Raw genomic sequence first — 70,569 nt, 5'->3', positions numbered from 1 at the left:
TTTGGCTTTGTACCAGGTTCCTTTGACATTTCATATTTGTATGTGGTGCCTTCTAGTGCCCAGAAGCTCTACTCTGTGGGGCTGCTCAGCCCCTGGAGTGATGTCGGGCGTCAAAGGGGAGTGGTGCTGGTGCCTGGGGGGAGGAAAGGGCTGTTTCCTGTTTCCTGGTTGACATGCCTGTCTCACCTGCCAGAACCGCTGGCCGAACACACAGGTGTAAGCCTCTGTGCTTTGTGATTGTAGCTGCTGTAGGCAGGGGCTTACCTCTGGCTGGCCTGACGCCAGGGCAGGGGCTGCCGGTTTTCGAGCCAGGTGCAGGCTAGCCGGGAGGAAGACACTGACTGCATATCGCAATGGGGGGCTGTGGAGTTGTGGAGCCAGCCAGTGGGAAGGAGCGCCTGAAGATTGTTTAAATTCCCAACCTGCTGGGCAGAGTGCACCCAGACAATTTTGTCTACCCGTCCTTTTTCCTGAGCAGTAAGCTCTGTGCAATCCTTGCCCCTTTAGCAGCCCTCTTGCTTTTCGGAGGTCTTTCAGACTGCCCGCCCAGATTAGCCAGATATGAATCCGTTTCCCACAAGTATCTGGAATCTCCATCTCTCCAGGTATTGGGCCTGTCTTAGCTTTCCAACCCCACTAATCACCAGGGCACCATGCAATGTAGGTTCGTGCTCCCTGAACAGGTCTCCAGGGCTAGGTGTTCAGCAGTCCCAGGCCTACACTCCCTCCCCGGTCTGTGTCCCTTCCTCCCTCTGATGAGCTGTGGTGGAGGAAAGCCTTGGGTCTGCCACGTCACAGCTTTGGTTTCCATTTCCATGAGATCTGCCCTTTTCTCCAGGTGTACGCAGTCTGGGGCAGTCTTCTTTCCTGGTACTCTTTCAGGATAAGTTCTTTTACTTATATTTTCATAAAATACGTGCTTTCAGGAGGAGGTCTCTATGTCACCTCTCACACCATCTTTAATACCTGGGAGGCTATTCCTCAGGGATGAGGGGAGGAAGTTGCACAGAGGGCTCCCTTGGGAGCAAGCATACCATGAGAACCTATGGCTGCCAGCCACCCGAATCCTCAGAAGCCTCCACTGGGCACACAGGAGGCAGTGGTTCCAGGCAGCACTGTGCCGTGTCTGTGTCCATCCCAGGATAGGCTGGGCCTGGTGAAGACGGCCCCACCTCTCCCTGGAACCCTATGGCTACAACACAGTGGCTGATGGCACCCAGGCAGCACATGGCATCAAACACGGAGGAGGACACATGCACGAATGGTGACATCCAACGCATGGTGGGGCACCTTGCCTCTCTGTGCAGCGGGACACGAGTAGAGGGGGCGACACAGCACAAAGGTAGCCAGGTTGGCCGCAGCTTTGTACAGGTCCTTGAGGATGCAGCGGGATGCTGGAGAGCTGCCCGAGTCTGTCAACAGAGGAGGTACCAGAGCACCTGCCCCGGCAGAGGGTCTGGGATGAGCAGGTAGAGCAAGAGGAGCAGGAAGCAGACTAGGGTCTTGGGGTGCCAGGTGCTGCCTGCCTGAAGCAGAAGCTCTCCTCTGCACGTAGCCAGGGCAGCAGCAGTGTTGCGGGCCCGATGACAGCAGCTGCAGGGCCACACAGGTGAACAGAAGAGGCAGGTTATCCCGGGTTCCCCCCATTATCCTGCTTCCACCCCATCCCCTCTGCCCTCTGTGTTCCTGGCCCTGTACAGAAGGGTCTGGCCATCAGCAGCACCCATGGGTTCCCTGTCACGGAAAGGCTCATGAGCATCGCCTACTCACAGAGAAGGAAACTGGGTCCCAGAGGTGGAGGGGAATCAACCTTCACTCTGAGAGGTCTGGACTGGCAGTGGAGCTGGGATGCCAGCCCCACCTGTCTTTAGGACTCCCCCACACCCAACAGAGCCCAAAGCTTCCCGCAGACTGGGGAACAGCCCACCCCTTGCCAATGGCACCAAGCCAGAAACTCACCTGGCCCTGGCCAGTAAGTTTAACTCTTGTGGGACCTGAAGAAAAACAGTCCCTTTCTGCCAGCCCTCTGGCGTGGGGGCTCCAGCTGGCAGGACAGGCTGTAGCTGCAGGACAGAGGGCCACCTGTGAGCCTCTGGAGCCACACGTCTGGGGCCCTTCTCCAAGAGCCTGCTGGCAGCTGGAGCCCACACCCGCCTCCTGGCAGCCTCACCTCTCCTCTTCATCCATGGGCTCCACGGCCTGGAAAAAGGACTTGAAAAAGTGCTCATCGGGCTCCAGGTAGTACAGCGCGGCCATGCGCTTGTGCATCAAGATCTCACCCAGGACGAGAGTGACCTGGGGCAGAGGAAGGGCAGGATGCAGACAAGGAGGGGAGTGAGGAGTGGGGCAGTGGGATGGTCCTGGATCTTTGCTCACAAAGGAAACCACCTTCCCTCCAATGCCTACCAGCCCTGCCTGTTCCTACTGTTGGGTCTCCAGCTCCTCCTCCAGGAAGGCGGCCTTGATGCCACCCCATCCCCCACTTGACAAAGCCTTCAGTGCCCCCAGCTCTGCATATCTTAACTCTGTCAAGACACGTTAGACCCAGGGAATGGGCCAGACGGGGTCCTGCCCAGGGATCTTGACTCCATTTCTCACCTTATGTGGTACTACACTCAACACTCTCTTGCTCGTCTTGTCACCCTGGAAGGCAGGAAGGCAAACAAAGTGCATCAGTAGCAGTCCCCTGGGCCCAGAACAGGGCCAGAATGTCCCCACTCTTTCTCAAGTTGGAGGACTGCCAGGGCCCTCCAAGGGGCAGGCCTGCCGAGAAATAGCACCCAGACCTACCCCAGCATCGGGGTTACCAAGAACGGGGACTGGACTAGGGAGCTGAGGCCTCAGGCGGGAAGGCACTGCCAGCCCCATGATGTGCTTCCTGCCCTGAAGGAGCAACATCCCCTCGCTAGGGCAGCGCCTGAGCAGGAGGCCAGTCCTGCTCAGATGCTGCCCCCTGTAGCCCTCAGCCCCACCTGCCCAGGGACAGGACCAGGGCTTAGGGGGATCCTTCTGGCAGTCCTCTCCAAGCAGCCCAGCTCGTGAGATGGATGGGAGACTCTCAGGAGAGGGCTGGCCGGGTGCTGCGAGCTCCGGGCTCACTGGGGCCTCTCTCCTCTCTAAAGCTCACCATCCTGCCCCACCCCCCCACCACCCATGCCCCTCTGGGCTCACTCACATCCTCATTATGTTCCGGGAGTTTGTCTACGAGCAGGTCATCCAAGAACAGTCCGAGGAAGGGGACCATGCCCTGTGCCACCTGGGTGTGGAGGTGATGAGTACCCACCTGCCTCACGGGCACCCACAGAGCCTCCCCTGAACCCCACACCTGCAGCCCCCAGCTCCCTTGGACCACCCTTGTGCTGCCTCCCTCCCCTCCCTTCGCCCTGCGCTGCTCTCCTGGTCCCTCCCAGGGCTGGCTTGTGGCCAATCCCAGGACCTGTGGTCCCTGCACCTGTCCTCCAACTTCCCCCTGTACCCAGCTGCTCTCGCCCTCCTCCTGGTCACCCCAGTGCTGGCAGCTCAGGGCTGCTGGCACCAGGAGCAGGTACAAGGTCGCCCCCACCACCCAGGACCCGCGCCACGCCACTCTCACCTGCTGCTTCCTACCCTGGGATCCCCTGGTGGCCCACAGCAGTTTCGTCGCGATGGACTTCGCCTCCTGCAAGGTCCAGGACACTCAAGTGCTCATGCTTCCCTCCCACATGGCCTCCCACCACCAGACCTTGCTTGATGGATGCATTGCCCTCTGAGTCTCCTAGTACCTATGCTGTCCCCACCTCCAACAGGCTCTCAGCCTAGGGCGATCCCAGCTCAAGCACTCACTAATACTCACAGGTGTCTGTGGGCCATGGCTGGACGCCCTAAGGGGTTTCGTCACCTACAGAGTGCCAGGGGAGATCCCTCTGCCTCCCAGGGTGCCCTGAGGACTTACTGTCTGTCACCTGGCTCTCACCAGAGCTCCCCTCACACGAACAGGTGGGATGGGCACAAAGCTGAAGCCCATTTTGTGCTCCCTGGACCCTGCTCACCTGGGAGGCCCACACCCCAAGGTGACAATCCTTGATGACCAGATGAGATGCCCAAGGCTTCAGTGGGGCAGTGACCAGCTCAGGGGACCCAGGGGAGAGGCCGACATTGCTCAGCCATAGGCCCTACCCGTGCTGCTGACCACATGCCAGCCCCAGCCCTGACTGGGGTACCATCCTCTGGTCCTCACTGGTTGTCAGGTCCCCAGTCAAGTGGAGCAAGGGAGGGAGACAAGCAGGACCCTCGGGGTCCTGCTGGACCCTACTTTCCCCATCAGCTACCCCCTCTCACCCCACACACACCTCGAGTCTGCCCCAAGTATGGGCCACAGCACAACAGAGGACTTGCCCCAAGGACCCCCTCCCTTCCAGACCTCTAGCCTCCATTTACCTCGAGGAGCCACTTCCTGTTAATGCCCTTGTCCCTCTTTTTAAGGTTTTTATATATCCTGGAGCTCTTCCTAAGGGGAGGGGAGAGGAAGAGGGAGACACATGGCCAGTAGGTGGAGAGTTGGGGGCAGACCCTTTTCCTGGGGCACCCAGGAGATCCACAAGCCTGCATGAGGCTTTCCACCACAGCCCTGAGCCCTGGGGAATCCGTGGCCTGCGGAGGGGGCTGCATGTTTCCACCCTGGGCCTCCATTCCCAGTCCTCATGGGGGCAAATCTGCTTTGGGCCAGGTCACTGTCCTTGGGGCAGAGACCTCCTGCTGAAGAGCACATGCTCAAAATCTCCAATTGGTTTCAACCCACACCTGACATTGCAGGAAACCGATTCTTCCAGGAGAACCCCTGGCCTAACCCCACAGGGGAATCCGAGAGCCCACGATCCCTGTCCCTAGGCTCTGCTGCCTCCCGGGAAGTCCCAGCCGACTGACGGAAACTACCAAACCTAGGGGTGACCTTATCCTCTTAGGTGCCCTAGTCCTGGGGACAGGACAACCCACCAGGGAACATGTCGCCAGGTGCTCTCCAGACGACGTACAGCTGGGCTCTGCAGGGCCAAGAGAATGGCACGAAGGGACGCGAAATTTTTGAGGGCCAGACACTCCTGGGAGGGAAGACAGAGCTGAGAGAGGGGCCTGCCTCTCTGCTCTGTCACCCCATGTACTCCTTTCCTTAAGGAGACAGACACCCAGGGAGTCCAGCACACCTGGTACCAGGAGAGCAGCCATCCTGGGTGGAAGACTGTAGCTCAACTCAAGAAAGGGGCCAGGTACGGTTGTCCCACCGCTGAGGCCTACAAGTGCAGGTCTGCACACCCCTGGCTCGAGGGACCCAGGGACTGTGCTGGGTCAGATGGCAGCCATCCATCATGATGGCTGGCAAAGGAGGGGAGCAGTTCCCAAGATGCCAGGATGGACCCCATTGGCTGTCCAATGACATACCTTGGCCACCTGGATCCAGAACTTCACCACTCGGGCCCTGTCCCGGGATGTCATGCTCGGGGCACCGAGGCAGGAAGAGGTGACCAAATTAGCCGTGTCACCGCATTGCCTGATGATGCGATGGATGGTGGGGGCCAGGAGCTCAAGGCCTCCCATCTGTGACTGGTGCCAAAAGTAGGCCTGGCATTCAGCATATGCCACCTCGGTGAACAGCACCTGGGGATGACAAGGGGTGTCATCCTGCTGTGCCCCTGGTGCCCATATGCCCAGGCAGAGTTTCTGGTCAGAGCTGGAGCCCACGCAGCTGAGGATGTGCTGTAGGCCTTGTGGCCAACTGGCCTTCGGACCCCATCCACTGAGGCTCCCAGGACCAGATACACAGGACGCCACAGTGGCGAGGAACAGAGGGGCTTTGCTCGCAGACACCCTCACACACCTCCTCCCTGCCACACAAGGCAGCTCACCCTGCCCATCCTGGGGCATCTGCCTTCCATTCTGCAACCCCGTAGATCCAGCTGCCCACTCAGGTGCAGTTTTCCCCAAAACAATTCCACCCAGGGCCTTTCTTGGTGTCTGTGTCTCCCATGCAGTCAGGTCCATGGCAGGGGCCTCTGAAGTGGAGAGTCTGTGGAGGCCTGCCAGGCCAATGGCCTAAGGACCTAAGGCCCTGGCGGCACCTCCCAGAGCATGCCTCCCATTTCCTGCCCCTCCCATCCCAGCCAGGCCCTGCCCACCTTCCCTCCATTCCTCCTCATTGGTCTGCAAGTATCCCTAAGTGCTAGCCATACTGTCCCTGTATGGTCACTGAAGGCTTGTGGGTGAGGAGAGTCTCTCATGACACGGGGTGAGTCCGTGGGGAAGCTGTGGGGACTTGGGCCCAGATCACATGAGTCCATAGCAGGTCTGAGGCAGCCCGTGACACAGGGAAGGCCCACGCCTGACCCAGAGAGCCCGCTCTGCTCACCGCACACATCAGGGTCAGCTGCTCGGCCACCAGGCGAGGGGGAAACGCCAGGATGGTCGGCTCCTCCTCCCTCGGCACATCCCAGGTGTTCACGGCACAGGGGCTGGTGGGCTCCAGTACTGCCTCGGGCTCTGCCAGGCCTGGTGCCATTCCATCAAGTGGTCCGGGCACCATGCCTGAGGGCTCATGGGGCTGCAGCTCAGGGCCTGGCACCGGGGTTGCGGCCACAGCTGGGACATCCTCCGGCTCTGCAGGGCCTGAAGCAGGTGACACCGGCCGTAGCTCCAGCACAGGGGTCTCACGGGGATCCTCAACAGGCTCTAGCGATGAATCCGGCCCTCCCTGTGCCTCTGGAGCCATCTGCATCTGCCGTGGTTCTGGAGCAGGACACAGGGACATGGTCACCCCGGGGCTGATTCACCATGCCTTACAATGACAGAAATCCCTCACTGCCTTGAAGGGAACCCCAGTCTGGAAAGCCCACCCTAGATGGTTCCCTGGCTGCAGGCCCTCACCTTCCATCTCTGCCACCGTGGGCCCCACGTGCTCCTCCTGGACCAAGTGGTGAAGGACTCGGCCCTCTGGGATGGATGAAAGCTGGCTGCCATGGAGGACGCTGGGCACATGCTTGGGCTCCCAGGTATGGCACCCAGCCAGTCGCATCCCGGGACTGGGGGTAGGCCTGTGTGTGGAAGTGTTAGAAGCCTGGTCTTTCCAGCTCCACTGCCTTCCCAGCCCAACCTTCTGTAGGACTGGCCACTGGGCATTCCCCTGCCTGTCGAAGCAACTGCTCCTTCCCCTTCAGACACTGTGTGTCTCTCCTGGGACCCCATCCTTTCCCAATCTCCCAAATAGGATGTCCCCAGTCATCAGCCTGCCCATGGGAATCCAAAGATCGCTGACCTGCTGCATTCTGATGGCACATCGGACTCCAGCTCGGGGCATGAGACCACTCCTGGGATATCCCAGGTGTTCACACCACAGGGGCTGATGGACTCTGGACATGGCTCTGGCTCGGCCAGGATCAGTGCCATTCTGGGAAGTACTCCAGGTACCGTGCCTGACGGCTCATGGGGCTCGAGCTCAGGGCCTGGCACCAGGGCTGAGGCCACTGCTGGGATATTCTGCGGCTCTGCAGGGCCTGAAGCAGGTGACACCGGCCGTAGCTCCAGCACAGGGGTCTCACAGGGATCCTCAACAGGCTCTAGTGATGAATCCGGCCCTCCCTGTGCCTCTGGAGCCAGCTGCATCTGCCGTGGTTCTGGAGCAGGACACAGGGACACGGTCACCCCGGGGCTGATTCCCCACACCTTACGATGACAGAAAAGCCCTCACTGCCTTGAAGGGAACCCCAGTCTGGAAAGCCCACCCTAGACGGTCCCCTGGCTGCAGCCCCTCACCTTCCAGCTCAGCCACCGTGGGCCCCAGGTGCTCCTCCTGGACCAAGTGGTGGAGGACTCGGCCCTCTGGGATGGATGAAGGCTGGATGCCATGGAGGACGCTGGGCACATGAGCTGGCTCCCAGGCATGGCGCCTAGCCCGTCGGATACCGGGGTGGGGCTTGGGCCTGGGGGTAGAAGAGTGAGAAGCCTGGTCTTTCCAGCCACACTGCCCTCCCAGCCCACCGTTTTGCGGGCGTGGCCACTGTGCGTTCCCCTGCCTGTCCAGGCACCTGCCCTTCACCTTACAGACCCTGTGTGTCTGTCCTGGGATCCCATCCTTTCCCATCCTCCCAAATAGGACATCCCCTGTCATCAGCTCTCCTGTGGCAATCCAAAGATCGGTGACCTGCTGGGTTCTGCTGAGCTCCCCTGCCCCAAGCCCCAAACTCCTCCTCCGCCGTTTCTGAGCAGATGGACCGTGCCCCCTCTGGACCCAGTGAATGCTCACATTTTCAGATCCTCCTCAGGCCTCTTGTCATGCCCCCTGTTACATGAGGAGGCCATGAGGGCATCGCCCGTGACGCTCTCCGGCCGTGACCTGCGGATGATGCCTGAAGTGACTGCCCGACTCCACATGGGACAGGGTCCCAGTATTCTGTCTGCTTCCTTCACTCAGTTATGCTAAGTGTCCCCAAAGGGCCTGCACAAAGTGAGTGCTTCATACCTATTGTTGCTGAAGGAAGTCCTAACAGAACCTTGCCAGGTACCCCTCTGCTGCCCCCAGGGGTCCTTCATCTGGCCACGGTGAGGACAAGGACCAGGACCAGCCACAGGGAATTGCGAGCCCCCACCTCCCCGTTCCCAAGGCTTCTTTCCATGTGCTTTTCCAAATTGAAGTGCCTGATAGGTAAGGCCAAAGGCTTTTCATCGAGTACAAAAGAGTAATAGCACCAAAGTGGCCCAGCTTGGCCAGGAGTCCTTTCTGCACTGCCCAGGACCAGGGGAGCCCATCTAAGACTCCTCTCGTAATCCCCATGGGCAACCTAACAGGCTGATCACCAGCCACCCTGCCTGTCAGAGGAGCATGTGGCAGCTCAGACACGTGTGGAGACACTCAAGACACACAGCGGGCTGTGGGCAGAGGCCTGACTGTGCCGAGGAGGTGGGGTGGAGGCTCACCGGGGGGGCCGCTGGCCCGTGGTCGGCTGGTCAGCGTCCTCGGGAGGGAGTGTGAACTCAGGAGTGCTCCGGCTGATGTTTATAGCTGGATCCACTCGGGAGGTGCACCTCCTCCACTTCCTCCTCTCACCCGTCCGGGGAGCCGTGCGCTTGGGAACCTCACTCCCATTGACAGTTGACTCATGTTCACGCTGAGGGGGTCAGCAGGGATATAGTCAGTGGGGAACCCAGGAACCTCCAAGACGAGGGAGGTTTGCAACTCACCTGAGAGTCCCCAGACCCCTGGGGTGCGATCAAGAAGAGGGAAGGGGTGCCCCAGGGAATGAGATTCTAGGCCTTCTGGAATGGGACTGTCCTGGGACACTCTCATGGGGAAGCCCTGGGAGGGCCCTGGCAGGTTGCCAGGTTTTGAACAAGGTCCTGGGAGATGGAGTAGGGGAATCCATCCACCAGCTCCAACACGCTCCCCAGGGTGGAGCTCTGAAAAGCCAGCGCCCAGTAGCTTGGGAGGGGCCACCCGGGGCTGCCTGGACCTCCCCTCAGGGGGAGATGTGGGCCTCAAATCCTGCCCCCGACATCAGGCACACAGGGCCATCTGCAATAGAAATCCACTCCGTGAGGGAAGGAGAGGACACCCCCCAGGCTCAGGATTAACAATGTGGGTGGAAGTGCCTGGTCCCTACACTCACCTCCACATCCTGAATGATGAGACCAGAGCTGTGACACTGACTACCCCGCCGGGGGGCCACCACCTCACAACATGCTGCCACCCAGGAATGGCCACCCTCCTCCCCAGACTTCCATCCCACCCATGCCCCACACCCACCACACACACACGGAAGGGGCCGGTGGGAAGGTCAGCCCGGGATGGGTCACACTTGGGGCCTGGCCCTGGAGTGGCCTGCTCTGGGCTGCCCTGTGTTACCTCGGGGCTCCTCGGGAAACACGGACAGAAGCGTTGGAGGTGGGTGCTGAGCCAGCGCCCGCAGCGAGCAGAAAGACTGCTCCTCTTGGCTTCCCTGACTCCCACACCTTCAGAAGGCTCTGCACAACAAGACCGCATGTTGCTCTGTCGAGCGCCTCCGGTCAAGTGAGCAGGACTGGGGTCTGTGACCAGTAAATGGGCACCGGATCACAATTCAGGTTCTACTGGGCGTGTCATCAGAGACATCACTTCCTGAAGGTTCCATTTCCTGGGCCCCTCCCTGCACTCAGACACACCCACATGCCCCTCTGGGCTGCTGACTGCCCACCTTCCTGGCCCTTGCCATGCATGACTACACAAATCTACACACCAGAGCCCTCCCCTCGCTCTTTGGCAATGTCACCAGGGTCCCAGCTCTGAGGACACAAGAGCTGAGCTCAGGCCTCTTTGTCTCACCACTTCTCTGTCCTGCTGAAGCCACGGTACCTCCCAGGAGCTGCCCAACGTCCCAACCTGCACAGGCAGGGTAATGTCAGACATTCTTCCCTGGGGACATCCTCACGATATATGGACGACACCTCCAGCTGTTGGTGGCTGGTGTCACGTGTGTCTGATGCACAGCCTCGGAGATGGAAGAATGCCAACCAGGCTTAGCATGGAGCGTGGAACACCACGCAAGTCAGACCCAGGTCCGGGCCTTGTGATCTTGGGCAAGTCACTTCCCCTCTACGCCAGTTTCAGTTGTGCACCTTGAAGGGGTGGCAATGAGAGGAGATCCAGGTGGTGTCATCTACTGGCATCCACCTTCCAAAGGTCCAGGCTGCTCTCAAACTAGGTGCTTTTCAGACCAATCAGTGAATGAGTCAGAGTAGCACACTGGAAATGAAGTCTATGCTGCCTCTGAAATCCGAGGTGGTCCACCAGGCTGCTGTGCTCTTTCTTTCTTTGTGAGTAGGGGGAAGCGGAGACCAGATACAGCCTCTTATTCATCACCTTGGAAGTGAGAGCTTGGCAGGTCCACACGATAGACTTCTAGAAACTTCTCTAAGGCAAAAGGCCCCTGAATTTTTGTTGGATTTATTTCCCACCTTCTGACACGTGACTGTGCTATCAATATGCTTAGACAAGTTGTACTTCCTGATCACTGGGTCTAATACGCATAATACCATCAATGGGATGGGCCAGTGTGACATCTTCTGGAAGAGAAAAAGAGATGAAGATTCCTTCTGACTAAATTAGAACCTAAGTTTGGAAATTTGATATACCTCTGAGATAGTTTGTCTCCTTGCTGGCTGAAAGCTAACTGCTCTGCTGGTCTTTCCTAACAGGAAGAGAACAAAGAGCATTTTCCTGATCAATAGTTACACACTAGTTCTTGGGGGTCAAGTGATGAAGCCCCATGTGCAGCAGTAACTGCAATTTGAGACACTGTGATTACATTGACAATCATGCACTGTCATCTCCAAGATTCACCTGTTTTCTGAGTAGGCCAAATGAGTGACTTCTATAAGAGTATGTGGAAATCACCACCCCTACATCTTTCAAATCCCTGGCGGTGACACCGGTTTCTGTAACCTCTCCTGGAATGCATTACTGCTTTCAATACACACTTTAGAGGGAGTCCTAGAGGCTTGTGCTTGACCTGCCACACAGCATGAATTCCTTGCCAGTACAGTCCCCTGTGGCTAGCAAGGAGGAAGGCAGGAGCTCTGCATTCTTCCAGGGCAACTGGGCCCCGTGGCCTCTGGCGCTGAAGGAGCGACACTGAGGGCACTCAGTCGGGGGGCGGATTTGGGGGTGCTACTCCTGATACCTAAACTGGTTCCTCCCTGAAGGCAAATCACAAAACACAATGACAAGGTTTTGGGGTGGGAAAGAACAGTTTACTGACTTGCTGGCAAATGAGGGAGTGAAAAGCTCCTGCCTTAAAAAACTACCGTCCTCCTGACACACAAGCGGTTAGGGCTTTTGGAGGGGAAATCGTGGGAGAGGCTGGGGTGCAGACACATAAAGTAGCAGCTTGCAAGGGGCCAAGCAGACATTCCTGCACGGATTCACTAGCTTTTTGTTTTTCTTTTCTGCTTCTCCTCAGTCCCTGGGGACTGGATGCTTGGGCTTGAAACAAATGAGCTTTCAGCATTATCTCTGACCCTCAGACTCAGAAAACCTGAAGAACAATTAGAAACTGCCCCCCACCCCCACCCCACCACCCCGCCACCCCTGTTAGTGCTTACAAAGTTTCTGGGACTACTTGGGTTCACTTTCCAGTGAATGTTAGTGTTCAGTTTTCAACAAAGATTGGATTCCCCTTTTCTTCTAGTACAAATTCACTTATTCCTGTTTCCCCTGCTGCTGCTGCTGCTGCTGCTGCTGCTGCTGCTGCTGCTGCTGCTGCTGCTGCTGCTGCTGCTGCTACACTTGTTACCACTTTCAGAAATCTACAAGAAAAACACAAAGGCAACTTGGGCCTTACTGACGTTTCTGTTTAGTAAACAGGTGAGGCTACAGATCCTAGGAGTCAGCCTTTCCTGGCCATGGCCCATGGCCCCGCCAGTCCTTCGGGTTATTCTGGGCTGTGAGTACCAGAGCTGGCCCTTCCTGCTGGGAACCTTTCAGCTGATGCTGTTGCCAAGTGCCTATTGCCCTGTGCAGCGGGCTGTGTATGCAGCGGGCTGTGTATGGATCCCACTATGCTGCCCCCTCTCCACACAATACCCTTGGACTCTGATACCACCTTCATGTCTTCTCTCACTCACATTTTTTATTTTAGCCATTCTAATGTGCAGGACCTCATTATGTTTTCCACCTACATTTCACTTCCATTTCCCTCATGAGTCATGTTGTTAAAGAAAAGAAAAGTCAAGCCACACATGGACTTGGGGGCAAATACTTGCAAATCATACCTTCAACAAAGGACATGTACTTACACTATATAAAGGCCTGCTACAGCCCAATAGCAAGAAGACAAGTAACCATTCCTTGTTCCCTGGGAAATGGTAGAAAAGTCAAGTGATGTGTCCCAGGAGTCCCACCAAGCAGGTGAGGGTGATGGCCCCCATCACCACCATTGTCAGCGTGACCTCCATTTCTGCCCTGCCCTGGCCATCCTTCCCTGGACTCCCAAAGTGTCCCCAGCCTGCAACACAAAGGGGTTGCGTCCCACTCTGATGTAAACCTTTGTGTGGCCTCACCACTCTCAAAGGAAAGAATTGGTGTATGGGTATAGATGTCCTAGAGCCCAGGACAGACTAATGGATGGTGATACTGGGATTTCCCTGCACAAGCAAGCTCACTAAGGTCTGTGCAGGGACCAGCGTACTTATACATCACCTGGGGACAGATCAATGGAGGGGCAGGATGAGCAGTGAGGTAAAAGCTAGGGGAGGGAAGGCCAGGGAGCCGACTGAGGGGAGGGGGCAGTGGTGGTTGCCTGGTTACCAGCTTCTATGACCTCACACCGCTGAAATCTTCAGGGTGTCACATCGCTGCCTGTAAGGTGCACTAAAGTGGGACCCTCCTCAGGGGGGCAAATACATCAGGCTCTGTTTTCGAAATGTCAAGTGCTTTGCATAGCACTTCACAGTTTTTACTATGTTCGAGTGCCTCTCATACTATTATTTACTTAATATTATTGATCAATAATAGGATATTTATACCCATACAGCGAATATTTACTTTCCTTGGGAGGAATAATTTTGTATCTCACCACTTTCCTCTTGTGATCTTACTGTCGTTTGGGGCTGTACAAATCTACCTTGCACACAAGCCTGCGGCTGCATAACCAGAGTTTAAACAATGTTTTAAAATGCACTTAAAATTGAAATACATTTAACAATTACCCTAAGCAATATTGCCCATCACAATTTTGTTGTTGTAGTATGTCTTTACTAATTATCTATAAAAAAAATGCATCTATTAAACACAGAAATATTTATCCGTGTACCACTTAAAATCTTCTGTATCTTCCATAGTTTAAAAAAAGGAATAACACCTTTTGAGATCACAAGTGTAGAAAGTACTCTAAACTGAGAGCCAGGGGATTCAAGTCCGAATACAAGTTCCACCTTTGAGCTTGTGTTTCTTGGTCAGGCCACTTCTCAGTTTTCTCAAAAAATGTGAATATTGTATTTTGATCCTCTCTCTTGCAGTTAGGTATTCTCGTTTTTGAAATAAGGTCATGCTAAGATCCTGCCTGCCTAATGATAACCATATTATTAACATTCACTGAGTATTTATTGTGTACAGGAACTTTGCTAAAAGCTTTACATGCACGTTTCAATCAATCTTCACAGGAACCCTATAATGTAGGTGCTGTTATCTCCCAGAAAGTGAAATTATGGTCTTTTCTGCAGAGTTTTCTAAATGCGCACTCCTGATTTGATGCAGATGTTTTGTTGATGTGTGCACCTAAATATGGAAGATGAAAATTCCGGGGTCGGTGTTCTTTGCCCCCGAGTTGGGATGGGTGGGAACCTGCAGGAGGGCCATCAGTGGCAGCATGAGGAAAAGGAAAGGCTGTGGCAGAGGGTGGACAGGTGGAGGGGACTCAGGCGGAGAGCCGTCATTCTCATGAGCTCGGGATCCCTGATTCAGAATTTACTGTCACTCTTGAAAGCAAGCCTCATTTTAGAAGCCACTGAAGGTGCTGGCAGGGCAGAAAGAATTAAAGCATGGAAGACACCATGTTAGGAACGCGACGGGGAAAAACGCAGCCCTGTCCAAAAGTTTGATTAATGGAATAAGGTTCCTGGGACCTTGGGGGGAGGGGCTGGCAGGGGAGAAGGAGGGGAGCAATTCTGCAGGGAGGGCGGCGGCGGCGGCGGCGGCGGCGGCGGCGGCGGGCGACGGCGGCGGCGGCGGGTGGGGGAGCGGAGGGCGGTGGACGGTGGGGGAGCGGAGGGCGGTGGGGGATGCGGCGGGCGCGGCTGGGGGCGGAGGGCTGACGGCGTTGGCGAGAGGAGGGCGGAGGGCGGCGGGCAGCAACGGGGAGCAAAGGGCGGTGGAAGGCGGAAGGCGAGCGACGGCGGGGGCGGCGCGGGGGGGGGAGGAGGGCAGAGTCGAGGTCGAGAGGAGGCCGGCGGGCGCAGGGGGCGGCGAGATGAGGGAGGAGGGCGGCGGGCAGCTCTCCCAATGCTTAGAAGAAAGCTCTCCTCTCCTTATCTGTCACTTTAAAGAGAAACACAGGGTCCTTCATTTTCTAGTTCATTTCAAGATGGAGCATCTGTGTTGTTAGTCAAGGGGCAGAGAGCTCTGATGTGGATACTTTTCCCTCCCTCATACAAAGGTTTTTTTGTTGCTGGTCGTAATCATCCCTTTTCCTTTCCTTGTATAATAAAAACAAAGCATTACCTGCCCCACCCCTCAAAATGTGAAATTTGAATGACTATATTCTTAACGTGTTTCTTTAACACTTTGTTTTCTACTCCATCGAATAGCAGCAAAAATTGAAAACTTTAATTTTTAGAGTGCCATCTACAAAAGCCAATTTCTGACATTAAATGGAAACCATATTCAACACAATGCCTGGCTTAGTACAATCTATTATGTTTATAGAAATCTCTACTTTTATTTCAGCAGTTATTCCAGTGCTGGGGGTGGGGGGGAATACACATAGCATTGAAAACAAATTTTAAATTCCAAATTAGTGCTCATTCTTAAAGTACTTATTCTGCTTTCCCTGATTTACTCACTTTTTCCTTACAAAATACTCTTTTGAGCACATATTGAGTTGTTAACATCTTCTTCATACTATGATTTGATTTGAATACCAGTATCAGAGGGGCAATGTTTTAGAATAAATCATAATCATGTACATAATTACATTAAGTTAGTGGCTTTTTTTTGTTTTCATCCTTTACATTATAAAATAATTGGAATTTCAGTTTTGATTGGCTTTGGATGATTTAATATCTTATTAGCTATTTTAATTGGGCTCTCTGAAATAAAATACAATCCAATTCAACACATATTTAATAAAAATAATATTTAGACTTCAAAAATGTGTTGTAGACAAATACATTTAATAAGACTGTTTTCTGCCTTTAAAGTATTTTAATCTTGTGGAGATATAATGACATAGACATACATATGTCCCAGTAAACTGGTAGGTCCCTTGGATGTCAACAGTAGAAACTGACGTGGAGTAATATGAGCACATATAGTAACAATTTTGGGATAACTTTCATTATCGATTAAGGAGATAAACCACAAAAAGACTTCAGAATTCACAAGAATGGGTTGGCTATTTGAGTAACAGGAATGAAGCAGTCATCTTTCCATGTGGCTGCACAGTTTAAGCTTTCCTTAAACTCTTTAATATCCTGATCATATTTATATTTCTTGGACTTGATGTGTTTCATTTGCTTTCTTCGGTCTTATTGTTCAAGAAAGCCAGGGACCCATATTGGTAGCCTCCAGAGCTATGCACACTTGACTTCCGCTTTTGACAACTGTGTAATATCCATGGAAAACTCCCATTCCCAGTAAGACAGAAGCTATGCATATAAAATACAAATAGCCAAACAACAAACCAAAATTTTGAAAGCCTCATAGAGATCTGCAGAGGAAGTGAGACTTGAGGGCCCACACAGTCGAAAGCTGAGGTCCTACTGTATACTCTTTTTGGAACTTTCCGTGAGGGGCTCTGACTTTGCTTGACCAATCAAGAGCATGAAAGTCAAAAATAGGAATTTTGACCAGAGTATTGGACACATACAAGCCTGCATTCTTAGAGCCATGTTACCCTTGAGGGCATTTGTTGATTTTTGGTGGAGATACAAGTGGCTGGAAATCAAAAGTTAAAGACTACCTGAATACTGTGAAGGAATACTGAGAGCCAGCAGTATTTTTGACCACATCAAGGAGATACAAAGATGAACTTGATGATTGTCAAGACAGCTAGGACTTGAGACACTGAGTCCTGATAAGAAAGCAAGTACAAACAAGGGAATTCTATACATGATAGATTTTTGCACAAGAAAGTTGCTGTATTTATAAAATACACAGAAGCTAAAGAAGAAGATGGTACACATCAGGTTACAGATTTTCATAGTTTCATGGTATAAAAGAAACAATAGTATTGAGTTTAGTACGTGCTGTTAAGATGTGAATAAGAGAATAGCAGTCACTTCAGGCTCTCATTTGAGATTCTTGGAGAGCTATACTCTACACTGAAGTTGAACCAGAGCCTTCCAAAACTGTAATCTTGTCCTGATGTATTAAAGTGGTATATTCTGAGTCTACATTTCATCACAAGATTAAATAAACTCTTTTCAGAGAAAGGTAAAATCGTCCCAACCTACAATTTATCAAATATACCTCTCACAAGATTGGAAATAACCTGATGTACAAAGAACCGGGAACAAAAGAAAACCAATTAAGGAAAGCAAACACACAGAAGATCCAAATACAAAAATTGCATGATGGATAATTTCTCCAGATAATTAGAATGCCAGTTAGTTAGTGTAAAACAACAAAATAAATTATAAATGCAATGTATATAAAAACTAAATTTTATAATTTTATAGCAGTTAAGGACCAGGAGAGAATTAGTATACTAAAGATAGATGAATAAAAGTTGTTTAAGCTGAGACACAAAGCACACAAGAAGGAAACCGTAGAAAAGAAAAACACTTCTTTGCAGATTTTAGTAAAGCTAATAACCAAACACAAAGAGAAATCTTAAAAACAAGTGGAGTAAAAGGGACACATTGCTTTCCGAAGAATAATATTTAAACGGACATCTGACTACTCAACCAGAAGAATGAAACCCAGAAAACAATAGAATATCTTTAAAGTACTAAAAGAAAATGACTGCTGCCTTCTAATTCTAAGCTCAGTAAAAATACCCTTTAGTAGGACAAAACAAAACAAAACAAAAAAATTTTAAAAACCATCTTGGTCAAATTAAAACAACAACAATCACCACTACGTGTTTTGAAAAAAATACTAAAATTTGTTTTTTAGGTATAAGGCATATCTCTTAGAGAGGAAAAGATAATACAAGAAAAATAACTAAAATGGGAAGGATCAGTATGTGGCTACATATAAATAAGTATTGACTGTGTAAGCAATAGTTTTAAAACTATGGTAATGGAGAATGTAATGTAAAGTTCAGACAGTTCAGAGGAAGGCATAACAAAAGGATAGCTTAAGGAAGATTTTTGTGGTACAGAATGGTTCTTTATCTGTTTTCTTGAACATAGAAATTTGGGATTTTGAGAAACACCTAATTGTTGTATAGATAAATAGGGGGGATGTTCTGAGCAAGGAACAAATAGAAGATTGGCTCCTTTTATATGCAGCTCATGTGAGGGACACAAGTTTCAGACAGTTTGGCCACATGTACCCCTTTTTGGGCTAGAATTTGCCTACCTCTTCAGCTCAGAACTCACACGAGTCACAGTGAGCTACTTTTAGATGTATGAAAGGTCCATGCCATGGCTTTATTTAATGCTGTGTACCATTCTTTACGTAATGTGTAATGCCCATGTTCTCAGTTCACATGTTTTAAACATGTCTTGCTTCCCTAAATATACAGTGTATTTGGATTATTTTTTGAAAAAGAATATCTTCTGATGAGACCCAGACAGTACAGCAGACAAAAAGCTAACTGTAGCTCTAAGTCCAATTCTTTAAAAAAATGTTAAGCCTTAAGTTAAAAGTATGTCAGATGCAGGAAATAGGAAAGAACTTTAAATAATATCATATGGAACCAGTGGCAAAATAATTCCAAGAAAACATTCCTCTAGCAGAAAATACCTGATGGGATTCAGTGGTTGTGACAGAAGTGGGGAGAGATTCTGTAGTTATGACAGAGTTTTAGGAGGCATCTATCCATTAAAGGAAGCTTCCCTGTAACTTTCTAAAGGAACCTTTGGTGTCTGATCTAATATGTTGACAAACAGGGGCCCCATAAAGCTAGAGTTGCTAGGCAGTGACTCCGGGGCAGAAATGCTATTTAACACTTTTAAATAGTGAGACCCCATAGGTCTCAGACAAACCCCTACCTTATCATATCATCTCTAAGTGTCTTATTTTGCTCTTGTTTTTAATTTTTAAGAAACTCCCTTTCCATTAGTTCTTTCATGTTACTTAGATGGAACAAGTAACTTGTGTGATGTATAAAGTAAATTAATTTTCTAGGGGTCTAGGGGCAAATTGATACTAGTAATTCAAATAAAAACTATCAGATTAAAAAGATCTATCTCCCTTATAATGACAAAACATATGAAGAAAATTTGAAAGAGGAAATTAACCAGAAGTTTCAGAGATTTACACTGAATTTTATCACATTCAGCCTCTTAGAAATCGTATCACTTATTAAAAGTGGAGAAACTTTATCTGAAGAAAGAAAATCTGAGTGAGGACAATAAATTGCTTCACTCTAAGTTGAATATGCTGATCTCCATCTGTTCTCTAATAATGTTGATGACAGAACAAGAAAGAAAAAGATGTATGTGGCAAAAGGAAGAGATTCAGCATAGACATAAAGAACATTTTTATAAAATAAACATTTTTTAAATATCAAATTCCACCAGTACCCCAAATCCCTTAGATGTCCCTTCTAGCTCTAAAGAATGATAATATTTATCAAAAATTTTGATCTAGCATACCATATTTTTTAAAGAATTCAGTTTAGTTTATGCCTTACCTAAAATTACAAGCATTCCACTCTCATCTTTTGTAATTATATTCCCATCTTTAAGAAAAAAAGGCTACTTTTCCAAGTTCCATTTGATTAAAGTCTTTTTCTTTTTAATGACAGATGACTAGTAAGAATAAAGCCATTCATTTGACTTATAATTAATAAATGCATTTCAATAAGCTCCTATTTTCTATACACACATAAGATCAAGCTGAAGAAATTTTAATATTGACAGTGCTATTTATGAATACTAAATATTGTTATTGATAATGATGTTAGAGAAACACATCATCATTAGCCTCATAGGAGTTTATAAGCTAATGCTCCTCACCATTAAGAGTCTAATTTTTAATTTATATTTTTATTAATCAATGAATCCATTTAGTATTAGAAAGACTTTCATTGACCTTTAAGGCATACATGAGGAAACCTCATATTAATCATCTATAATGAGTAGATACTATTTTCTTATCTAGATTTCTAAATCATTGTTATTAAAGGAGTAATTAAAATATTTTTAAATTCTGCCATTTGATAAAATTGCATCTATCAGTCTCCCATAAAACATGTGTCTTTTGGAAATCTACCCTCAAATATTTTTTAAAAGTTCTATCAACAGCATGTAGTTTTAATTACCATTTATAGGCTTGCATTTAAATTGCATTTTAAACTAATTTGGTTTGTTCTTAAAGTTAATTAACTAATTGGGAGACTGTTTCTTGGTACAATTGAGATAATAAGGCAGATGTGGTAATTTATTGTCATCTCTTGGAAGCATCCCAAACTTAGACATTTTCTTTTGTTCTGCCTAGCTAACCTTTAAAACCATGTGCTTCTTCAAGGCGAGAGATGTCTCTCATGTGTGTTTATAGTGGACACTGAGAAAATGTCAGGGTAGACAATTGCAAGTTTATTATCTCAAACATTTATGTTTAACTTACTTTTATTAGTGTTCCTATATAATTTCTGCTTTCTGTTAAATTCTGTTGGATGCTACCATTATACAAGTAAACAATGTATGGGGGTCATAGTCTCCTTTTAATGACTTGAATTAACTCTTTCTTTTGCTGAGATTTAATATCCCTTTCAATTATGCAGTCCTGTTTCCTTCAAGTAATAGTGACCTGTGAAAGAAGGTTCCTGAGTATAGGCAATGAGGTCTACTAAGCTGCTGACAACATGCACACATTTGACAATTTCCCTGCACATGATTCGAACTTTCTTTTTTTCCTTTGTATTTCCTTTCATGGTATCTCAGTGAGGATCAGGAGAGCCACACTTCTGCTGTACATGCCCCTCATCATTGAAAAGGTAGTAAGTACATATTTATTGTATGTTGGCTTTGTGATAGTTATTCCACCAGGTGCTTTGCAGGCACCTTATTTAACCCATATAATAACATGTGGCTCTAGTCAGTGCTAGCTTTCATCATGCAACCGAAGAAACTGGAGCACAGGGAGTGTAGGTAATTAGCCCAAGATGCCACAGGGAGTAAATTTACAACCCAGGATTCATGTCTAAGTAACCTGAATTTGGAGCCATGTTTTAAAGAAAAATGGGCATTTTTGCATCAGAATTATGCATAACATTGCACATCCTGTTGTTGTTACTTAAAATGGCATAAATATTCTTCAATTTTTTATAGTCTTCATAAAAATAATTTTAATGGATGTTTATATAGTTTGGTTTATACACCTTAACAGATTACATAAATTCCCTTATATTAGACATAAATATATATATATACACATGTAATCTTCACTGTATATGTATTTAAGTATTTCTATACAAATAAGCATTTCCTTAGTCTGACTTACGTTCTTAAACTATCAGAAGTGGGCACCCAGCCGGACAGCGTGGGCCTGGCCGGGTGGGGGCGCTGAGTGGCGGCTGCGAGGAGCTGGGCGGGTGTGTTGGAGCCGCTCCTTAGGTGGCGCCTGCAAGGGGCTGAGTGCAGCCTCCCAGCGGGGCCAGGGCGAGGGGATCAGGCGCGCGCAGAGGCCACTTCCAGGGCTGTGCTGGAGGTCAGTAGGCAGGGGATCTGCCCGACCTTATTGGCACAGGCAGCACCTTGCACCCCAGATACCATGGACAGCAGTGGCACGGGACTCAGATGCCCTGTCCTGGGCACCCCGTGCAAGCTGCGGCTGAAGCCCTGAGAGGACATGACTGGCAGGGGCCGTGCTTGCGAGCCTGGCCCTGGTCATTCTCGCCACCTTGGACCTTTCCTTATGGGGCCTAGCTGCTGGCAGGCGGCAGGAGAAGCGGGATGGGTCAGCACACCGTCCCGCTCTGGCTCAGCCTGCTCCTGGGCTGCCCTGCAGCCGCCTTCCTGCTGGGAACCGTGTTACCCCAGGTCTTCCAGAGCCAGTGACCCCCAACGCTGGACTTGGCTGCCACCTGGGGATGGCTGGCCGTAGCCACCTGCAGCTGACTGGGGAGTCCTGTGTATGGGAATTGACATGAAACAGTTCAGTCTGGAAGGATGGTGATTTCTCATAACACGCCCAAAGCCCTGAAAGTAGTGTTTCCCTGCAGTTATCAGACAACATTCTGTCCTGGTAGGGAAACTGCAGCAGAGGAGAGGGAGCTTCGTCAGCGGCTCTTGGAAGACCTGTGTAGGAGGGGCAGGCAGGGGCGCCCCAGACTGAGCCATGTGGATGTGTTAAAATCTCGCCAATGATGTAAGATCTTTACCCACTCACGTCTGTGACCTGAAATCTGTGACCAGACACAGAATAGCCGAGGCCTTTTATGTTGCATGCATGCTGAGAAGCTCAGAATATGAAGATTCCTACACACGTTCTCAGGTTCTGGTCTGTTGTCTTCTCCCCTCAAAGGACTCCCAGGCTCTCAGCGTAGGTGTAATGCTTGCAGAAATTCTCAGGACCAAAGTCCGCAGCCAGTACTGGAGTTCCCTAGTGATCTAGATGACATTAACCAGGTTCTGCCTGCCCAGCTGGGACACAGGGAACAGGTGAAGGAACATCGCCAAGAGCCTACACCTCTGCTCCTTCTTATGAAGACTTCAGGCTTATTAACAGCAACTCTGATGTTGAGTTCTTGAAGCAGCTAAGGTACTTGGTCTTCAGTTTTAGAAGATTACTAGCTACGAATTATCATCCTCTGCCTAAGTAAGAAATGTGGTTGTCAGGGAAACAGGCATAAAGCAAGTCTGTAAATCTTACGATTCAGTGACAACTAAATTTACCCAGCTTCTCCTCTAGCATTGGAATTCGTTTTTCCAAAGTATCTTTTTTTTCAAACAACCAGGCTATAATAGACTGAAAATTGTTCGATTGTTACAGGTACCCGCTTAGCTGCTTACCTTAGGAAAGCATGTGTTTTTGAAATTATATGGTACTGATTTTCATTTCTCTTAGAAAACTCAGAGGCCTAGGTTTGGGGATAAGGGCTTTTTGACTGATTATCTTGAGAAAATCCATTTGAAATATACCTCAGGAGTCTCTTTTGTAGCCAAGTTCTTATGTATGTCTCATCATATTTGAGGTATTTGAGGGGTGAATGTGTGTTTCTGTATTTTTCTTTTTCTTTTCACAGTATATGTATTTTCAGTATGATTTTCTGACATTGTGTAGTTTGAGGATTTTCTAAGCTTCTGTTTCTCCAAAGCTCCTTCTGTTTTTTTCATCCCCAAATGATAATACATGGGGAAGAAAGGAAATTCTGGTTATGTCAGTTTTGCTTCTGATAAAGAATAAAAAATCACAGAATGAAAAAAATCTCAATTTGGCTGAAATTGGGTCTTTGAACTATTTGAGAATTTTAGACTTGTCACATTTGCCTCTGAACTAGGTTCAACATTAAGGTGAGTTATGCTGCTTAATTTTCTAAACAGAATAATATACCATATCTGAGGTACACATTGTAGATGGCACTGTGTTGAGTGTTAATCTAGGTTCCACAAATGTATAGTGATGGGTTCAGTTCTATGATTTTGTTTACAAGTAATTTAATTCTTGGGGAATATAATCAATGGAGACTTTGTTATGTCCCTCTTTCCACACATAATCTTGAATAAGCTATTTGGCAGTCATTCATTATAGATGTGATTATTTATGTCTGAATCTGGAAATTCCTTTTTGATAATTATGACACCTAAGCTGATAGAGAACCCAAAGTTAAATGTTCTAGGTTTGTTGTCTGAGGCTTACAGGTCACAGCCACTCAAGGGTCATACTTACCATGGATTCCTTCGATTCCTTCTGAAGTGTCATTCCACAGAAAGTAAAGGAGCTCCCAATGACAGGACACCCTTGATGCCTAAAATCTAATTTTGGAAAAAAGGAAAATATAGTAGCCTTTTCAGTTATTCAGTCCAAACATCTCACAGCTGTCTTTGATTTGTCTCTTTATTTTGCACCACATCCAGTCCTTGACAACATCCGTTTAACTCTACCATTACATTACATGCATAATCTGGCCTCCTCTCAATATTTCCAGTGCTAACACACTAAATGGGCACTTGTTTCCTTTGTCTGAGTTAAACAATTTCTCTATATATCTGTCGGGGTCCAGGGGTTGCCGTTGAGGTTTTGGGGCAACGGGAAGGGCAAAGAAGGCAGGGGGAGTCATCATGGAGGGCGCTCAAAAGAGGACACTTTACATTATGATTAGCACACATAATGTAGTGGAGGGGGCACAGGAAAGGCAGTATATACAGAGAAGACAAGTAATGATTCTATAACATCTTACTACGCTGATCGACAGTGACTAATGGGGTATGTGGTGGGGGGGACTTGATAATAGGGGGAGTCTAGTAACCATAATGTTGTTCAAGTAATTGTGCATTAACAATATCAAAAAAAAGAAATACTTTCTTCTTATTAGTAGACCCATATTACCAAAAAATATTGCACTCAATTATTATATTTTCAATTTTGTCAATAAAAATTTTGTGAAAATTAGAAAAAAAAAGAGGCCACTTTATTCTGCATACAGCTGCTGTTCTTAAACTGCTACAGTGCTAATTCACGGTTGCATAAATATTGAAAATGTGCATGCGTGTGAACTTTATGACCAGGTGTCTGGCCTTCAAGGCCTTTATCTAGCTCCTTTCTATGGGTACAACATGCTGTGTTTTCAGGTTTCTCAAGGCCAGACATATCCAGCTCCATACAAGGCCAGACATATTTGGGGTGAAGCAGCAGACAGCTGTCCTCACAGAACAGCAGGGAAAGTGGGGGGGCTTCCCTACAATATCCTATGCAATAACAATCCTTTATCTAATCTGTTTTAAGCAAATATTTTATCTATCTATATAATTTTAAGGGAATCACATGTGTCTGTACTTCCCTTTAAACTTTGACTTTTGTGGCTTATTCAAGAAATACCCTTTAATATGATTTAATAAAAGATATTTTTTGTGTTATTTTTCATACTTTGTTTTTTCATAATTATGTGTTTAAACAATTTAAAACTTTTTTTTGTTTGGTGTGAAATACCACTGTGAAAAGGACCCACTTTTCCCCCAAACACATTTATTGAATTGTTTATTCTTAAACTGCTATATTGTAATACCACCCTTAACTTCTTAGGAGAGAGCCTCTAGCAAGCAAACCCTGGGCCAGGATTAATGCCAACACTTTGCAAAATACAAGTTGAGGTGATAGGGGATGTGGAAAAAATGAAAGGTAAGGAAGCCAGTGAAACAAGGCCATGTAATGCATTGCTGCTCCAGCTAATGCTGCTCCCAAGTGAACTGCTGAGAAACATGGCTCCCTCCAGGCCCTTCTGTAGGGTTTGCTGTGTGATGACCTTAGAGTTGTCCACAGGAGAGAGGACAGAGAGGAAATATGTCTGCCTGTCCACTTCTCTTCTCCTGTTGGTCCACTGGTCAGTGCCCACACCCCAGCGAGCTCAGTCCCCCTGGGTATCTGGGTCATATCTCTGAGGCCTCAGCCACTTCTCAGGAAGCCATGTTCCATGCTGCACAGCAGGTGCTTTACCCCAGTTCTGAAAAGGCAAACTGGTGACGAGAGGGTGTCAATCAGCTTCTGAAAGAAACTGAGAGAAAAACAGAAAGGTTAAAAGGTTCCAAGAAGGCCAACAAGGTTTCTGTGTAATGCAGCAATGTTTCAAGGGACCCTATAGGGGTGATCTGTTTCTGAATCCACTATTCTGTCCCATTTATCTATTTATCTATCCCTGGAGCAACACCGAACTGTTTTAAATATGATAGCTTTACAGTAAATCATGTCTGGTATATAATAAACCTTACTGTGTGTGTGTGTGCACACACGCTAATCTTTCACATACATTTTAGTTTGTCAAGTTTCAGAAGAGTAGAACTAATACTAATTGATATTGCATCATACTTACAAATTTGAAAATAATCAACACCTTTATGATACAAAATCTCCCAATCCTTGAACATAATGTTTTGGGAATTTTTTCCATAAACACATGGAATATTGAGGTTAGGTTTTTGCTCTATGGGTTTGTTATCCATTTTAAATTTTGTGCTGAAATATTAGAACACTTGGTTTCTGCAGACTAATCTTCATCCAGCAAGCTCGTTGACCTTATTGCCCCTGTACTTTAGGGTGCTCCTTCGAATTTCCCATCTAGACAATCCTCTGTGAACAGCAGCTCAGAGGCGCCCCCCCAGCGTGGAGCCGCCGCACAGCCTCTGCCCCACGGCGCCCCTTCCTCTCGTCGCCCGCTTCCCGCCGGCCGCTCGCAGCCTCTCCCGGAGGGCCTGTGGCGGCGGCGGCGGCGGCGGCGGCGCGGGGCGCCCTCCCGGCCCTGACGGCCCCATCGGGCCCCGGAGGAGAGGAAGCCGCTGCCGACGCCCCCACCCGCCTCCCCGGGGCCGCCGCCGCCGCCTCGGAAGGACGAGGAGGGCAGACAGGCCCGGCGCGGGAAACGGGGCAGGGGACGGGGACGGACGGACGGACGCCCCGGGAGGGGCTCCTGCTCGGTGCGGCGGCGGGAGCAGTGGGGCCCGTGGCCCCGCCGCCGGCTATGGGGGCCGCGGCCGCGTGTGGCCCAGGCCGCCCGCCCCCGGCGGCTTCTTCGCCCCCAGGCCGCGCCCTGCCGCTGGGGGAGTTCCGGAAGCACGGCCGCCTGCGAGGAGCACACCCACCCCCGCTCCCGCCCCGCGGAGCTGGTCCACGGGCTCCCCGGACGGAGCTGGGGCCGCGGCCCTCCAGGCAGGGGGTGAGGTTCGCAGGGTAGTTCCCGCGGTGTCACCGGGGAAAGTGTGTTTCTGGCCGAGATCCGAGTGGAGGCCAGGGAACCCCAGCAAAACCCCGGCCCGGGAAGCCAGCCCGCCTCCCAGCGGGCACCATAGCGACCTCCTCCTCCTGCTGGAGTCCCTCCGAATCCGCTCGCACCGGACAGGGACTCGGTCGGTCCGCGGTGACTGAAAGGGGAGGAAACCATGCCAGGAGAGGCCTTGGAAAAGCTGCCCTGCGACACTGACCAGCCAAAAGAATGTTGGCTCAATTAAACATCAGGGAAATAAATTCAACCCCGTCTAAAAATGACTGCAAGACGAACTTTTTGGTGCCATGTCGTCTAGGGGGCGAAGAGGAGACTGTCCCTACTCTTGATTATTCACATCGCAGTTTGGAGCACGTTCTCAAAGAGATTTTTGTTTTTGAAAAAACTTTTGAGGAGCTCCATTTAGGTACTAATCATTGAAGAGCTTCCAGAGCAACTTTTTAACTGTCAGCCTCTATTACAAGCTGAGTTTGCCAGACAGTGATTTAACAGCATTACCAGCATCTACTGCAAATCTCACTAATCTCAAGGAACTGGATGTCAGCAAGGATGGAATACAAGAGTTTCCAGAAAACATAAAAATCTGTCACGTTTTGACAGTTGTGGAGGCCAGTAAACACGATTCCCAAGCTTCCTGATGAGTTTTCTCAGCTGTTAAACATAACCCGGTTATATCTAAAGGATGCTTTGCTTGAGACCTTGCCAGCTAATTTTGATAGATTGACTTAACTCTAGATATTAGAATTTAGAGAAAACCAGTTGAAAATGTGGCCAAGAACTATAAATAGACTGACCCAGCTGCAAAGACTGGATTTGGGAAGTAATGCATTCACAGAAGGGCCGGAAGTATTTAAGCAACTAAGTAGATTAAAAGAATTTTGAATGGTTGGTTACTGACTTTCATTCCAGGGTTCATGGATAATTTGAAGCAGCTCACATACTTGGATGTTTCTAAAAATAACATTGAAATGATTAAAGAGGGAATTTCAGCATGAGAAAACCTTCAAGACCTCCTATTATCAAGCAGTTCACTTCAACAACTGCCTGAGACTATTGGTTCCTTGAAGAACATAACTGACTCTTAAAGATGAAAATCAACTAATATATCTGCCAGACTATACAGGAGGGTTAGTTTAGTATCAGTAGAAGAATTGGATTGTAGCTTCAATGAAGTTGAATCTTTGCCTTCATCTGTTGGGCATCTTACTAATATAAGAACCTTTGCTGCTGATCATAATTACTTACAACAGTTCCTCCCAGAGATTGGAAGCTGGGAAAGTATAACTGTACTGTTTCTCCATTCCAGTGAACTCGAGACACTTCCAGAGAAGTGATATGCAAAAATTAAGTCATTAATTTAAGTGACTGTAGATTAAAGAATTTGCCCTTTAGCTTTACAAAGTTACAGCAATCAGTCTCTTAGATAACCAGTCCAAAACCCTGATAGCTCTTCAAAAGGAGACTGATTCAGAGACCCAGAAAATGGTGCTTACTAACTACATGTTCCCTCAGCAGCCAAGGACTGAGGGTGTTATGTTCATAATGTGATAATTAAGGTTTTATTCCTTCACTGTGGGAGGAACAGAGGAAACAGGCTCAAGTGGCATTTGAATGTGATGAAGACAAAGATGAGAAGGAAGCAACTCCAGGGAGGAAAATTTATCTAACACCATACCCAGTTGAGCTTAAGAATCTGGTCAAAACCATTCACACCATAGTATGTAGATTAAAAGATGAAGAGACTAACGAAGAATCTGGAAAATATTTGAAGCCACATGAAGATCAGCAAGTTGTAAATAATGATGTGGGCATGGAGACTTCAGGAAGGACCACTCCAGAAAGAAGTAATGCTGATGAAAGGAAAGTTTAATATAGGAAACTTCATACAGAAGATCAGTGAGCCTAGAGCTGCAGTCAGTCCCAGGAATCTACCAGACACTGCAAATATGACAGTACGAAAACCTCTTAGAGCTTGAAGAACATTGTTAATTTTAATGAAGCCCAAGTTCAAAGTGTGAGGCCCTGGAACCCCACACCACAAACTTGGGCAGGGCCCCGGGTGCCCAGCAGGAACCAGCACAAACCTTCTCTACATGCATGCACTTACACCTTATGCCTTGAGAAATGCCACAGATGAGTTTTCCTGGGCAAGAACCAGCACAGAGTCAGAGGCAACCAGGCACACACTAAACAAAACAAAAACCAGGGGACTGGGTGAGAACCAGCATCTGATGAAACCACCACATAGGAGTGATGACATAGCATGCTTCCTCTGCTAAAATAAATAAATGACAAATTTGAAACTATCTTCAAGGACCAGGAAAATATGAAGCACACCATGGAAGATTTGAAAAGAGACCAAATGAAATGGCAACAATGAAAAACAAAAAACAGCACCCCCGACAAGAACTGAAATGAAAAGCTAAATGGATGGTCTTAGCAGCAGACTGTACAAGGCAAAAGAGACAATGACTGAAGTGGGAGACAGATCAGACGAAATGTAGCAGCAGAGTGAGACCAATCATGGGAACTCTGAAAGAGAGGTAAAAAGAGCTGGTGATTTCAGTGAGAAGGTCCAACATACTTTCAATTAAAACTCCAGAAGGCAGGAAGAGAATGGGGAAAAAGAAATCTGATGAATCTGAGCAGGATAAATACAAAGGGAACCTACACCAAAGTACATCATAGTGAAACTGGAAAAGAAAAAAAAAGGACAAAATCTTAAAAGCAGCCAGAGCAGAACAGCAGATTACCTTCAAGGGAGTGCAGTTAGACTGACAACTGACTTTTCAACAGTTCCAGATTGATTGAAGTGTGCTGACAACTAGCTGCCCCTTGGTTTTAGACCCAACTATATGTTTTATCCAATACCATAATTGCATGCTGACCAAGACCTTTCTCTGAACTCACCCTCAAGGTAATGGGAATGAAGAGGATGTATAAATTTCTGAAAAGAATTCTGAAATATTTGGCAGCTTTTAGCTTTATTACCCAATAATGTGGTATAGCCACTGTACTAGAAATAATGGTGCTTGGCTTCTAAGTTTTGTCTGTGTTAAAAATCTTCCCACGAATCAATTAAAATACCTTCCTGGAGCTGTGCCACAAAGAAATGAGAATAAGTGGAATTGATTCTTTCCTGGTTAATTGGTGGACCTCTAGATGATAGACTTAAATATATCTCTAGGTCCCCAATGAAGTATTTTTTCTTCTACATTAAGTTTTTGGGAAGTAAACCTTTCTTTCATATACTCCTCAGGTTTTTATTTGTCCTCTATATCTTATTAATGAATCTTTAATTTTGACTGTGAAATGCCAGAAAGTATTTTACATTTCTATATATGGGACTCAGTGATTCTGATGTTAAAAAAGACAATCAAAATGACTTATCAAAGGGCGGAGCCAAGATGGCGGCGTGAGTAGAGCAGTGGAAATCTCCTCCCAAAAACACATAGAGCTATGAAAATATAACAAAGAAAAATCTTCCTAAAATAGAGACCACAGGACACAGGACAACATCCAGACCACATCCACACCTGCAAGAATCCAGCGCCTTGTGAAGGGGGTAAGATACAAGCCCCAGCCCGGCGGGACCCGAGCGCCCCTCCCCCCGGCTCCCGGCGGGTGGAGAGAAACCGGAGCGGTTTTTTTTTTTTCTTTTTTTTTGGCGAGCGCTTTTTGGAAGCCTTAGAGGGACGGGCCCCCGTTGCTGGGGAGGCAGGGTGGCGGGACCGGTGAGGAGGTGCCTGGGAACGGCGCCGGAGGACAAAGAATATCCCGCGTTTCTCCCTGCGAGACCTGGGGGCGGGTGCCTGAGACCGGTGCCTGAGGACGGAGGAGGTCGCGCGTTTTCCCCCCCCTTTTTTTTTTTTCTCTTTTTGGCGAACGCTTTTTGGAAGCCTTGAAGGGACGGGGACCCCAGTGCTAGGGAGGCACGGTGGCGGGACTGGTGAGCGGGTGGCTGGGACCGGCGCCTGAGGACAAAGAATATCCCCCATTTTTCCCTGCGGGACCGGTGGGCGGGTGCCTGAGACCGGCACTTGAGGACAGAGGAAATCGCGCGTTTTTCCCCTTTTTTTTTTTTTCTCTTTTCTGCGAGTGCTTTTTGGAAGCCTAAAAGGGACAGGGACCCCGGTGCTAGGGAGGCAGGGCGGCGGGACTAGTGAGCGGGTGCCTGGGACCGGCACCTGAGGACAAAGAATATCCCGCATTTTTCCCTGTGGGACCGGTGGGTGGGTGCCTGAGACCAGCACCTGAGGACGGAAGAAATCGCGCGTTTTTCCCCTTTTTTTTTCTCTCTTTTTGCCGAGTGCTTTTTGGAAGCCTTGAAGGGACAGGGACCCCGGTGCTAGGGAGGCAGGGCGGCGGGACTGGTGAGCGGGTGCGTGGGACCAGTGCCTGAGGACAAAGAATATTCAGCGTTCCTTCCCTGCGGGACCGGTGGGTGGGTGCTTTTTGGAAGCCTTGAAAGGACAGGGACCCTGGTGCTAGGGAGACAGGGCAGCAGGACCAGTGAGCGGGTGCCTGGGACCGGCACCTGAGGAGAAAAAAAAAAAAAAAAATCGCTTGTTTTTTCCTTTTTTTTCCTTTTTTTTTTTTCTCTTTCTTTCTGTTCCCTCTCTCATTGTTGCTGCTGTTGTTTTGGTTTGGAGAGTGCTTTTTGGAAATCTTAAAGGGGCAGGACAGGTCACTTAGACCAGAAGCAGGGAATCTGGGGATCTCTGGGCACTCTAACCCCCTGGGCAGCAGGGAGCACAGAGGCCCCTTACGGAGATAAATAGTCTCCTGGCTGCTCCCCCTCCAACGGGGCTCCACCATTTTGGAGGAACAGCCCCAGCCAGGCCAAGCCCACAGCAACAGCGGAGATAAACCCCAAAGCAACTGGGCAGGAAGCAGAAGCCCTGTCTGCGCACAGCTGCCCAGCACAAGCCACTAGAGGTCGCTATTCTCCCAGGAAAAGGCTACAAACCAACAAGAAGGGAAGCTCTTCCAGCGGTCACTTGTACCAGCTCTGCAAACTATCTCTATCACCATGAAAAGGCAAAACTACAGGCAGACAAAGATCACAGAGACAACACCTGAGAAGGAGACAGACCTAACTAGTCCTCCTGAAAAAGAATTCAAAATAAAAATCATGAACATGCTGACAGAGATGCAGAAAAAAATGCAAGAGCAATGGGATGAGATGCAGAGAAAAATGCAAGAGCAGTGGGATGAGATGCAGAGAAAAATGCAAGAGCAGTGGGATGAAGTCCGGAAGGAGATCACAGATGTCAGGAAAGAGATCACAGAAGTGAAACAATCCCTGGAAGGATTTATAAGCAGAATGGATAAGATGCAAGAGGCCATTGAAGGAATAGAAGCCAGAGAACAGGAACGTATAGAAGCTGACATAGAGAGAGATAAAAGGATCTCCAGGAATGAAACAACACTAAGAGAAATATGTGACCAATACAAAAGGAAAAACATTCGTATTATAGGGATACCAGAAGAGGAAGAAAGAGGAAAAGGGATAGAAAGTGTCTTTGAAGAAATAATTGCTGAAAACTTCCCCAAACTGGGGGAGGAAATAATCGAACAGACCATGGAATTATACAGAACCCCCAACAGAAAGGATCCAAGAAGGACAACACCAAGACACATAATAATTAAAATGGCAAGGATCAAGGACAAGGAAAGAGTTTTAAAGGCAGCTAGAGAGAAAAAGGTCACCTATAAAGGAAAACCCATCAGGCTAACATCAGACTTCTCAACAGAAACCCTACAGGCCAGAAGAGAATGGCATGATATACTTAATGCAATGAAACAGAAGGGCCTTGAACCAAGGATACTGTATCCAGCACGACTATCATTTAAATATGATGGTGGGATCAAACAATTCCCAGACAAGCAAAAGCTGAGGGAATTTGCTTCCCACAAACCACCTCTACAGGGCATCCTACAGGGACTGCTCTAGATGGGAGCACCCCTAAAAAGAGCACAGAACAAAACACACAACATATGAAGAATGGAGGAGGAGGAATAAGAAGGGAGAGAAGAAAAGACTCTCCAGACAGTGTATATAACAGCTCAATAAGCGAGCTAAGTTAGGCAGTAAGATACTAAAGAAGCTAACCTTGAACCTTTGGTAACCACGAATCTAAAGCCTGCAATGGCAATAAGTACATATCTTTCAATAGTCACCCTAAATGTAAATGGACTTAATGCACCAATCAAAAGACATAGAGTAATAGAATGGATAAAAAAGCAAGACCCATCTATATGCTGCTTACAAGAAACTCACCTTAAACCCAAAGATAAGCATAGACTAAAAGTCAAGGGATGGAAAAACATATTTCAGGCAAACAACAGTGAGAAGAAAGCAGGGGTTGCAGTACTAATATCAGACAAAATAGACTTCAAAACAAAGAAAGTAACAAGAGATAAAGAAGGCCACTACATAATGATAAAGGGCTTAGTCCAACAAGAGGATATAACCATTCTAAATATATATGCACCCAATACAGGAGCACCAGCATATGTGAAGCAAATACTAACAGAACTAAAGAGGGAAATAGACTGCAATGCATTCATTGTAGGAGACTTCAACACACCACTCACCCCAAAGGATAGATCCACCGGGCAGAAAATAAGTAAAGACACACAGGCACTGAACAACACACTAGAACAGATGGACCTAATAGACATCTATAGAACTCTACATCCAAAAGCAACAGGATATACATTCTTCTCAAGTGCACATGGAACATTCTCCAGAATAGACCACATACTAGCTCACAAAAAGAGCCTCAGTAAATTCCACAATATTGAAATTCTACCAACCAATTTTTCAGACCACAAAGGTATGAAAGTAGAAATAAATTCTACAAAGAAAACAAAAAGGCTCACAAACACATGGAGGCTTAACAACATGCTACTAAATAATCAATGGATCAATGAACAAATCAAAATAGAGATCAAGGAATATATAGAAACAAATGACAACAACAACACTAAGCCCCAACTTCTGTGGGATGCAGTGAAAGCAGTCTTAAGAGGAAAGTATATAGCGATCCAGGCACACTTGAAGAAGGAAGAACAATCCCAAATGAATAGTCTAACATCACAATTATTAAAACTGGAAAAAGAAGAACAAATGAGGCCTAAAGTCAGCAGAAGGAGGGACATAATAAAGATCAGAGAAGAAATAAACAAAATTGAGAAGAATAAAACAATAGCAAAAATCAACGAAACCAAGAGCTGGTTCTTTGAGAAAATAAACAAAATAGATAAGCCTCTAGCCCAACTTATTAAGAGAAAAAGAGAGTCAACACAAATCAACATAATCAGAAATGAGAATGGAAAAATCACGACAGACTCCACAGAAATACAAAGAATTATTAAAGACTACTATGAAAACCTATATGCCAACAAGCTGGAAAACCTAGAAGAAATGGACAACTTCCTAGAAAAATACAACCTCCCAAGACTGACCAAGGAAGAAACACAAAAGTTAAACAAACCAATTACAAGCAAAGAAATTGAAACAGTAATCAAAAAACTACCCAAGAACAAAACCCCGGGGCCGGACGGATTTACCTCGGAATTTTATCAGACACACAGAGAAGACATAATACCCATTCTCCTTAAAGTGTTCCACAAAATAGAAGAAGAGGGAATACTCCCAAACTCATTCTATGAAGCCAACATCACCCTAATACCAAAACCAGGAAAAGACCCCACCAAAAAAGAAAATTACAGACCAATATCCCTGATGAATGTAGATGCAAAAATACTCAATAAAATATTAGCAAACAGAATTCAACAGTATATCAAAAGGATCATACACCATGACCAAGTGGGGTTCATCCCAGGGATGCAAGGATGGTACAACATTCGAAAATCCATCAACATCATCCACCACATCAACAAAAAGAAAGACAAAAACCACATGATCATCTCCATAGATGCTGAAAAAGCATTTGACAAAATTCAACATCCATTCATGATAAAAACTCTCAGCAAAATGGGAATAGAGGGCAAGTACCTCAACATAATAAAGGCCATATATGATAAACCCACAGCCAGCATTATACTGAACAGCGAGAAGCTGAAAGCATTTCCACTGAGATCGGGAACCAGACAGGGATGCCCACTCTCCCCACTGTTATTTAACATAGTACTGGAGGTCCTAGCCACGGCAATCAGACAAAACAAAGAAATACAAGGAATCCAGATTGGTAAAGAAGTTAAACTGTCACTATTTGCAGATGATATGATACTGTACATAAAAAACCCTAAAGACTCCACTCCAAAACTACTAGAACTGATATCGGAATACAGCAAAGTTGCAGGATACAAAATCAACACACAGAAATCTGTAGCTTTCCTAGAGACACTAACAACGAATCAATAGAAAGAGAAATCAGGAAAACAATTCCATTCACCATTGCATCAAAAAGAATAAAATACCTAGGAATAAACCTAACCAAAGAAGTGAAAGACTTATACTCTGAAAACTACAAGTCACTCTTAAGAGAAATTAAAGGGGACACTAATAAATGGAAACTCATCCCATGCTCATGGCTAGGAAGAATTAATATCGTCAAAATGGCCATCCTGCCGAAAGCAATATACAAATTTGATGCAATCCCTCTCAAATTACCAGCAACATTCTTCAATGAATTAGAACAAATAATTCAAAAATTCATATGGAAACACCAAAGACCCCGAATAGCCAAAGCAATCCTGAAAAAGAAGAATAAAGTAGGGGGGATCTCACTCCCCAACTTCAAGCTCTACTACAAAGCCATAGTAATCAAGACAATTTGGTACTGGCACAAGAACAGAGCCACAGACCAGTGGAACAGATTAGAGACCCCAGAAATTAACCCAAACATATATGGTCAATTAATATTTGATAAAGGAGCCATGGTCATACAATGGCAAAATGACAGTCTCTTCAACAGATGGTGCTGGCAAAACTGGACAGCTACATGTAGGAGAATGAAACTGGACCATTGTCTAACCCCATATACAAAGGTAAACTCAAAATGGATCAAAGACCTGAATGTAAGTCACGAAACCATTAAACTCTTGGAAAAAAACATAGGCAAAAACCTCTTAGACATAAACATGAGTGATCTCTTCTTGAACATATCTCCCCGGGCAAGGAAAACAACAGCAAAAATGAGCAAGTGGGACTACATTAAGCTGAAAAGCTTCTGTACAGCGAAAGACACCATCAATAGAACAAAAAGGAACCCTACAGTATGGGAGAATATATTTGAAAATGACAGATCTGATAAAGGCTTGACGTCCAGAATATATAAAGAGCTCACATGCCTCAACAAACAAAAAACAAATAACCCAATTAAAAAATGGGCAGAGGAACTGAACAGACAGTTCTCCAAAAAAGAAATACAGATGGCCAAGAGACACATGAAAAGATGCTCCACATCGCTAATTATCAGAGAAATGCAAATTAAAACTACAATGAGGTATCACCTCACACCAGTAAGGATAGCTGCCATCCAAAAGACAAACAACAACAAATGTTGGCGAGGCTGTGGAGAAAGGGGAACCCTCCTACACTGCTGGTGGGAATGTAAATTAGTTCAACCATTGTGGAAAGCAGTATGGAGGTGCATCAAAATGCTCAAAACAGACCTACCATTTGACCCAGGAATTCCACTCCTAGGAATTTACCCTAAGAACGCAGCAATCAAGTTTGAGAAAGACAGATGCACTCCTATGTTTATCGCAGCACTATTTACAATAGCCAAGAATTGGAAGCAACCTAAATGTCCATCTGTAGATGAATGGATAAAGAAGATGTGGTACATATACACAATGGAATACTACTCAGCCATAAGAAGTGGAAAAATCCAACCATTTGCAGCAACATGGATGGAGCTGGAGAGTATTATGCTCAGTGAAATAAGCCAAGCGGAGAAAGAGAAATACCAAATGATTTCACTCATCTGAGGAGTATAGGAACAAAGGAAAAACTGAAGGAACAAAACAGCAGCAGAATTACAGAACCCAAAAATGGACTAACAGGTACCAAAGGGAAAGGAACTGGGGAGGATGGGTGGGCAGGGAGGGATAAGGGGGGGGAAGAAGAAGGGGGGTATTAAGATTAGCATGCATGGGGGGAGGGAGAAAGGGGAGGGTGGGCTGCACAACACAGAGAGGACAAGTAGTGACTCTACCACATTTTGCTAAGCTGATGGACAGTAACCGTAATGTGGTTGTTAGGGGGGGACCTGATATAGCGGAGAGCATAGTAAACATAGTATTCTTCAGGTAAGTGTAGATTAAAAATTAAAAAAAAAAAAAAAGAAAGAAAGAAAGAAAAGGGGGATTACTCCTTAACAGGATAAAACTATTGGTAAATCAAAGATCAACGCATGCTTTAAATATCCTTAATGTTGATCACTTAAAGGGTGTCAGATGATCAGCTATGGAGGTACTCTTTTCTGATAATATTCCTTTCTCTTAATTAAAAAAAAAAAAAAAAAAAAAAAGCAGTTACTGTGTGCTGACCTCCAATGAGTTCTGCACAGTGGTATAGAGGGCATGTCAAAGTGTGGGCAAAGGGTCTGTTTGTTTCTATGCAGAAGATCAAGGCCTAGCTTGGATACCCAGAAAATGAACTAAGATATGATATGAGGAGGAGCTTCCGGCATCAGCACTCTCTGGAGGACTAGTGCCGGGGGATGATCATCAAAAAGCCTCCACAGGGATCCGGACGATGCTGCGGTTGTGGCTGCATCCAGCCCACCGTCTCCTGGACTTGCCATAAGAAGGAGGAGGGAGATGTCTAGGCTGGCATGTGCATACAGTGAGACAACGAATTTGACTGGATCTGTACTGTTGGAACTCAACCAGGAGTTGGGAGGGGTGCAAGTTGTAGCACCCCAAAATCTCATGACTATAGACTATCTATGGTTAAAAGAACATATGGGATGTGAACAGATCCCAGAAATGGGCTGCTTTAATTTGTCTGATGGTTCAAGTACAGTTGGAAAATATCCATCATATCATAGATAAATTTTCACAAATGCCTAGGGTGCCTAAATGGTTTTCTTGGCTTCACTGGAGATGGCTGGTAATTATAGATTTGCTTTGTTTATGTCACCGTATTCCAATTATGTTAATATGTGTGTGCAAATTAGTTAGTAGTTTAAAACCTATACATACTTAAGGTACTATACAAGAAGATATGTCAAAGAAATAATCAATCCTCCCAAGTTTCCTTCATATGCTACATCTATAGCTTTTCTTCTTCCTTCCTAATTACAAACCTTAAATAGAATTCGTGCCTCATATAGAATTTACCGAGTATCATAATTCCTCCAGGTGGTAAAGATACCTCGAGACAAGTGCTGGGCATAGAAGCCACAGGGCATAAATCTGCAAAGAAGTAAAAAGCTAACCTTTGCAAACAATATGGCTTCTCTCTCACTTACCAACTTTACATTTCCCTGTATGGCCCCGGAAGATGACTGGTTAGCCAGAGACGGGTAAGATTCCTCAAGGGAGGAACAACCTAAGACAGGCACAGTCGCAGGGGGGCCATCAGGTGAGAATTTGGGGATCAACAGAGGTGAGGCTCAGAACCTCACCCCCCCTGCTTTGAGAGAAATCTTCTGCATCCGTGGATGTCTTGATGCCCTTGTCTAGCCTGGATTAATACTTAGTCCATAGGCACACACCTGATCATCTGATCATCTACATTTGCCTTCTTACAGCACTAAACTATGTTTTCTACCTTTATCTTGCATCTACCTACCACTTCAGCATTTTATTAAAAATAAAAATAATAATAATAATAGGAGAAATGTGGGATCAACATATAAATCAAGTACAAAAATCAAATGAATATTCATATTTGACCTGATGGTTTATAGGTCATATTGCATGATCAAAACCGAAAGTTTCTGTGATGAATGCCCTTGTACTGTTCACCATGTAAGAATTTATTCACTCTGTAAGAATTCGTTCACCATGTAAGAACTTGTTCGTTATGCTTCAGAAGATTGGAGACTGACGAGAATTAGGCTTGAGATGGATTAATGATTGTACATTGAGCATTGACCCCCCCTATACTGAATTTTATTGTTGTTAACAACCATTTGATCAATAAATATGAGAGATGCCCTCTCAAAAAAAAAAAAAATTAAAATTAAAAAAATTAAAAAAAAAAAAAAAATGACTTATCATACACGTTCCCAATCACAGCTGCTTAATCTATTTCACTTAAAATGCAGCTGGTGGCTTTTCTAATAAAATACTTGCTTTATCAAGAGGAGAAAAGATAAATGGGAATCTTAGTAATGGAATGTTTAAAGGTATCCTTTCAGTTAATAGCTTGCTGAAGATTCAGACTTTCCACAGAGAAAAAATATGGTGTCATAATTTAACAATATTCTAATTCTTAAGATGATCAACAGAGGTAAGAAATACTTCTTGAGAATTTCAGTGTAGGAGATAGTCTCTGGAAAATAGAGTTTGTACCAAAAGTTAAAGGATGTAGCTTCTATGGACAGTTAAGGATGGTGAAGGACCAAGAATAAATTAGAAAAATAAACCACCAATAAAAATATTACATAATTTTCTAATTTCTCAGAGCCTCTTTCTAGTTTGTATTTTTTTACTACTTCACATACACCTCTGGTTCACAGTAAGGGTTACATCCCATAAATCTGCATCATATGCTTTTAAGAAATGACTAAGTTAAGGGTATCTGAGAGATCACCCAGTGTTTTAGGTGTTATTGGGAATTTCATATAAAAGCCCTCTGTGCTAGTGATTTATAATTATATTGATTTTCGTGTTCTATATTTTTACTAAGTAATTCACATACCTAAACAAATCTCAGTGTTTGCTAAGATAAACTAACCACATACCAGTGCACGCATCAAAAATTGTTCTATAGAAGATAAACTTTGCTATATAAAACCAATTTGTTATTTACCTAGACTTTACAAGACTATTATTTTTTCAAACATCTTAGGCTTTCTGAAAAGGTATTCACTACTGAAGCCTCTGAGTGAAAATATACCAGCAAAAAAGTAGTATGCACAATTTTGCAGGATAGCCTTGCAGAGACCACTGACTTATAAAATACAGACTACGCATTATAGTTTTATCACACTTCATTTAAATAAAGCTTCTTAATTATTGATAAAGATATAAAGCCCAGACATTGTAAGTGATGGCCAAAACATTATGAATTTAGTGCTCCTCTCTCTTGACTGCCTGCCTGAACAGGCCCCTTCCACATCACCACCCTGGCTCTCCTTTACCATGGCTCCTGCTTCCCTTCTCCTCCCCGAAGATGGCTCTGATTATGCACTAGTATAGGCTCAAACACACACACACACTCACACACCCATGAGGCCAGGCATTCACCCTCCAGCCCTCCTAGCCCTGGCCTAGCAGTGCTTCCCAGTTATGACCGGAGGAACCTTTTGATCCATGACAGGCTGGCAACCAACAGTGGTCAGTCCTCCCACATCCTTGGGTGGGCTCCAAATGAACTCTTCAGTTCCTTTCTAGCCACTATTTAAGTCCCTTTTTAATGTGGCCAGCTGAATATGAATCAGAGAACTTTATGAGTTTCTACCACCCTCAAAGGATTTGTGTTTTCCTCAAGGCAAAGCTCCTTCCTGCTACAACCTGTAGAGTGCCACTCTTCTGTGAAGCTCAGATTGGATGACAGTTCCAGGTAACCTTGAGGACCCTCCGTGAGCAGCCCAAACAAAACCACAGTGTGCTGATTCCTGGGGCCTTTCTTTCTTTCAGAATGCTACCCAGATCCTACAAATAAAGGATTGGGCTAAATAACAATCCTACAAGGGCGGAAAAATAACAACTGCGTCTCTCCTTCCTCCTATTTCCCCAATCCTCCCAAAAAGCTAAATAAACAAACATCAATAAATGTCCTAATGCAAACTGAACTTCCACTCTGGAAGTTCAATAGTGGAGTAGGAGGCCTTTGACCCCTAGGTCTCTGAGTCAAAGAGAATTCAGGTTGTGAGCAATAAATGCTGCTGTGATCAGTGACTGGTCAGTGGCTCACCCATGCAAGTCAGTGACTCAGTGGTCTCAGAGTAGCTGTCAAGGCACAAGTGTTCACAATTCTTTTTTGTATGGACATCATTTCTACAAAGAATATTCAGAAAGCCCACAGAAATCTTTCTTGTTGTAGGGCCTCTTGAATTAAAGTATCAGTGCTAACAAATTTGAGAGTACTGAGACATCTCATACCCATACCACACACAATTTACAAACACACACATACCCATTACCTTCCTCTTCCAGTTATGACATTAGGACCACTTACTTTACCAGTCAGCTTATCAGTCAATATTCACTGAACATGCTTGGGTACAGATTACTGTAACAAGGAACAAATAGATATAAATGTTTCACTGATTTAAATTCACTGCCACCCACAAAATAATTACAATACTATCAGTGATGTACCCACAGCTGCTATTTAATGGCACAGATATACATCTTTCTTACCTGGAAGCCTAATAATACCAAAAGTATTACAGAAGTGAAGTTGAATCACATACAAGTCCAATATACATTTGAAGGTGTAGCATCATACTAATTTAAATTCTTACCCTGAAATGCCTGGATTCAAATGCTAGGACTGATGCTCTGTATATAATAAACTCTTAACATACCAAACATTAGGTTCCAGGCAATGGTCTAAGTATTTACAAATATTAACTCCTTAAACTGCATCAGCTTAATTCCTTTCTTTACTGCCTCTATGTACTTAAGAGAAAATGTAACAAAAACATTTTAAGATTGCAAAAACTGTAGATTGAACAAACCTGTAATTTCTATTCATTATTCTGAATATTTAAGCACTGGTTATTACTCACTGAGGGCTTTAAAATAGATTGTGCAAATTTAAACCAAAAAGTAATGGTCAATTTAGGAACATATCCACAAATCACTGGTAATGGTGATTCATGATAGTAACTAATAGTAACATAATAACTGATGGTAACATAACTAAACTGCTACCTATAAACTCCCACCACTCATTGTTTTAACAAATTAGCAATACCCCTTCATTCATTCAATCATTGCATAAATGCTTAAAGAGCAATGACTATGTTCTTAGCACTGTGCTGGCCCCTGGTGATATGATAATGCACAAGACAGACATGACCTCAGGAGTTTACAGTCTACAGATGTGAAATGCTATAATGTGTATCCATGACCACTCAATTTAAAGTTCCTCTGGGTAAGGACAATGATTTATTTTCTAAAAACTAAAATACATAAATAACAAAAAAAATGCTCAAAATAGATTTGAGATTGCTTTGAACTCTGTCCTACAAACAAAAAAGGGGTGAATAGAAAATTAATAAAATATCCAACTTAACAAAATATTCAGAGAAATAAAATACTCCAAGTATATTTTCTGTGCTATAGAAAGTAAAGGATATAAAAAATTACATATTTATACACATTTGTCAATGGCCTTATAGTTTAATGGCTCAGCATTTATGCCAACTCCTAAAATATCATTTATAGAACTAGTAATCACAAAAGTGATCTTATAAAAAGTAAATCTCTCTGACCATTTAGAAGTAGCTCCAGTCAATTTTAAGTATAATTATTTAATACTTTTTGAAAGTAACTTCAAAGTCTGTACCCATAGAAAGCATATAGCCACATATTCAGGTAACATGCAAGTTTAGTACATAGAACATTGCGTATTTATATCCAGCTGGTCATTTCCCCTTTCTTACTTCCTCCAGTGACCAGGAACTGAATTTTCCCATGAAACCTTTAGTCATTACTTAAATAAAAGGCTTTTAGTTACAAATGTACCATGGATCATGACAATTCAAAGGATGTTCGTTATTTGCTTGATTTGTCAAGGGAGTTTTCAACAAAGAACTGCTGTATTCACCATCAAAAACTAGATTCTTCTAAATTCTGAATAGGGAATATTTTTTATGTATTTTACAGTGAGCTGACACACTAACAGTAGCAAAATCACTGTGAATCTTCCAAAGGTTTGTTTCTCTCTGTGAGTTCACGGGAGAATTCTAAGACCATTCTTGGATGAATAAATTGTTCTTCTGAAAACAGTTGTAACTTATCTTGCTCCTGAGCAACAGCAGCATTCAGAAGCCGTGCCATCCAGATGCAAACCCCAAGAGGGCATTCTGCAGTAAGGTCAGCAGTAAGTTTCAAATCACGTAACTAAAATGACAAAAAGAGCATTCAGATCTTCTATGGTTGCCTCTCTCAGTGAATCCTATGATGTCAGAAGGCACAGGCGCCTTGAACTTTCCCAAACAGACATGTCGAGATGCAGGTCCCTAGACAGCTGCTACCACCCCTCTGGCTACAGGGGGTGTCATTCTCTGGTACGCTCAGGGCAAAGCATGAACATGGCTGTGCCCTGCCTTTTCACCACGATTTCAAGAGGTAGAAAGAAATTAAGCCTACATGCTACAGAGGGAAGCAGTATAACACGTCTTTACCTTAAACAGTGTGACCGCAGTCACCAAATTCAAATAGAGGGCTTTCACTGAGCTTTGCAAAGTTTTTTTTTCCTGTGATCAGTAGCATATTGTAAGTGGTGACATAATTTCCCTGTGCAGAGTCCAATTTAAAGGCTCTCTTAGTAGAAGGAGTCTGGTGGAGACATGATCTGAGAGAACAGTGGCTCCATAGAGGTCTTCGGGACCGTACTCTGCCCCGTAGTTTCTGTTAATCCCTGAGGGACGGGAAAGAATGGCCTTTGTCTTACCTGCCTTCCTGAAGTTGACTGGGGTCCTTTCTGATGGGGTGTAAGTAATGTATACAACATCTAAAACACCAATGTTTCTTTCCAAATATCAATATACATGAAATAACTATTTCTATGAATGATTTTCCTTCCCATCAGATTAAAGGCAATAGAAAATGCACAATATAGATGATATGTAAAAAAATTTTTGAACCCAAAAAACAAAGAAACCATAAGAGCTAAGTTTCCCATTTCTATTCAATTTAATATATGGAAAATTAGGTATTCATTTTCCATTCAACTGAGTATTCAAAATGATTGGTTTTTCTCTTGAGAAACCCACTAGTTCATTTCCATAATTCCTGTATGTATAACTCTTTTCCAAAATGGATAATCCATCAGCAGTTCAATCCCATCACCCCTCAAGGGAAAATTCTGAATATATAGCAAGGTGACCTCACTAAAACAAATTATAATCACAGTCTATTTCTCTCTACTCAAAGTAATCCTTATGGGGGTAATGACCCAACCTTCAATGTTTTTCTCAGAAATACATTACAATTATATTGAACATTACTACTATTATAACTGTTTATCAAAAATCTACCATTCCATGGGCTGTAAAGCAGGCTCCCCTTTTGATTCATTTAAAAACAATCTAAAAGTGGAGAATGTAGAGAATACTACAATTTTAAATGATGGAATATTGTGCTTAACACAAATACTGTCACTCTGTTGGCAGAGAAGAGAGAAATGCCAAAAGAATATATATACACAATATTAATGTCTACTTAATATACAACTGAAAAATTTTGTCAGGCAATGAACTTATTATACCTCACAACACAATATGCTGCAATTAAATCAATTCATAAACTACAATTATCTGTCCTTGTAGCTCAGGAAACAAAACAGTCAATAAGTACATAAAGAAAAGTGATCCTCACTCATTTATTCTATAAATAACTAAATGTAAAGTACTCTGTGAGGCACTATGAGCCAGACTGTCTATATCATTGCTTAGATACCCTTGGCCATCAAGACATGGGGGATAAGGAATGGGAAAGATACATCAAAAGAACTAACTGGCATATGTATTAAATGATTAAAGGTGTGCATGTGTATGTATTATTTAAAATACTGTAGAAGTACCAATAACCTATTATTGGACCAAACTGTTAAAATATCACCACATTCCTCCATTTCCTCCATTCTCCAGAATGAGTTAATCTATAGGCTGAAGTTCAAGCTAACCCTCAGGATAAGAATATCCATCTCATCCTTTTATAAATAAATGTGTTACATATTTGGCATCCAATTCTCACCAATGGTCCAAAGCTATAGAATCTATGTCAAATAAGTATTTGGTATGTATTACCAACAACATGATAATTATTTACAAAAAAATCTCGGTATAAGACCCTGTGAAAAGGTGTACAGTATCCATAATGTTATCTTCTAAGGGCTTAAAATTCAGATACATTGATATAGACACACACAGCAAGAAGATACCACTAGATGAACAAACACTGAAAAAAATACCTAGATTTTATCAATATTTAAACCCAATAAAACCAATCATTTAGTCCTTACTCTGTAAGTGCACAATACTGAGCATTACTCCTTAGGTTGACCACATGAACTGCATAATATTGTTTTCCTCAATGTCTACACATGAAACTGAGGCTTAGGAGGTTCAAGTCGCTGTTAAGAGTTTTCTAGCGGGAGGTGGTGCAGCCCAAGCTCACATCCGTGCAATCAGACCAAGGTCAGAGCCAAGCCTTACCTTTCCACCACTACTCTGATCAACTAAAACCAGTGACTCTTCAACCCTGGAAGGAACACAGCAGTTGCAAAGCCAGATCACCATTCGAGTGTCACAGAAACCTCTACTCGATGCGGCTCAAAGTCAAATTTTCATGTTGAGATGTTCTGAATTACACAATGCTCAAATACTAGAATTCTCATCTGACCTGCTAGACAGGAAAAAACAGAGCTGATTGTCCTCTCTAGTGGCCACACATTCAGAAAAGGGTTTTTTTTTTTTTCATTTTTTTGAAGTAAATAGATCAGATAATTTGGGAGAAGGCAAAATACTGCTCAGTTCTAGAGTCGTGCCAAAAGTCAGGATATTGCTGTCTCGAAGACAGCTGGATTAAAGTGTCATGAGTAGGGCCACACCAAGGATGGTTTGAGCCCAATTTTCTTCTTTTTAGGGGGATTTTGCTTCATCCCATCCCCTGTAGGATACATAAATGCAAATTCAAGATGTCATGCATGCTTTGTACTTCCTTTACCCAAGGGGGTTAGGAGAGAAGATAAAAGAATCATCATGATGATGAGTTGAAATGCTTGTTTGCAGCACTATTTACAGTAGTCCAGAAATGGAAGCAACCTAAGTGTCCATCAGTAGATGAATGGATAAAGATGTGGTACATATACACAATGGAATATCATTCAGGCATAAGAAGAAAACAAATCCTACCATTCACAACAACATGGATGGAGCTAGAGGGTGTTATGCTCAGTGAAATAAGCCAGGCAGAGAAAGACAAGTATCAAATGACTTCACTCATCTGTGGAGCAAAAGAACAAAGAGAAAACTGAAGGAACAAAACAGCAGCAGACTCACAGAATCCAAGAATGGACTAACAGTTACCAAAGGGAAAGGGACTTGGGAGGATGGGTGGGAAGGGAGGGATAAGGGGGAAAAAGGGGCATTATGATTAGCAGACATAATGTAGGTGGTGGGGGCATGGGGAGGGCTGTGCAACACAGAGAACACAAGTAGTGATTCTACAACATCTTACTACACTGATAGACAGTGACTGTAATGGGGTATGTGGTGGGGACTTGATAACTTGATAATGAGGGGAGTCTAGTAACCATAATGTTGCTTATGTAGATTAATGATACCAAAATTTTAAAAATAATAAAATAAAATGTTCTTTTGGGTTCCATTGAGCTGCTGACCACACAGGTTCATGTTTTAGTCTCAGCTCAACCCTAACTGAGGCTACAGATGGATATGACGTTGGCCTCCATCCAAAAAAACCTTCGTACTTTACATTCACATAGTACATGAAAATATAAAACCACCCTTTTGTTTAGCTATCTGTAACCCTTCATAGAGTACAAACTCATAACTGGAAAGTAAACTTTCCAAGTTTGTAATGGGGGTGTGGGGGAGGGAAATGGGAAAGTCCACAAAAACATTTTTTTATGCATACACATTTTTTCAAATCATGTGAAACAGAATGCAAAGGTCCACATTGCAGGCACAGAACTATAGTGTGCTGTGTCCAAAAACCATTTCCTTTATCTGGCAGCTGACTCCACGTCAACTACTATTAGAGCAAGTTACCGATCTTCTTCTCACTGATCTTCTGCTAACTGTCCTCCCATGTAACAGTTCAAGGATTAAGATAAAAGAGGGGAGAAGACAACCAGAAACTCTTCCAAGTCCTCATAAACTTAAGAACAGAGACAGCATTCCATTCACAAAATACTTATTTTGAAACATAAAATAGCAACATATGTATTTATCTCTATAGAAGAATGAGCATTAATTTTCTTTTAAATATCTGTTGACTATTTTTTTCTTCTCTGATTTCTGGATGCATTTCTTAATAGCTCACATGTAAGTGTGATTTCCCATTATTGTATACAAAAGAAAATTCCTAAATAATTGGCATGCTGAACAGCTTAGAAAAAAACTCTAAGTTTTAAAACTTTAGGGCCTTAATAGAGAAATATTTATATTCAAAATTAATATTCAAACTTTGCCTTATATAAGGTTGAAATACATTTTTTGAAGTAATCCTAAAATAGGCAGGAATTTCAACCTTTAATTTCAGAGTCCTTAAGTAGAACACATTCAGTGTTCAAAATATTTTACTATTTTTACAAAATATATTTGTTCTGAAGAAAAAAAATCACTCCAAGTTGGAATTTAGACATTCCTCTTAAAGAATGATTTTAGATTCACTGTGGAATAGCTAGAGAGACTGCCATACCCTTGAAAAATGCCAATTTGTCTCTACAATTATGAGACTATATATGTGAATCGGGAATGGCTTTTACTTCAACAATCCTGATATTATTATTATTATTATTATTATTATTATTATTATTATTATTATTATTATTTTTGCTGAGACATGCAGAGAATTTTTATTTATCACATATGTTGATACACATACTTATATTTACTTTTACAACAGATTCACAGACGTGCAGGCAAGTTGTTAGGGCTCAAGGGTTTAGCACAGCATCTAGCACACAGTAGGCTGTTCAATAAGGACTTGTCATATTTCTTAAATGCCCCCTTTTGGTACAGTAAGCTGTCAATCACGTTACGAAGATGGTTGTTTTTGTTCAGTACACTACATTTTTGCCAGTTAGGAATTTCACTTTGGGGTTTTTTTGTGTGTGTGTGTTTTATAAGGTTTTTTTCTTTTGTTTTTTGTTTTTTTCAGTTACCTTTAGAAGTTTGGTGGCAGGGCCCCATCCCCCTGTCCCCAGAACAGAATAGTTCTTATTAGAAGTTTCTAAGACGGGGTAATTCCAGCATGCAAAGTGTGACAGGACATAGCTGGGAAGATGAGAAGCTGCGGCCATCATCTGGGGTAATATATTCCTTCGCAGTTGCTCCTTGCAGCCTGCGGGTCTTCTTCGCCGCCCTCTTCATTAACCCCATTAACAGGCAGGATCCTCATTTGCTTCACAGTGGTGCTTTTGCCAGATTCTCCCGCACCCAGCAGCGGCAGGCGGCGCGTGGCCCGGGAGACCTGCTCGTCCTTCTGCAGCTGCTTCTCCATCTTTCTGGGGGCCTCGTGCTGCACCCTCTCCCCCTGACTGGCGCTGGGCCTCAGTCTCACTGTGTCCGATTGTTGATTTTTAGGCATCACCGTCATACTAGAAAAATAAGAGAGTGATTAGCTTTAATCAGAGCATTTTTAACTAATTTTGGGATCCGATTTGCCAGCTTTTGTACAGCCAGGACTAATCTCAATTGGTATCAGAAAGTCAGTCTTCATCTGGGCAGCCAGAAGCAAGAGCATGGACACCTGGGCTTGGCTGCTATTTCACCTGCTGAGACTCTCTGGCTATTTCTCCTCTCACTAGACTAGACAGGACCGTACAAGCTTCCAGAAAATGCAGACTCTCTGCTCTGCCATCTGCATACACACTCACCTCCAGTGGTAAGAAGCTATAGCCTTTTATTTTACTTTTTGACCAGGGGGGTTCCCCCTTACTTCCCCACCTAAGTCGAAGGAGGTGAATTCCCACTAATTACCACCAGGCGACTCATCACAAAACCATCATCTTCCCAGCAACTCAGTCCCAGAAGTCTTGGCCCTAGTGAATCCCTGACAATTTGTTATTAACATGAGAACATTTTTTCTTTTGTCCAGTTGGACCCTGCTCTCAAATTGTTATGTTCACCCTTACAAATCTCAAATGCCTAAATGTTTCCTCACCACAAACTTTCAAAATTCCTTCACTGATGGTTGCAGGAAGCAGAATTAGAGAATCCGTTTTATGAAAACCAATTGCGCCATGACTTAGTACCTGGAGAAGAGACCACCCACTTAGCAAAGAAAGCAGAGTATCTTGTAACAATTACACACCATTTGGTCTTGTGACTTGGAGACTGAGTCTATCAAGTTTCAAAAGCAATCTGAGATTCTCCATTACAGGGGGATATGCAATGTTTTAATCAACTGTAACATCTTGCTTGCTGTCTTAGAAACCTAAAGATAACTGTGACAATGACACTAGCACAGGGAATCTTAAACTGTGTAGTGACAGGGATAATAGCAGGAAAGTGCCAGCAATTGCAGATCCAGGAAGGGCTACTCCTCTCAGCCTTAGATGGGAGCTCCCTAACACACCACCTGGGGACAACTGTGAAAACACCCTTGCCCCAAAATGTCCATATCCCAATCCCCAGAGCCAGTGGATGCCACCTTAAATGGCTAACAGGATTTCACAGATGGGATTACACTGAGGATCTTATGATGGGGATCTCATCCTGGATTGTCTGGATGGACCCTAAATGTAACCACAAGTGTTCTTATCAAAGAAAGGCAGAGAGTGATTTTGCTGCAGACAAAGGCAATGTGAGGATGAAGCAGGGGTTGGGCTGATGTGGTGCAAAGCTGAGGAATGCCAGCAGCCACCGGAATCTAGAAAAGGCAAGTGTCTTGCCAATGGGCTTTAGCCCCCGGCAAGTTTGCTATGGATTCAGCGTGAACAAAGAAAATGACAATAGAACGTTCTTGGCATGTAAGGTTTATATGCTACTTTATTACCACAGTGGCAGGTCAATCACTAAAATTCCATTTACTCAGAGCGATTCTGCATGGAGCAAGCTGGTCTTTGCCTCTGGGCCTCTCTGTCCACACAGCTGTCCTCTGGGCCTCTCTCCTCAGTGCTGCCACCACTACAGCCTCTGCTCTGCTCATCTGCAGCCTTGCAGCCCTGCCACCATGTTGCGCCCAGAGCACTGGGTGTAGCTCTTTATATAGAGTCAATAGCAATGTATTACCCACATGTGTGCAGTGAGCTAGTCAACCAGGGCCAGGTGAGAATCCTGGCCACAGAAACTCTCATTTTATCCACAGCAAGGAAATGGACTTTCCCCTAGAGCCTCTGGGAGGGAGCGCAGTCTTTCCAATTCCTGATATGAGCCCAGTGAAACTGGTTTTAGAATACCTGACCTTAAAAACTGTGAGAGCATAAGAGTGTTTTGTTTTAAGTCATGGAGTTTGTGATGATTTGTTACAGCAGCTGTAGGGAACTAAGACATACCTCGTAGGAACTGTTGCTCTCATGAAAATATGTGACTGGAAACACACTTGGTAATGTGTCTAACACACAGTACTTACCCTGCACATGTACCCCACTCCTAGGAGGTGAAGCTTTGATATTGAGGGATTGTGGAAACCGGTACAAAGGTCACCATTTCTTCCCATGTTCATCCTGGTAACAAATGCTTAACACATGAAGATCTTTCTCCACAGGCCCTTTCTTCTCCTATTCCTTAAAGATAGAGGTAATTTCTCCTCACTTAAGTCACATTATTCTTTTCCTTTCTACTTTTTTCCCCTAACACTTCATGCAAGCAGTCTTTCTGAAGTTTAAATATATCAATTCTCAATGATTCAGACACTACTCCAAGCAACTGCCTGAGCTTGTGTTTTGAACCCTTTACCCCAACACCCCACTTCCCTCCACCAACTGCCATTTCTTTACCCATAAACTTTCATTTGTCCTCCACCTTATGAAAATCAGCTTCTAAGAAAGTATCTAATAACAAACTTAGTGTGGATTTAAAACAAAGGTACTATTTCCCTCAGGGAGAGCATTTTTCAGGAGTGGTTTTGTTTTACTTTTCTCCCCTCTCCCCACACCCCAACCTTGGGCAAACCCAGATCCATATCATGGCTCAAACACTTAGCTTGATTCTATGAGGCTCGGTTTTTCTAAGAGGCATCTGAGGGCAGCCCCCCTCTCCTGGGGCTGCTGAGAAGACCATTCATTGCCAGCTCTCTCTCAGGTAAGGTGCAAATTGCTGCCAGGAAGCCCTGTTACCTCCCATATCCCTGGGATCATAAAGGCGATTGGTTCAGGGAGGGTCTGGGCAGGCCTATCATAGTCAGGGGCAGTTTCTCAGTCTCTAAAATGAATCCTTTTAGGGCAAGAAAGACATGCATCCATGAATCTGAAATTCTCAAATTTTCCAGAAGCTACCTTCTAGCTCTTGAGAAATACATGCAGGGAAAATACTGCTTATTACTACCCAGAGTTTTGACCCAGAATCCCATACAAAATTTTAAATCTTTTGACGTATGTGGGGACTTTGGTGAGCTGTCACTTAGGGCCTAGGTCAGTACCTGGCTCAATCTGGAACATGGACTATCTGCATCATCATTACTTGGAGGGCTCGTTGAAATCCAGATTGCTGGCTTTCCCACAAAGGTAGGAAACGAGGATGACAGGGCCATGATCACACATTTTTGATGATTAGCAAACAGTGAGCACTCTGGTTCGCCTAAAAGCAATTTGAGTAGCACCTTTGGCACCTTTCCTCCAGGTCCACGTCCTTACTTTAGCCTTACAGTTTCCAAACTGAGTAAAGGAAGGGCAAGTGTTCTAGAAAGGGAAGGGACCCAGCACAGGAAAAACTACTGAGTTCACAAATTTAAAAATAACAAAAAAATTTATTATGGCAAATAGTTCAAGGGGGGAAAAAGTGAAATTAAATGAATATGAAGTATTAGGAAGAGGGTGGAGAAGCAGTGGAGTGGAGCTTACCTTCCTTCCTCAGCTAAGGTGGCACAAATGTTGTATACACTTGGGGTGTCATGATACGGCATGATGAGCATAATGTGTAGTTCTGGGAGTCACATCAAAGTGCCACAAACTGTCCCCTCAGAGGGATTCTGCAGGGAGAAGGGCTGTGTTTCACTATTATTCAAGTAGCCATCAAATTCATGCTTGTGTTTGTAACTGCTATAGGCGGGGCTTTCCTCTGGCTGGCCTGATGCCAAGGCAGGTTTTGGCAGTTTGCGAGCCAGGTGCAGACTGTCCAGGAGGAAGGAGCAGCAGTCTGTGTATCACAGAGGGAGGCCTTGGAGCTCCATAGCCAGCTAGAGGGGTGGAGTACCTGAAGCTTCTGAAAGTTCCCAACCTGCTGGGCAGAGTGCGCTTGGACAATTTGTCTACATGTACTTTGTCTTGAGCAGCAAGCTGTGTGTAATCCTTGCCCCTTTAGCAGCCCTCTCGCTGTTAGGAAGTCTCTCAGACTTGCAGCCTTTCTTTTGTCCCAGAGCAGCGGGATGTGGATCCCTGTTTTCCACAAGTGGCTGGAATCTCAGTCTCTCCACATATTCCACCTGTCTTAGCTTTTCAACCCCACAAAACTCCAGAGCACCATGCAATGTATGTTCATGCTCCCAGAGCAGATCTCCAGGGCTGTAATCCTAGGCTTCCACCCCCTCCCTGCTTCATTTCTCTTCCTTCCGCTGGTGAGCTGGGGTGGGGTAAGGGTTTGGGTCCTGTCTGTTCACGGCTTTGGTACATTACCCTGTTTGTGAGGTCTGCTCTTTTCTCCAGGTGTATGCAATCTGGCGCAGCCTTCTTTCCTATTGCTCTTTTAGGATTAGTTGCATTAACTATATTTTCGTATTACATGTGGTTTTTGGAGAAGGTCTCTGTCTCACCTCTCACACCACCATCTTTTTTCAAATGCTGGTATTGCTTCTTTTTTATTGTCATTGGAAACATAGATTTTTTTTTTAGAGTAGTAGAACTGTTTAACTTATTTATTTGCAGCGGATTAGCTAGGAAGCTGTAAAATCACACTAACATGAAGAAAGTTTAAGTTTTATTTACAGTCAGAGTGAGCATTTCAGGAAAATCAGGACCATTTTGGTTAAATAGTTGTGAGTGTTTGGTCTAAGGGTATATTCAAACTGTGGCCATTCTGGTTTTTCTTTAACAATCCCCCCTATTGGTTATTCTGTCCATTGAACTGAAAGTGTGACCAATTATTAACATTACTCTTGGTCACCACATTGTTTCTCTTTTCATGATCCTTGGAGGATCGCAAACCAGTATTTCAGCAGATTCTTAGAACAATTCAAGTTCACAAGTTTTTGCTGTTCACTTCTGATAGAGATTATCTGATGCATCAGTGGTTGCTGACAAGCATTTAAGACTCTTGAGAGACTACAACACATAGGGGATATTAACAATATGACTAATATGACCAACTGTCTAAAAAATACCCCCAAGCCAAGGTGCCCATTCCCCCAAACTTAACCAACTAAAAAGATCAAACGGGTTATAATCAGATTGAGATTTTGCTTTTCCAAACTACTCTGCATTTAGGGGGATAATATTATTGGGTTTCAATTTTTTTCCTGAGTTATTTACATAGGCACAGCATGATGTATTAATAATCATGCTTATTCTTTCTTGTTCAGCTAGTAATAAATAGTCTAAAGCTACATCATGGTCTAATGCAATTCTGGCTAAAGTGTTTATAGAATTTTGTTGCAATTGTTGAGATTTTTGCAATAGATAAGGTGTCTTCTAATAAGATTCAAGTGCAATACTTCATTGGTGTATTTTTCAATAAACTAAGTGTCTAGTTTTTAATATATAAGGCACATTGTTGAAAGTGAATCATGGAAAATTTTTTAGATCTTTAGCTAATTAGGATGTAGGGAAAATGATAGTTTTAGATTTAGTGATTACAAGTTAAAAGGTTGGGAGAAAGTTAGAAATGTGAGTTTGGAAAGTTGTGGCCAGATAGATATTAGAGAATCTAGAAGAATTCAGCATCCAGTCCAGTTTGCAGTAGATAACAAAACCTCAAAGACAATGAGCAGAACTAGAATCTGATCATGGGTGCTCTACACTTTTCTACTGAAATACAATCTCTCTCTCTATAGCCATCCTGTTTTACCAAAAATAATCGTATAACACTAATTTGTTTGTAAAATTGTTCTCATTTAATTTGGTCTGGTTATTTACATAAGCACAGCAAGAATAATGATTTCATGCATATATTTAAATGTGGTTTTTCAGTTAAAGTTTTGCTGATATCCAAGGGGCTTTACTGGCTCCATAAAGTCAGCTTTAGTTTCTTAAAATAGTCTGGTAAAAAAGAATCTTGGATTTTTTAAAGTCTAGACTAAGAAGCATGAAAGGTCAGTGAGATTCTAAATGAGTACACAATCTCAAAGATAAAATTGTTAAAAATTTCAAGATGTCAGCATAGCATTAAACCAAGTGTGAAGCCCTTCTGAGCATGCGGCTCTGAGTACATAGTGTGTCACAGAAGCCATTAGTGAGCATCCTGAACATTATGGAAATGGAGCAACAAGAGACATGAATGGACACACTTATTGCATGTATCTCATCTGATTATATGCATGCTCCATTCTCATCAGATTTCACTTACAAATCAAAAGTTCAAAGACAAATTATTGAACATACCAAGATGGCAAAAACAGAGCATTAAACCATGTGCAGAGCCTTTCACAGTACAGGTCACATATCCATGAAGCTAGCACTGCTCTCCCTTTCCACTTCACACACTCTGGCCTCAAGCAATAATAGTAAAAAACCTGTTCCTTTCTTCTAGATGCTTCTGCACAGACGAGTCACACTACCCAGTGGTAGTAAACTGAGGGCTAATGGAGGTGATCTGGTGGATAAACCTGGAAAACAAGTTGTTATTGGCTGGAGAAGGATGTTTTAATCTCTTGCACCTCAGGGAGGCCTGAGGTGAGGGCTGGACTAGGGTGAGAATGTAAATGTTCGTTATCCTAAAAAAAAGCCTTCACAATGAATTGAATGCCTAAATTCAAAGCAATTGTTTAGGTTTCTTTTATTCATTATTTTATCATTCCAGAGAATATTTGCTGATTTAATTCAAATTGCTAAACAGATGCTTACATTTTAACTATGAACAGTTAGATATAGCTTCTACCTTTATGCAACTTGAATAATCTGGCAATGAATGACAACAAGTCAGTGCCACCAGGACTATCAAGGGGAAAGTGCATGGCACCCAGGAAGTACAAAGCAGCCTACTGAGGGGGCTCTGAGGACAGATAAGGCTTTTTGGAAGTATTCACTTCTTAAGAGCTGCATCATGAAGAGTAAGTGGGCTCAGGGGAAGGAGAGACTGATCTTGACAAACAGAACGGCATGGGCAAAAGCAGCAAGAGGACATACAAGGAAATTAAAGAACATTCCTTAGGGATAGAAACAGGAGCCATGTGTTCTTTAAGGACCAAAAATACCTTAGAGAATGCGAACTTCATCTTCAGTGCAGAAGCAGCCACTGAAGAGTTTCATATTCAATCCTATTTGCTTTTATCACTCTATGAAGAACCTAAGTGGAGAGGCTGCCGTCAGAATAGGTACTGGTAGAGTTTATAGAAAGGATTAAGCAGATGGCTGGATTAGAGGGTGGCACATAGTGGTGTTTGGACGTGAGAAACACTTAGGAGAATTTAATGGGACTGAATGGCCTGACGGCACACGGAAACGGTAAGGGAGAATAAAGGCTCAGTAAGGATTCCACAGAGTTCTGGAGGGGTGTCTGGGTGGACGCTGAGGCCATTTCCTGCTGCTAAAGCCAGGTAATTGAGCAAAGGGAAAGAACATTTCAGATATCTGTAACTTCCCTGATAATATCCCGTTAATCCAAAACTTGCTCCCTATCTTAGTATCCCGGAAAGCTGCCTTCGTGCTGCAGAAGGGTCGGTCTGGGCGGGCAACGAACCACGGAGATTCTCCTCACCAGAGGGAGCCCGTGAGCACACCTTAGAAAATTGGAAGCCACAAGACTGAAAAAGCCGGAAGCTTTTGAAGACCCAAAAATACGCTCCGCCAGAGGTCTAGGACTCCACCCCTAAACGCCAACGACTCCAAACTGGAGAAGGCCGGCGGGTCAGCGCGGCCGGATGACTGACTCCGCCCCCGGAGAGGCGGGAGACGGACGGTGGATGCCCGGATGTGGATTTGTGGGGCGAGCGCGTCACAGGAGGCCGCCCGGCGGGGCGGGACTCGACTAGCGTCGCGGCCGCGCTGACGTGACACGTGACTGCCCCTCAGCCAGCCAATGGGCAAGCGCGGCGGAGAATTTCGAATGTGGCTGCTGTTGTTGGCGGGCGAGCAGAGACCGTGCCCCAGGCTTGGGGGACCCGAGCGTGGGGCGCACGGCGGAACCCTCGCGGAGCCTTGGGATGTAAGGAGCAGGGCGACCGCTGCGGCAGAGGTGGGGCCCAAGGTACCGTGTGCACGTGCCGTGGGCGGCGGGTCTTCGGGCCCGGCCGCCATCCTCCCGCCCGGCTCTCTGCGGGGCCCTGCGGATGCGGAACAGGGGCGCCGTGACCCCTGCCGCTCTCCCCTCGGGGGTGTCTCTGCCGTCGTGACTTCCGAGGGCCGGAAGCTCAGGGCTTGGGATCGGACTGAGCGCGCGCCTTCCTCTGCGCAGCTCCCCGGCTTGGCACTCTCTGATGCCCCAGCTTCCTCCCCCGCTACCTAAGTGGGGCCCCGAACCTCCTACCTTACGCAACTGTGTGGATTAAATGATGTGAAAATAAACCGTTTACAGTAGTGAAAATCCTGGACCGATGTCAGGCCGCGCTAACTGGCAGCTGCTGTTGTGCGGCGCGATGCGGTCGAGAGCCTTTAAGGTACCCAGCGTCCCCGAGAGGAGGGCCTGCGCCCTGCGGGGATGACGAGATCAAAGGGCCCGCTCCTCTCACACCCAGCTCCTCACCCAGTACCGCGCAGACTGAGGCAACCCCCGTCCTCGGGCTGTGAACTGTTTCCATTTGTCACCCCGCCACACCCCCTTTCACATCGTCGGCCCAGACAGGGAATAAAATTTAGGATTATACGGCAGATTTCTTTTGCCGCTTTAAATTGATGACATGTAATAATGAAAGCTTTTTAGATGAGGCTTTGGCTTTTAAAATACCTTAACTAAACTACCTTGAAGAGTTACTTAATGGCTGTTAAATATCTGCGGTTGAAACTTGAAAAACTCCATGATAGTATGTTGTTTTACACCATTAGTGCTTTTAAAAAAATAGTTATGCTTGCTGTACTGGAAATATCCTGTATATATTGTATCTACATTATCTGCATAGAGGAAAATAACTGAGGCCTGGGGAAAATATTCGAGAAAAATGTAAGTTTCAGGAAGATATTTGACTATTAAAGATGAAGGTGACCTTGGTAGTGAGAATTGTGTATGTAGATTGTTGTAAGAAATAAGAATTTCTCTTCATTTTTAAGGTCTGCATAGTGCAATCTGGGGTAGAAGATGTTCTTGAAAAGTAGTTCGACATGCTTAGTGGCAGAATACTGAAGTGTGTCTGATCTGCAGTATTGAAAGATTTAAGTATATTTATGTATTGACATACTCAATAGCATACTCACTGTCAATGCATGTTTTGCTACTTTTAACTGTATGTGAAACAGTCATTATTTAACATCTGGCTTGCCGTATTCATGATTTACTTGGAGTTAGCAGATCTGAGTTTTAGAAATAACCTGAGAAAACTGGCATGTTCCACTAACCCAGCTTCCACTCTTTGTAGCTTTCTAATTGTTATAATAGCGTATTCAAATTGCATGTAGACCTACAAAGTTTAACTAAACTTCTGAAGATCCCATTGACTTTCTTGAGAGATGTGCATTTTCTAGTAATATTGAGTTAAAAGAGTGTGGAAGAGACAAGTAAGGGAGTGGCCTAATCTAATAAATTAATAATATTAATTTTAGAGAAAAAAATGGTAAGTAAATCCCAGATATATGATTGCCTGTGAACTACTGCTGTAAGCCTAATAAACACTAAACATTGGTCATAAGCATGTAGGAAACATAAACAATAATAACATCAACATATAATATTTCCCATAGTGTCCAGGATACAGTAAGCCCCCAATGAGTATTTGTTAAAGAATAAATAAGTGCCATATTACAGAGTTTGGAGGTTTACTGAACCTGCCTTATATGGTACCTAAGGAGGATAATGTTATGCCAGAAATGTTAATGAGATTTCAAAGCTACAAAATCTAGGTTATCAGGTTAGCTAATTCTACAGTTACAAAGTTTCTACTTAACCCATTCTTTATGAACAACCTGTGTTTTCAATCTTGTTTTATATTTGATAATCTCTTAGAAAAAACTAAATCTCTTTCATTGTTTTAAATTTTAGGCAAAAGATGGCCAAGGAAAGGTGCCTTAAAAAGTCCTTTCAAGACAGTCTTGAAGACATAAAGAAACAAATGAAAGAGAAAAGGAATAAAAACTTGGCAGAGATTGGCAAACGAAAGTCTTTTATAGCTGCTCCATGCCAGATAATCAGTAAGAGATTTTCATGTTTCAGGTTTTCTGTTTTTATCACTTTTGAAGTTTAGATTTAAAACAAAATTTTAAAAAATTTTATCCTCTTTTAGCCAACACTTCTACACTGCTAAAGAACTACCAAGACAACAACAGAATGCTAGCTTTAGCTCTAGAAAATGAAAAGTCCAAAGTGAGAGAAGCCCAAGAGATCATCCTACAGCTGAGAAAAAAATGTTACTACCTCACATGTCAGCTCTGTGTACTGAAAGGAAAACTTACTTCACAACCAGCAGAAGAATCTGCTCAGGTATTTTCTTGGCAAAGGCTCAGTTTCTCAGGAAAAAATGTCAAAGCCATGAATTAATAGTTCAGATAGATTATTATTTAAATTAGTGACTGGTAGCTGTGATTAGTGAATTGCTCAGCATGTCTTTCTTCTATGCTCTAGCACAGCTGTTGTGTGTGGCCAGTGAACAGACTTCAGCCTCTAGGTGGTTGTGGCTTGTGCTTGTATAACTTGGTTCTGAAAGCAGGCAGCACAACAAGGTACAGAAGGGATAGTTCAGCCTTTTGTACTACTGGTTCCTTGAATGTTCAGCTAAGTGAGTCAAAAATAGGGCAATAAGCTAAATGTCTAAAAGTGGTAGTTGAAGTGAACTAGTCCAAAAGTTTTAGTCAGTGCTGTAAATCTTAGCTACACTATGTAGTTCTACTACATCCTGTGGAGTTTTATAAGAACTACCTTACTTTGGGGGATGGGAAGTATTTATGTATTTATGAAAAATCACTTTTATCTATTTGGCTAAATAAGGAAGACTATGCATTAACTCCCAAACAAGAAAATCCCTGAACATTGTGCTGTCCACATTTTAAATCTGATTGTTGTGTAGCAGGTCCAGCCAAAATGTAACAGACATGGAGAAGGCTTGGTTTAGGATATTCTGTGTGTGTCATTGCATGTTAATCTGGAAAAGAGTAAAGATGAGTCAGTTTCTCCTTTTCTTTTCCCAGAAGCCACTGTCAGAAATTATAAGGGGCAGAGAAAGAGAAAAGCAGGGGTTAGTGTCAGGTTTTAACAGAACAGTTGACTTCCTTCCCAGGTGGCCATATGCTTGCTCTGCTGGCAAAGATAGTTGTATTAGCCCTGAGGTCAAGAGAGCAGAGAAGAAAGCCAGACCATAGTGATGAGGGCAGAGGTACAGACTTGAGAAAGGAATTAAAGTGACTTCTGTTGACAGGAACTCTCGTCTTCTTCACACAAATCTACAGATCTGCCTGCCTGTATCTATACTTATGTCCCCAACTCCTGTCAAAGGCCATGCCCTCCTAGCCTTGGAAATCAGATTCCCTCCTTCCCATCTCCTGTAGGACTTTGCTTCTGAAAGTTTGTGCTCTCCCCTAACATGTATCTCCATCTCTGCTGACTCATTCTAGCTATTATACGCATATCCTTTAGTATCTCTAATCTTAAGAGAAAAAGAAAATAAATGAAACTTGTTGAGCTCATATCCCTCTATCCCCTCATTCCTCTGCTTCTCTTCACAGCAGAATTTTTCCAAAGAGAACAGTGCACTTAGTGTCTTCACTTCCTCAGCTTCACTCCCATTTGAACTCACTCTTTTCTGGCTTTATTTCCTACCTTCTGTTGTCACTATGGGCCAAGGTCACGAAAACTTCCATGTTACCAAGGTCAGTAGTCACTTATCTTTCTTCTTGACCTTGAAGTAATAACACAGGGATTACTGTGCTGGACATACTTCAGTCTGTTCACTTTCTTATCCATCATACTCTCCTAGTTTTCTTTCTAGCTGTCTCACTGTTCCTTGTCAGTCTTCTTTGCTGACTTCTTTACTTTTAAATGTCAATTGTCCTAGACCATCTTATCTTACACCCCTTCAAAGCTTTAAAGAAGCAAAAGTCCTACAGGAGATGGGAAGAAGGGAATCTGATTTCCAAGGCCAGCAGGGCATGGCCTTTGGTAGGTGTGGGGGAAAGGTTAGGCAAGTGTAGATACTGTTTATCTGCTGGTGACTCTAGATTTACAGCTTAAAATCCATACATACATACTACTATTTGATATATCCACATAAATATTGATAAAGTATCTCAAACATATTTTGTACAAAGCACAACCCTTTATTTTCCCCTTTCCAGACATATTGTGTACTTCTTCCTCTCTCTGTCATTGTACCCACTTCCATGCCTATTCAATCTGAGCACACTTTGTATGTCATGACCTTCCACTGGGTTTCACTTCTGTAGTCATAGGGCTGCAGTCCTAGCTAATATCATGTCTTGCTTGATTTTCTATGGTGACTTCTTAACTCCTGCCCTTGGCCCCTTTCAATCCATTTCATACAACAGCCAGAGATCTTTTAAAACCTTAGATCAGTTTAACTTAATATTTAAGTAACTTCCCATCACACTTAGACTAAAATTCAAGCTCATGGCTCTCAAGGCCTTGCATTAGCTGGCCTCTGCATTACATCTCTTACTGTTCTCAGTGACTATGTTCCACACGACTTGTCTTTTCTAAACACAGCAAGGTTTTTCCTACATCATGACTTGTATTTGCTCTTTCCACTGCTTTCTCTTCTTTCTGCTCTTTCAGTGGCTCACTACTTTGCATTCTTCAGACTCAGATAAAAGTCATGCCACCTAAGAACCCTCCAACCTCAAGCACTCTGTTACTTCACCCTAAGTAATTTCCTTCATAGCACTTATCACTCTGAATTTACTTACATATCTCTTTCCTTTCTCTTTAAAATTTTCTTTCTACACAAAAACATAAGCTTTAAAAGGGTAGGACTTCATCTGTTTTTTTAGCTGCTATAGACCCAGTTCCTAGAACAGTGTCTGGCATCATAGTAGACTGTCACTAAGTATTTATTATTGAATATATGAATGCTTTGTTATGAATATTTCACTTGTGCCAATATTTTCTTTGTTTTCATACATTAACAGAACCAGGAAGTATGTCCCTCCAGAATGGACTCCAGTATTCACAACTCCAGGGATTTATTTGTGAAGGATTTACCGTTAGTATCAAATTCATTATTGTAATTATTAATACCAAGAAAGATTTAATTCTGTGATGATTTCTGAAAACAAATTTACATCATTGACTCTTGTAATTTGAGTCTAATGTTCTCTCAACTGAGAATGTATTTTTAAAAATTTAATATGTTGACATTCTGTTACATATAGCCAAACTAAAGCTTATATGAATTACTTTTTTTATGCCTAAGAAATTGCTTTAAAATTTTAAACTGTTCTCTTCAGTTACATATTTCTTTTATCATGTTTAAGTTCTAAGAAGGACTCGGTTATTCAAATGATGGTATTTTGCCAGTACTACAAATAGTCTGACTTAAAAAATAAATATAATAAAACATCATATTTAACACAGCTGTCATACTGCTAATTCAATTCATTCTTAAATACAATCAGACCCACGTACCTTCTACCCTTCACTTAGATCAAGTATACTTTGTTTGCTTATGAGTTATTGAGATATATTTACATATAGAAAATGCAAAGATCTTAATTATGCAGTTCAGTGAGTTTGACTAATGTACATACCTTGAGACGAAAACCTTAAGATACAGAACATAGCCTTAATGATAGCCTGGGGTTTCTCAGTCTTAGCGCTGTTGACATTTTGGGCCAGTTGTTCTTTGTTGTGGAGGACTGTCCTAAGCATTGTGGGATATTTAGCAGCATCCTTGGCCTCCACTAAATACCAGTAGCACATTATGAGAACCATAAATGTCTCCAGATGTTGCCAAATATCCCCAGCGGGGGTGGGGGGACATAACTGTCCCCAAGTAAGAGCTACTGTCATGAACCACTCCCTCATGTCCTTTTCGAGTCTATACTCCCCTTGAAGAAGTAAATATTAATAAGATTTCTATTCCCATATTAATTATAATCAATAGTTTTAAAACTGTTTAACTTTTAAGATCTGACAAAATATTTATGTAATGGACAAAAACGTTGAAGTAATTGTAAGATTTCTAAAACTGTTTTTACTTACTATAGCTCTGTTACTTAAATTTATATTTAGTTTTTGATGTCCAGAGGGGAAAAATTCTCTACAGAAAATAATAAAATAATAATTAGGATGTAACAGCCAGTATTAAAGCATGAAGAAAATTTCTTGTTCAAAGAACCAAACAGGGACAAGATTTTTTTAAAAAAATGAACAGTGTTAACTTCAGAGGAGTCAGTAGTTAAGCACTGTAAAAGCATATCCTACCAAAAACCCAGTTTGACTCAAGATAAAGCAGGTCCTAAAGACTTGAGTAATCAAACTATTTCTTTAATATATTTTATAAGTCCTTGATTGACTGTTTCTCCAGTTACATGAAATTATGAGTCATGGCACATTTTCAGAAGGAACTGTCCAATTCGATACGTTACTTCTTCCAGTGGGAGTTGAATGTCAGCTGTAACAGATGTACTGATTTAGAATGGAATTATGAAATGATACTAAAAGAAAGAAAAATCTTAATTTTAAGAAAATCTTGATTTTGTTTTTTTTACATAATTGCTAAGTAAATTTTTATTTTTCATTGGTATTTTCTAAGGCAAGTTCCTGTTCATGAAGTTCTCTCTCCAAGACAAGAATCTTTCCAAATAGAAGGTAATTCAAGTGAAAAATAAAAAATATTACTTAAGGGTAAGATGGGATCTTTGAGAACAAGTAACAGTTAAATTTCTCTCGTTTTTTAACTTTTTATATCTGCTCATCTGTTAGTCTGCTCAAAGCAAACCTGTTTATGTAACACAGAATAAGTTTTAAAATCCACTTATTATGCCAAACCTATAGTGAGAAACCTTGGGTATTAACTATGGCTGCAATTTACTGAGCCTTACTCTGGGTCAAGCTCTGTGTTAGGCATTATACGTACGTTATCTCACTCAACCCTCACAACAACCTTGGAATATAGGTAGTCACTCCCATTTTATATACACTCAAAGAAGTAAAGTGTCTCATAGGAAGTAGCCCAGATGCAGATGGTAAGAGCTGATCTCCAAAGCCCTGCCCTCTTTTCTGCTTTCAAATTGATGTGTCTCCGTTCTCAGATATCAATCCTATCTGAACTAATCTTTGCAGAAGGAATAGCATTTGAATAAGCAGAACCAAATATCCTCACTTACCCTAAAATTAGAGATTGTATTTCTTACCTGAAATACTTTCTAATTATTCCAGTCTTACTCACTTTTCAGAGAATAATTTAGCTCCCACTTTCTTGGTCTATTTGTCCCACTTTAGAATAGGAGGTTCTTTTCCTCTGAATACACAGATACTTATAGACAACTGATTTTTCCTTAAGCCTTTAAAACAGGGGGCATGTAAAGCCCTAAGTTAGAATACTTTTGAAGGTTATTTAAGATTCTTTCACAGGTCAGATATAAGCCTTAAATTGGTCATTGCCAAATAGATGGTTTTATTATTAAGTTCCTGAGATGTTTATTTACTTACAGTAAATGTGGAGAAACTACAGAATGGCTTTTCATTCATTCCATACTTAATTTTAGATTCTAAAGATTTTTGAAATTAAAATTTCCATAAAGTAAAATTATTTTTCTCTTATTTTTTAAATTCTCAGAGCAAATACCTACTATTCCTCAAGACAGACTAGTATTTGATCTGGATTCAGATGAAGATAAGTCTACTGATAATGTCTTATTACCTAGAACTGTATCTCTCCGTCGCAATTTAAGGAAACATTTTAACGATTTATGTCAATTCAGTAACTTAGATGATCTTGAAATCAGTCATTTGTCAAAGCAGTCTTTTGAATTGGAAAGAACTAGATTTGTAGATCCACTAATAAACATGCACATACCTGGTAATGTAGAACAAAATGTTTCTCAATGGAACAAGAATCAAATTAACTTATCACGAAAGCTTATTCATCCAGAAAAATCTAAAACCAAAGAAGACATTTCAGAGGATAAATCTGAGCAAATTAAAAGTAAGCATAGATATGCACAAGGAAGAAAGCAAAAAGAGAAAAGAAAAGCTAACAAAAGGAGAAAGTCGAAATCTGTATCAAAGTATAAAGGCAGCAAAAGTGAAAATTTAAGTGTTTCCAAAAAAAAGTTGGCTAAATCTTTCACTTCCAGTGATGCTTACAATTTTAATTTGGAAGAGGGTGTTCATCTCACCCCTTTCCGACAAAAACTGAATAATGATTCTAAAATGGAAGACAACAACAATGAATCTGAAGTGAGCACCTGTGAATCGAGTGGTTCGGGAGATGATTCTGATGATCTGTATTTGCCCACTTGCAAGTACAGTCAAGACATCACCAGAGAATCAGATGAAAGACCAGTCACCAGGCCTCGATCTAAAAGAGCACCAAAATATAGGGATGAAAAAGAGACAGAGTGTTCTCAGACAACAAAAACTCCTGCCAGTAAGTGATCTACTTGTTTGCCAGCATTTTTAATATTTATGATAAATGATCACTCCTGATGCTTATATACTACTTACCATCTGTTTCTCAGGGAGGTTAGAGACTTAACCATCTTTTTCTTTGGGGAAAGTTGCAGTGTGAGTAAATGGTGGGGGGCTGGGAGAGGATCAATCACAGTTGTGTTGCTCTGACCTGCTTTAAGCTAATTTGAATCCTCTTTAAGAACCATTACTACTTGTTATGAAAAAAGCAATTTTACTTTCAGTAAAGAAAGCTTTCTAAAAGTGAAGAAGAAAACTTTTTTGCGGAGTTAGGTTGAATTAAAGTATCTTTATATAATATTCGCCTGAAATACCCCCTTGAAAATGAAATCAAACTTGAATCAGTTACTTGCCATTTTAATGGCTTTGGCTTTATATTCGATTTGACAGGATCATGATGTAAAATAGTTTCTAGTTAATAAAGGTGGTCAAACACTAGAGCAGAAAACTTAGTCCTCAACTGAGAGGCTTCGTATTCTGTAAGACATTTGTAAGACATCTGAAAATGGTGGTTTAGAAAATCTTGCTTTTATTAGTTAGGTCAAAAGTAGGCAGCTTCAAATGTTGATATAGCCTGCATCTACCCACAAAGATTCTGATGTGGGAATTTTAGTTAGTGTATTCTCACAATGTTATTGTGCTATTCCATTTGATCCTCAGAATGACTCTGAAATGTAGGTGTCATCGTGCTTGTTTTGTTTATAGGGAAACTAAAGCCTAAAAAAAAAAGTTAAGTGACTTTCCAGGGTCTATCAGTTAGATGGCAGTATCATGCAAATATCTTTTTTTCTTTAAAATATGTGTAATGACATTGAAGTAAATCACAAAATTGGCAAAATGTTGATAATTATTGAAACTGGGTAACTGGGGGTTCATTATACTACCATCTCTGTGGTTGTGTAGACTTAAAAATTGCCATAGTAAGTTTTTAAAAGAAAAAATACACTCTGAAGTAGTGTTGCTCAGATTGGTCCCCAGACTATTAGTATCAACATTACCTGGAAACTTCTTAGAAATGCTGAGTTTCAGGCCATACCCCCATGCCCTTTAATCACAACCTGCATCTTTTTAACAAGTTACCCAGAGGATTTGTATATACATTAAAGTTTGAGAAGCATCGTTCCAGAATATAGCAACTGACCTGATATTGTTGCTTAACCATATTTTCCAAACTGAGATTTGGAATAATTAGTGTAGTACAGTATGCTTATGTGGGGATGAAAAAGTCAGATTATTGAAAACTCAGATAACCCTGGAGAACTTGGTTGCTAAATATAAGTCATTTTAGTTTTTCTTGGGGAACAATTTGCTTTTCAAAGCTATTTGAAAAGATTGTCTTGCAGTGTCCTTACTGTGTACTGGGTACATGCCTCCCAGTGTAGATGTAGCTCCAAAGTAGAATAACTTGGATGCTGATGATAGGAAAAACACTGGGTCACTTTCTAACATGCTCACTGTACCAGAGGGGCCTCTTTCTTCTGGTTTACACAGAGGTCATGATTTAGAATTCTCATTTATTTCACAGAATGAGTTTAAGTGGCTTTAGAAAGACTATAGGAAGCCATTTGATGATAAATATTGGTACTGCGAGGTCTTGATGACTCTAAAGAACAAGGTGTGACTAAATGAAGTCCCAGAGTTTAATCCATTATGCCCAAGCTATCCTAGGAGATTTTTAATTTAAAAAAATTTTTTAACAATGTTAAGTTTTACAGAAGGAACAAAATAGCAGTAGACTCATAGAACACTGAGAAGGCACTAGTGGTTACCAAAGGGGAGGGAGAAGGGGATTAAGGAGCACAATAATTTGCATTCACAGTATAAGTTGGTCACAGGGATGGTTGTACTACAGCATGGAGAATACAGTTAATGATTCTTCAACATCTTGCTATGTTGATACGGACAGTGACCGCACTGGAGGGAATGAGGACTTGATAATACGGGTGAACGTTGAACAACTGTGTTGTGTATTTAAAACCATCATAAGGTTGTATATCAATGACACTTTAATTTAAAAAAAGAAAATGTTAAGTTTTAGTAAGTTGTATCATTTCTTCACATCTACTATAATTAATATTTTAATGCTACCTGGGATGAAAAATGGTAAACAGGTTAAAAAACCTGTATTATGTAATGCTGGATTTTTTATATATTTAGGATATATAATTGCATACAATTTTAATTCCTGTCATTTGTTTGTTTATTTTTGCAGGCACATTACCTGAAACTCACCTGTCACCTCATCTTAGTCTGAAGGATATCACGAATGTCCCCTTGTATCCTGCATCGAAAATCAGAAAACTTTCTCTTTTTCCAAGAAAGAATAAAGACAGCCCAGTGTCTCTGCCTAAGCGTAGGTGTACAGCCAGTGTGAACTATAAGGAGCCCACACTTGCCTCGTAAGTATTGTATCTGGGCATTCACTTAATGGTACATGCGGGGCGAGGAAAGTTATGGAACTCTGTTCAAGAGTGAGTCTCATTTGAAATATAAAATTCTGATAAAAACTGAGGTGGTAATATTACATATTACATAACACTGTCTTATAGTGTAGTAACTTTATAACAATTTTTCCCCTTACAGGAAACTGAGACGAGGGGACCCTTTCACAGATTTGTGTTTCTTGAATTCACCTATTTTCAAGCAGAAAAAGGATTTTAGATGCAATTCTAAAAAAAAAGCATACGAAGCAAATACAATGAAGCGTTTGTTGGATGCTGTTTAAATTTGTCCTACACCCTCTTCTATTGCTGTTGGACAGTGCACAAGTGGGTCGGACCACGTTAGACTATTCTCTTGGCAGGACTCTGGTTCGTGAACATTTCTTCCGAACTGCTTCAATGTGGTGTTTTATCTTAAACCTTTAGTATTTGGTTTACTTTTTGTTTAAGTATAAATAACTGGACTTAAGCATTATAATAGTTTGGATTTCTTATACTGCCTAAAACCCTTAATTTTAGTCAAAATGTATCTTGTACCATTTTAGAAATTAATGATTTTTCAAATTAAGGTGTTTTAATTACAGCTTCTGTCATCTTTATTTCTCCCTTAAATAGAGAACACTAGGATAAATCATTTTTGAAGACAGACTGAGGATCTTTTGAAATGAAATAAATCCTTGAAATTCCCAGTAGGGTATACCCTAAGGTGTTTGTGGACCCCTTATACCATTGTTACATTTAATTTTTCAGATAAAATGTGTATATGAGATCATGGTTAGAGAATTGATAGTTGCTTAGGCTCAGGGACTAGGTGACTAGCTCTGAGCCCAAGCTCTAGGCGTACCTTGTTCAAAGTCATACCTCCCTGAATCACAATTATTAGCTAATGGTCTTCCAGGGTACCTCCTTATTTAGTCAAAAATCTCAAATGTTAAATGTGTGAATACCAAAGCCTGTTTTGTATTTTTGATCAATCAATGAGGGAATTCACTTAGTTCTGAAAGTTTGAAGCCTGTACTTGTGTATACCTCTTCAAACTTTAAAGCACAAGGTTATCCATTTTTAAAGAGCAATAAAGTTTCTCTAGATATTGCTTGTTTTTTTTCTTCTGTTCTTTAAATATCATTACTGGTCACCTCCACCATCCGCATCCTTCTCCCACTGCATCTTGGGTTTCTCTGCAGTCGTCGTCATGAAACTCAGCTCCCCTGCCACACTCCATTTAACACTCTGTTTTTTCATTGTGACATCTCCAAGTCCATGATCAAGTGTTTTTTACTGGGTGATCTTCCAATCCTGACCTCAGATTTTCTTGACTGAGTCTCCATATCATTCTGCATTCCTTATCAGCCCCAAATCCTTTTTATCAGCCCCAATTTTTTTCTCCCTGTTGAAATAATTGATTCATGTGTCCCACTCTTCCATCATGATCTCTTTATTTTTCCAGTTTGTTCAACCACTCCCTTTACACCTATTCTTTAAATTCATAAAAATTCTAGAGTGACTATCTTATGGTGAAATATGATTTAAAATTTTATTTTTATCACAGTAGCCACCTTTCAAGTGCTTGCTTAATAGCCACATGTGGCTAGCAGTTACCATATTGTGCAGATATAAAACATTTCCATCACTACCAAAACTTACATTGGGTGGGGCTGCTTCAGGCTGGCTGTGGGCAAACTACAGCCTATGGGCCAAATTCACCCTGCTTTTGTATGGTCTGCAAGCTAAAAATGGTATTTATGTTTTTTAGGTGGTTGGGAAAAACACTTGTCATTGATTTTAATAATAGAAAACACTAGCTTTGAATAAATAAAATACGTAGATATATCCTTGGTTTTGACTCCTTGGCCTGAAACACCTAAAATATTTACTTTTTGGCCTTTTATAGAAAAAGTTTGCCAGCTCCTGCCTCCGGAGCACTGGCTGCCTTTACTTTTACTTTATGAGCTGACATTCTCTGATCTAGTGTCTAGTTTTGATCCTTACCTTCATCTGCAAATCAATCATTATTCTCAATTTGGTGTTTTTGTACTTCTGTAGTTTTTATACTTCTAATCTTTCTGTATTCTTGCGGTAGTGTTTATCCATAGACTATTAAGAATTTTTTTTGTATTTTAACATTTTACATAAATGTTATTTTGTACATATATTTGTGCAACTGACTCTTAAAATTGTTTTTGAGATTTATCCATGTTGGTAGATGTAGATTATTTTCACCATTGTACAGTATATCATTACATAAACCAGATTTATTCTTTTGAGAAATTGCTTCTACTTCATTATTACAGAATAGTGCTGCAGTGAATATTCTACATCCTTGTCCACATGTGTACAAGTTTTAATGAGCTGGTACCTGCTCTCCTAAGTGGTTGTACCAGTTCTGACAGGAGTGTGTCACTCTCCTAACAGCAATTTGTAAGTTCCAGTTTCCCCACACACTATCACTATCTGGTATTAGATATTAAAATAAATTAGCCAAGCAAGTTTTAGTTTCTCAAAAAACTAAAAATAGAAATAACCAGAGTATCAAGCAATTCCACTTCTGGAAATTTACTGAAAGAAAACAAAATCACTAATTCTAAAAGATATGCACTGCTATGTTTACTGTAGCATTATGTATAGTAGCCAAGATATGGAAGCAAACTAAATAGTGAAATATCCAGTAAAGAAGGTGTGCATGTGCACATACATACACACAAAATGGAATATTACTCGGCCCTAAAAAACTAAATCTGCCATTTGCTACCACATGGATTTACCTGGAGGGTATTAGGCTAAGTGAAATATAAGTCAAACCAAGAAAGATGAATATGTATGATTTCACTTATATGTGAGCAAAAATGGAAATAGGCTCATAAACACAGAACAGAACAGACTGGTAGGTACTATAGGGAAGGCAGTGGTGGTGGAAGGGTGGGTGAAATAGGAGAAGGAAAAAAATTAGTTTGGTATCGATGAGGGTGATGGTTACATGAATGTATACACATAAAAATTCATCAAGTTCACTAAAATTTGTACATTCTTTGTATGTACCTCAATTAAAAAAGTAAGATTAGTGAGGCAAATGATTGTGAAATTGTTTCCCTTTTAATTGCTTATGAGATTTTGTACCATTTAGTGACTGACTTGTGAGAATTCAAGTATTGGTCATTTTCATTCCTTCTATGAATTGCTTGTTACATCTTTTGCCAACTTCTCAACTAGAATGTCTTTTTCTTAATAATAGTATTGGTTCTAGAATATATATATTTT

The 70,569-nt window shown here is 43.1% G+C and overlaps 4 protein-coding genes and 1 pseudogene across 6 annotated transcripts in view; 2 read left to right on the top strand and 3 right to left on the bottom strand.

Annotated features, from left to right (window-relative positions):
* LOC140846444 (ral-GDS-related protein-like) overlaps positions 1 to 6,602 on the bottom strand; it is an 8,340-nt gene extending 1,738 nt beyond the window's left edge. Inside the window, exons 1-10 of the mRNA XM_073222751.1 lie at positions 6,377 to 6,602; positions 5,413 to 5,628; positions 4,972 to 5,075; positions 4,417 to 4,486; positions 3,593 to 3,658; positions 3,176 to 3,256; positions 2,599 to 2,643; positions 2,171 to 2,295; positions 1,960 to 2,063; positions 1 to 1,593 (exon numbers count right to left, since the gene is read on the bottom strand). The exon at positions 1 to 1,593 is cut by the window's left edge and continues 1,738 nt beyond it. Of these exons, the coding sequence (XP_073078852.1) occupies positions 1,979 to 2,063; positions 2,171 to 2,295; positions 2,599 to 2,643; positions 3,176 to 3,256; positions 3,593 to 3,658; positions 4,417 to 4,486; positions 4,972 to 5,075; positions 5,413 to 5,628; positions 6,377 to 6,550 (966 nt within the window). The 5' untranslated portion in view covers positions 6,551 to 6,602 and the 3' untranslated portion in view covers positions 1 to 1,593; positions 1,960 to 1,978. The remainder of the gene's footprint in view (positions 1,594 to 1,959; positions 2,064 to 2,170; positions 2,296 to 2,598; positions 2,644 to 3,175; positions 3,257 to 3,592; positions 3,659 to 4,416; positions 4,487 to 4,971; positions 5,076 to 5,412; positions 5,629 to 6,376) is intronic.
* On the bottom strand, positions 6,576 to 10,010 carry LOC140846384 (uncharacterized). The gene is made up of 8 exons (XM_073222399.1): positions 9,863 to 10,010; positions 8,938 to 9,128; positions 8,267 to 8,356; positions 7,777 to 7,943; positions 7,280 to 7,637; positions 6,892 to 7,058; positions 6,624 to 6,753; positions 6,576 to 6,582 (listed from the first exon to the last, which is right to left on the bottom strand). Exons 1-8 carry the CDS (start codon positions 9,998 to 10,000, stop codon positions 6,576 to 6,578), a joined length of 1,248 nt encoding a protein of 415 aa, XP_073078500.1. The 5' UTR covers positions 10,001 to 10,010.
* Positions 10,011 to 26,966: 16,956 nt separating this feature from the next.
* On the top strand, positions 26,967 to 29,551 carry LOC108386984 (uncharacterized; annotated as a pseudogene).
* A 17,589-nt stretch (positions 29,552 to 47,140) lies between these two features.
* On the bottom strand, positions 47,141 to 56,044 carry LOC140846532 (guanine nucleotide-binding protein G(s) subunit alpha-like). Of its 2 annotated transcripts, none has more exons than XM_073223205.1 (4): positions 55,844 to 56,044; positions 55,341 to 55,432; positions 51,838 to 51,965; positions 47,141 to 48,432 (listed from the first exon to the last, which is right to left on the bottom strand). In XM_073223205.1, exons 3-4 carry the CDS (start codon positions 51,906 to 51,908, stop codon positions 48,135 to 48,137), a joined length of 369 nt encoding a protein of 122 aa, XP_073079306.1. In that variant the 5' UTR covers positions 51,909 to 51,965; positions 55,341 to 55,432; positions 55,844 to 56,044; the 3' UTR covers positions 47,141 to 48,134. The 2 variants fall into 2 exon arrangements, with proteins under 2 accessions (XP_073079306.1, XP_073079305.1); XM_073223204.1 differs by having other exon boundaries at positions 55,866 to 56,044.
* A 137-nt stretch (positions 56,045 to 56,181) lies between these two features.
* Positions 56,182 to 68,406, top strand: SGO1 (shugoshin 1). Of its 2 annotated transcripts, none has more exons than XM_017680612.3 (8): positions 56,182 to 56,320; positions 58,274 to 58,422; positions 58,515 to 58,711; positions 61,369 to 61,442; positions 62,994 to 63,049; positions 64,020 to 64,832; positions 67,086 to 67,272; positions 67,457 to 68,406. In XM_017680612.3, exons 2-8 carry the CDS (start codon positions 58,281 to 58,283, stop codon positions 67,596 to 67,598), a joined length of 1,611 nt encoding a protein of 536 aa, XP_017536101.1. In that variant the 5' UTR covers positions 56,182 to 56,320; positions 58,274 to 58,280; the 3' UTR covers positions 67,599 to 68,406. The 2 variants fall into 2 exon arrangements, with proteins under 2 accessions (XP_017536101.1, XP_017536103.1); XM_017680614.3 differs by having other exon boundaries at positions 56,197 to 56,332.
* Positions 68,407 to 70,569: the final 2,163 nt, after the last annotated feature.

The sequence above is a fragment of the Manis javanica genome, chromosome 15, assembly GCF_040802235.1.
Source record: "Manis javanica isolate MJ-LG chromosome 15, MJ_LKY, whole genome shotgun sequence".
In the NCBI taxonomy this organism is placed as follows: Eukaryota; Metazoa; Chordata; class Mammalia; order Pholidota; family Manidae; genus Manis; species Manis javanica.
This window is presented reverse-complemented; position numbering and strand designations above follow the sequence as displayed.

What these genes read in the sequence shown, in the direction of transcription:
- LOC140846532 (XM_073223205.1), bottom strand. Translation starts at nt 51,908, where the DNA reads ATGCTCATCATGCCGTATCATGACACCCCAAGTGTATACAACATTTGT. An exon ending in ACCTTAGCTGAGGAAGGAAG is followed by an intron (nt 48,433 to 51,837) that starts GTAAGCTCCACT and finishes TTATTTTTCTAG; the next exon opens with TATGACGGTGATGCCTAAAA.
- LOC140846384 (XM_073222399.1), bottom strand. Translation starts at nt 10,000, where the DNA reads ATGCGGTCTTGTTGTGCAGAGCCTTCTGAAGGTGTGGGAGTCAGGGAA. An exon ending in GTTTCCCGAGGAGCCCCGAG is followed by an intron (nt 9,129 to 9,862) that starts GTAACACAGGGC and finishes TGACCCCCTCAG; the next exon opens with CGTGAACATGAGTCAACTGT. An exon ending in ACGGGCCAGCGGCCCCCCCG is followed by an intron (nt 8,357 to 8,937) that starts GTGAGCCTCCAC and finishes CATCATCCGCAG; the next exon opens with GTCACGGCCGGAGAGCGTCA.
- SGO1 (XM_017680612.3), top strand. Translation starts at nt 58,281, where the DNA reads ATGGCCAAGGAAAGGTGCCTTAAAAAGTCCTTTCAAGACAGTCTTGAA. An exon ending in TGCTCCATGCCAGATAATCA is followed by an intron (nt 58,423 to 58,514) that starts GTAAGAGATTTT and finishes ATCCTCTTTTAG; the next exon opens with CCAACACTTCTACACTGCTA. An exon ending in CAGCAGAAGAATCTGCTCAG is followed by an intron (nt 58,712 to 61,368) that starts GTATTTTCTTGG and finishes ATACATTAACAG; the next exon opens with AACCAGGAAGTATGTCCCTC.